Below are 70,825 nucleotides of genomic sequence, written 5' to 3' on the forward strand. Positions count from 1 at the left end.
TATTTCTTAAGGCTAAAGGGATCAAGGGGTATGGGGAGAAAGCAGGGACAGGGTACTGAATTTGGATGATCAGCCATGATCGCATTGAATGGCGGAGCAGGCTCGAGGGGCCGAATGGCCTACTCCTGCTCCTATCTTCTCTGTTTCTATGTTTGTCCCGTGATCCCTCTGTTCCTAAAGACTGGAGCCAGCAACTGTTTGGCACCTTAACCAAACCGTCATTCTACATTCTGCCTCTCGATGACTTTATTATAAGCCCGGGGCCAGTGTGGATATATGTGTCGATGACACCCTTTACCTCCCTGTCACTCCCCTCAGCTCCATGACCGTAACCCCCGAGCTGAGGATCAATCCCACCTGCAGCGCCGGAGCAACAACACCCATTTCTACCTCTGAAATTGTTCAGCGCTATGGGGCAGGAATGCCTCCGGTCACTCGAGGTACCGACATTGTGCGCGTACTTGTGGAAATGTCCACACCTCGCAAACTCTGCCCTCGAATGCCGGGGGTTCATTTGTCATTGCCTCGCACATCTTCAAAGCCTGTGACAAGGCCTTGCGCTACTTCCCAACAAATGACCAATCAGGGGAACCCCTTCAACACAACAACAACAACAACTTCAACAGCAACAGCTTGTGTTTATATAGCGCCTTTAACGTAGTAAAACGTCCCAAGGTGCTTCACAGGAGTATTTTAAGACAAAAAATTTGACACCGAGCCACATAAGGATAAATTAGGGCAGGTGACCAAAAGCTTGGTCAAAGAGGTCGGTTTTAAGGAACGTCTTAAAGGAGGAGAGAGAGGCGGAGAGGTTTAGGGAGGGAATTCCAGAGCTTAGGGCCCAGGCAGCTGAAGGCACGGCCGCCAAAGGTTGAGCGATTATAATCAGGGATCCTCAAGAGGGCAGAATTAGAGGAGCGCAGATATCTCAGGGGGTTGTGGGGCTGAAGGAGATTACAGAGATAGGGAGGGGCGAGGCCATGGAGGGATTTGAAAACAAGGATGAGAATTTTAAAATCGAGGCGCTGCTTAACCGGGAGCCAATGTAGGTCAGCGAGCACAGGGGTGATGGGCGAACGGGACTTGGTGCGAGTTAGGACACGGGCAGCCGAGTTTTGGATGACCTCAAGTTTACGTAGGGTGGAATGTGGGAGGCCAGCCAGAGTGTGTTGGATTAGTCGAGTCTGGAGGTAACAAAGGCATGGATGAGGGTTTCAGCAGCGGATGAGCTGAGGCAAGGGCTAAAGTCACTTGGAAATGCAACCAACAGCCTGTTGTTTCTGACCTTCTGATGGCTCCACCCTCACTCCTTGACTTATTAACTGTGTTGGCCTCGTTACCTCCTCCGATCTGAAATTAATCTCTTTCTAACATCGCTGTTGGACTAAAACAGGAGACACAAAAAGCTTTGTCACCTGATAGACAACCTGGGTCACGCCTCGAGCCTCAAATCTCTCTCTCGCGATAGCCGCCTCTCTCAGCGCCCTATTCTGTCAGTGTGACTGTACTCGGTACTTCTCTCAGCCTCCCGCTCTTTTTCTCACGCTGTTTGAATCCTCACTCTGTGGAAATCAGCTTCTTATTCTTTCACAGGTCCTTGAACCTCCTTACCTACTGTGTGACTTGCCGAATGTTTACTGCCTGACGTGTGCTCTCTTGTACCCGCCTCAAACATGGTGTCACTCTGGATTACCGCCGTTCAGCCAGGTTCCCCGATGAAATACGAAGCTGCGAGCGTTTGTGGGCTCCTTGAGTACGGAAACATTACAACCAAGCCCAGCTTCCACTGGATCGTGATCCCAAACAATCCCTGCATCACTGGATCCTGATCCCAAACAATCCCTGCATCACTAGATCCTGATCACAAACAATCCCTGCACCACTGGATCGTGATCCCAAACAATCCCTGCATCACTGGATCCTGATCCCAAACAATCCCTGCATCACTAGATCCTGATCCCAAACAATCCCTGCATCACTGGATCCTGATCCCGAACAGGATCCCTGCATCACTGGATCGTGATCACAAACAATCCCTGCATCACTGGATCGTGATCCCAAATAGAATCCCTGCATCACTGGATCATGATCCCAAACAATCCCTGCATCACTGGATTGTGATCACAAACAATCCCTGAATCACTGGATCCTGATCCCAAATAGAATCCCTGCATCACTGGATCATGATCCCAAACAATCCCTGTATCACTGGATCGTGATCCCAAATAGAATCCCTGCATCACTGGATCATGATCCCAAACAATCCCTGCATCACTGGATCGTGATCCCAAACAATCCCTGAATCACTGGATCCTGATCCCGAACAGAATCCCTGCATCACTGGATCGTGATTCCAAACAATCCCTGAATCACTGGATCGTGATCCCGAACAGAATCCCTGCATCACTGGATCGTGATCCCGAACAGAATCCCTGCATCACTGGATCGTGATCACGAACAGAATCCCTGCATCACTGGATCGTGATCACGAACAGAATCCCTGCATCACTGGATCGTGATCCCAAACAATCCCTGCATCACTGGACTGTGATCCCAAACAATCCCTGCATCACTGGATCGTGATCCTGAACAGAATCCCTGCAATCACTGGATCATGATCCCGAACAGAATCCCTGCATCACTGGATCGTGATCCCAAACAATCCCTGCATCACTGGATCATGATCCCAAACAATCCCTGCATCACTGGATCGTGATCCCGAACAGAATCCCTGCAATCACTGGATCATGATCCCGAACAGAATCCCTGCAATCACTGGATCATGATCCCGAATAGAATCCCTGCATCACTGGACTGTGATCCCGAACAGAATCCCTGCAATCACTGGATCATGATCCCGAACAGAATCCCTGCATCACTGGATCGTGATCCCGAACAGAATCCCTGCAATCACTGGATCATGATCCCGAACAGAATCCCTGCAATCACTGGATCGTGATCCCGAACAGAATCCCTGCAATCACTGGATCATGATCCCGAACAGAATCCCTGCAATCACTGAATCCTGATCCCGAACAGAATCCCTGCATCACTGGATCGTGATCCCGAACAGAATCCCTGCAATCACTGGATCATGATCCCGAACAGAATCCCTGCATCACTGGATCGTGATCCCGAACAGAATCCCTGCATCACTGGATCGTGATCCCGAACAGAATCCCTGCAATCACTGGATCATGATCCCGAACAGAATCCCTGCAATCACTGGATCGTGATCCCGAACAGAATCCCTCGCGGGTTCCCCCCTCCCTGTACCAGGGCCAGTGAGCTCGCCCCAGTCACACCACAGACTGAGAATTGGACCTGGGACCCATTGGTCGATATTGATCAATACCGGAGTGTGTGGAGCCCCTACTCACTGAGCCACAAGGGTGCACTGTAATATTAAAACAACAAAGAGAATTCACCCGTCATAAGCAACATTAGAATCAGGCCCTCACCTCATTGCCGTAGGAATGCGGGACATGGGCCAGATCTGAAATAGGAATACACAGAAATCGTTACAAAGGTCAGCAATCTACACTAATCGCTCACAGACAACCCATTATTGAGCAGGAGGAGGGTTTTCAATGGCCACAGGGACTCGAACTGATGCCGCATCAAGCAGTCGAATAAATCTCCAAGGATCTCGAGTGTCTCAAATAAAAAGCCTTTGGCATCTTGGCCATGAGCGAAGGGTCTTGTTCAACATTCCCCACTCCAGTCCTCGGCAATAACATTCTAAGGGGGGAAAATTCAGTTGGTTGCGCCTCCCATTAGCGCCTTAAGAGGGTGCCAAGTGGGGCGCAAAGCAACTAGCGCCCGGGCACGGCGATGTTTGCGCCGCTCGCGAAATTGACCAGACATTTTGCGGCAGCACTAAACACTACCGCCACGATCTCCTGCGCCGGCAGATCGTGGCGTCAGTCGAGCGTGCAACGCCCCGGACCGGATATTGAGTGGCGCCCCCTGCCTTACCGCCTGCCGCTAGCAATGACAGGTTGAGGGGAGCGTTTTGCAGTCGGGAAGGGACTGGGGGGGCGCTATTTAAAGGCGACCACTTCCTGCCTTTTTTTGTTGGTGACATTTTTGCACCAGGCATTCTGAGAGAGAGAGAGACTTCTGGAGAGATTCAACGCTGTGTGAAGGAGTTTTGGGTACTGAGCAGCACTTTGCAGGTTCATTTTGATTTGCCCTTCCTTGTATCGATTTAGAAGAGACTGTGGGGGCTGCACTCTGAGCTCTTTCCCTGGGCCTCTCCATTGTTCTTTCCAGCAGATTTGATGTACAGGTCTCTCCAGGCTGAGATTCAAGGCTGCAATGAGCAGGGTGTGGATGGAGAGCAAGATCGACTCCCCCTTTAAGAACTGGCCGGTGCCAGTGTGTCTGTGTTCCACTGCTGACTGACATCACATGAGCTTCGCCAGCGCTCTGAGGTAGCGCCTCGCTCCTCGGCGTTAGCGCCTTAAGACAGGTGTGTAGCGCCTGATTTAGCGCTCCAATCACCTCCAGGGGCGATAGAAGCCAAGTTTGCAGTCGGAGGCGATAATTAGCGCCAGGCCCTAATCTTTGCGCCCCCCCAGTAATGGCGCCCCAAATGGGGCGATACCGAATTTCTCCCCCTAATTCTCAGTGCTCAGATTTAGGATTCCTTTAGTAACAAAAAAGAAAGAAAGACTTGCATTTATATAGTGCCTTTCACGGCCACCGGACGCCCCAAAGCGCTTCACAGCCAATGAAGTACTTTTTTAAAAATTGTGGTCACTGTTGTAATGTGGGAAACGCAGCAGCCAATTTGTGCACAGCAAGCTCCCACAAACAGCAATGTGATAATGATCAGATCATCTGTTTTATTGATGTTGGTTGAGGGATAAATATTGGCCCCAGGACACCAGGGAGAACTCCCCCTGCTCTTCTTCCAATAGTGGCCGTGGGATCTTTTACGTCCACCTGAGAGAGCAGATGGGGGCCTCCATTTAACGTCTCATCCGAAAGACGGCACCTCCGACAATGCAGCGCTCCCTCAGTACTGCCCCTCCGACAGTGCGGCGCTCCCTCAGTACCGCCCTTCCGACAGTGCGACGCTCCCTCAGCACTGCCCTTCCAACAGTGCGGCGCTGCCTCAGTACAGCCCCTCCGACAGTGCGCTGCTCCCTCAGTACTGCCCCTCCGACAGTGCGGCGCTCCCTCAGTACTGCCCCTTCAACAGTGCGGTGCTGCCTCAGTACTGTCCCTCCGACAGTGTGGCGCTCCCTCAGTACTGACCCTCCGACAGTGCGGCGCTCCTTCAGTACCGCCCCTCCAACAGTGCAGCGCTCCCTCAGTACTGCCCCTCCGACAGTGCGGCGCTCCCTCAGTACTGCCCCTCCGACAGTGCGACGCTCCCTCAGAGCTGCCCCTCCGACAGTGCGGCGCTCCCTCAGCACTGCCCCTCCAACAGTGCGGTGCTCCCTCAGTACTGTCCCTCCGACAGTGTGGCTCTCCCTCAGTACTGCACCTCCGACAGTGCGGCGCTCCCTCAGTACTGTCCCTCCGACAGTGCAGCGCTCCCTCAGTACTGCACCTCCGACAGTGCGGCGCTCCCTCAGTACTGCCCCTCCGACAGTGCGGCGCTCCCTCAGTACTGCCCCTCCGACAGTGCGGCGCTCCCTCAGTACCGCCCCTCCGACAGCGCGGCGCTCCCTCAGTACTGTCCCTCCGACAGTGCGGCGCTCCCTCAGTACTGCACCTCCGACAGTGCGGAGCTCCCTCAGTACTGCCCCTCCGACAGTGCGGCGATCCCTCAGTACCGCCTCTCCGACAGTGCGGCGATCCCTCAGTACTGCCCCTCCGACAGTGCGGCGCTCCCTCAGTACTGTCCCTCCGACAGTGCGGTGCTCCCTCAGTACTGCACCTCCGACAGTGCAGCGCCCCCTCAGTACTGTCCCTCCGACAGTGCGGCACTCCCTCAGTACTGCCCCTCCGACAGTGCGGCGCTCCCTCAGTACTGCCCCTCTGACAGTGCGGCGATCCCTCAGTACTGCCCCTCCGACATTGCGGCTCCCTCAGTACCGCCCCTCCGACAGTGCGGCGCTCCCTCAGTACTGCCCCTCCGACAGTGCGGCGATCCCTCAGTACTGCCCCTCCGACATTGCGGCTCCCTCAGTACCGCCCCTCCGACAGTGCGGCGCTCCCTCAGTACTGCCCCTCCGACAGTGCGGCGATCCCTCAGTACTGCCCCTCCGACAGTGCGGCGATCCCTCAGTACTGCCCCTCCGACATTGCGGCTCCCTCAGTACCGCCCCTCCGACAGTGCGGCGCTCCCTCAGTACTGCCCCTCCGACAGTGCGGCGCTCCCTCAGTACTGCCCCTCCGACAGTGCGGCGATCCCTCAGTACTGCCCCTCCGACAGTGCGGCTCCCTCAGTACTGCCCCTCCGACAGTGCGTCGCTCCCTCAGTACTGCCCCTCCGACAGTGCGGCGCTCCCTCAGTACCGCCCCTCCGACAGTGCGGCTCCCTCAGTACTGCCCCTCCGACAGTGCGGCGCTCCCTCAGTACCGCCCCTCCGACAGTGCGGCGCTCCCTCAGTACTGCCCCTCCGACAGTGCGGCTCCCTCAGAACTGCACTGGAGTGTCAGCCTAGCTTTATGTGCTGAAGTCCCTGGTCAATAGCAGAAACCACTAGACCTGTCCAATAAAATATTGTGAGATATAAAGGTTATCTGCGCTACTTCCCAAAGTGAGCTCTCCATCTGGATTGTACTGTGCGTGAAGTAGTTGTATTTTGGGCACATTGTTGATTTTATTATAATGGACTGATGGTGTGTGACAAGGTACCACCATGGAAGAAGTGTCGGTGGCTACAGTGGGCTTGCCCCACACGCCTGGTAATTGGGAGACATCTGCTTGCACGGTGTAACATAATCTCTCAACTCTATCTCATAAACAAGTCTTCAGCACTACAGCCGGGATGTTGTCAGGGCCCACCGCCTTTGCTGTATCCAGTGCACTCAGCCGTTTCTTGATATCACGTGGAGTGAATTGAAATGGCTGAAGACTGGCTTCTGTGATGGTGGGGACCTCAGGAGTAGGCCAGTATGGATCATCCACTCGGCACTTCTGGCTGAAGGTGGTTGCAAACACTTAGGTCTTTTGCACTCGCGTGCTGGGCTCCACCATCATTGAGGATGGGGATATTCCTGGAGCCTCCTCCTCCCGTTAGTTGTTTAATGGTCCAGCACCATTCACGACTGGATGTGGCAGGACTGCAGAGCTTTGATCTGATCCGTTGATTGTGGGATCGCTTAGCCCTGTCTATAGCATGCTGCTTCCGCTGTTTAGCATGCATGTAGTCCTGTGTTGCAGCTTCCCCAGGTTGGCACCTCATTTTTAGGTACGCCTGGTGCTGCTCCTGGCATGCTCTTCTACACTCCTCATTGAACCAGGGTCCGTCCCCTGGCTTGGTGGTAATGGTAGAGTGAGGGATATGCCGGGCCATGAGGTTACAGATTGTGGTGGAATACGATTCTGCTGCTGCTGATGGCCCACATGCTAGATCTGTTCTGAATCTATCCCATTTAGCCAATGTAGCTCAGCGAGCACAGGGGGTGATGGGTGAACGGGACTGGGTGCGAGTTAGACCTCAAGTTTACTGAGGGTAGAACGTGGGAGGCCGGCCAGGAGTGCGTTGGAATAGTCGAGTCTGGAGGTAACAAAGGCCTGGATGAAGGTTTCAGCAGCAGAGGGGCTGAAGCTAGGGCGGAGACGGGCGATGTTACAGAGGTGGAAATAGACGGTCTTAGTGACACTCAACTAGCAGCAGGGGTCAGCCAATTGCCTCTGCAGTGTCAGTACCACTGCTGTTTGAGGTTAAGTATGGACTCATGGGGAATCCAGCAATATGGGGATCGGACAGGCAAGTGGAGTTGAGATCTCATTGAATGGCGGAGCAGGCTCGAGGGGCCGAATGGCCTACTCCAGCTCTTGATTCTTATGTTCCGATGTTATGTAAACTTCATGGTTAATACTCGGCGCTCCTACAGGATGTGTCAGTGTGCTCGGGGGATATACATCTCCACTAAACACAAATAAAATCCCGAACATAGCCAGAAACATCACTCACCAGCAGAAGCAAGAGCCATAATAGCAGCAACGAGAAGCACGCTGCCCATCCTCATCGTAAAGCTGCTGCCCATGAGTCAGATGGTTTGAATAATGGAAGTGTTCACACAGGTCCCGTTTGTGACATCATAAGTCCATGTTCTGAAAATAATTTGTAGTAAAGTAACAAAGAAACATAGAAACATATAAAAATAGGAGCAGGAGGCGGCCCTTCGGCCCTTCGGCCCTTCGAGCCTGCTCCGCCATTCAATATGATCATGGCTGATCCTGTAAAGTCTGTGTGTTCTAGTTGTAATTAATAACACACAGACTACAAGATTAAAGTTCAACAGGTCTTTACTGGTTGGAGGTCAGGACTATATGAAATACAATCTTACTACACAGTGCTTATATACCGGTGGTCACCACCGGTATTACGTATACAGCAGCCAGAGAAAGTAGTACATCTCTTAAGGTGGAACAGGCTTAAGTTCTCTTAAGGTGGAACAGGTTACATACACCACAATCCTCCTTTTTTAGCTTAATAGTCATATCCCCATTTAACATAACATCATAACATATATGCATATATAACTTCAGGTATAAACAGTTCAAAGGTTCAGTCTCTCAGGAGGCCTTCTGATTCGGTCTGGATAACGCCTTTCAGTGGTCTCTGATTCTTGTTGCTGAGGTGACTCTTCTTGTTGGTTTCCTATGTATTGGACGTCATCATCAGGTACAGTCCCTGCCGAGGTAGATGCTTCAGGTTCATTAACGTCTTCCACAGTTGTCTCTGTCGCAACCATGGGTTCGACCCTTGCTCTTGATTCTACCAGTTGATCCGCATGACGCCTTATCACATTGTTACCAATATCTACTGTGTACATCAGAGGTCCTTGTCTGGCCCAAATTGTTCCGGACTGCCATTTTTCGTTTCCATAGCCCCTTGCCAACACTGGTTGTCCTACTTCGAAACTTCGAGTGGACTTGTTATTAATATGCTGGAACTGTTTGTTTTCCACTTCCCTCCGCACATTTGGTTTTAACAAGTCCAACCTGGACCGCAACCTCCTGTTATAAAACATCATGGCAGGACTTTGGTTAGTCACTGCATGAGCGGCGTTTCGATACGCCATTAGGAAATTGTCCACCTTGTGCTGTAGCGGAATCTGATCATCGTTCATGGCCTTTATTGCCTTTTTGAATGTTTGGACAAATCTCTCGGCCAACCCGTTTGTCGCCGGATGATATGGGGCAGAGGTATAATGTTTCACCCCATTCTTCTTTAAGAATTTTTGGAATTCTTCCGACACGAACTGTGGTCCGTTGTCCGAACAGATCTGTTCTGGCAATCCGTTCCTTGCGAATATTGTTCTTAACACCGCAATTGTCTTTTCTGAAGCAGTGGTATTCATCTTGATCACTTCTGGCCATTTGGAATGTGCGTCCACCGCAATTAGGAACATGGAGTCCATGAATGGACCAGCAAAGTCAATATGTATGCGTTGCCATGGGGCTGAAGGCCATTCCCATGGGTGTAGTGGTGCGATTGGAGGTGCGTTTTGCACTTTTTGGCACCCAGCGCAGCTTTTCGTCAACTCCTCTATCTGTTGGTCAATACCCGGCCACCATACATAAGCCCTAGCAAGACTTTTCATCTTAACTCCCCCCAGATGACCTTCATGCAGTTCTTTTAGAACTCTTTCCCTTAACTTGGGAGGAATAATCACTCTTGTCCCGTACATCAAAGTACCATGGCAGACGGACAGCTGGTCTCGCCTTGCCGAGAATGCCGGTAACAGAGGATCACCACGTGTTGGCCATCCTTTCACTGTCACCTCGTAGACTCTGGACAGTGTCGGGTCATTCCTGGTTTCTCTTTCAATACTTGCATTGGTGACTGGTAAACACTCGATGATGGTCGAATGAAATAACTCAACAGGGTCAACTTTCGTCGTTTCTTCTTCTTCAGGTAGTGGCAGGCGCGACAGCCCATCAGCATTGCCATGCTGCTTCGTACCTTTGAATTCTATTTGACATTGATGTGCCCCTAGGAAAAGGGACCATCTCTGGAGACGCTGTGCTGTCATCACTGAAACACCCTTATTAGGGTTAAAAATGGATACCAACGGCTGATGGTCTGTCAGAAGTGTGAATCTTTGGCCCTGCAGGTAATGATTAAACTTCTTCACTCCCCATACAAGGCTGAGAGCCTCCCTATCGATCTGCGCATAGTTGCGCTCAGCGGAGGTCAATGATCTGGATGCAAACGCGACTGGCCTTTCCGTGCCATTTGGCAACTTGTGTGAGAGTACTGCCCCAATACCATATGGAGAAGCATCACAAGCCAACCGAATAGGCAGTGTCGGGTTGAAGTGAGCCAACACTTCCTCTGAGGTGATCAATTCTTTGCTTTTGCGAAATGCCTTCTTACAGTTTTCGCTCCATTCCCATGGTACCCCCTTCTGTAAAAAAGCGTTTAGCAGGTGCAGTACCGTGGATAGATTTGGTAGAAATTTATGGTAATAGTTAATCAATCCTAGAAACGACCTCAACTGAGAGACATTATCCGGAGCGGGAGCCTTTACAACTGCCTCTATCTTGTCAGGAGACTTATGAAGCCCCTCCCGGTCAATGACATGACCACAGTACGAGATCCGCTTCTGGAAGAACTCACATTTCTGCTGATTAACTCTAAGTCCATACTCTTTCAGTCTGTTGAGCACCAGTTCCAAGTTTGCGAGGTGTTCTTCATCACCATCACCTGTAATCAGAATATCGTCCAGGTAACATTGTGTGCCTGGAATTCCCTGTAATACCTGCTCCATGGCCCTCTGCCAAATTGCTGGAGCCGATGCCACTCCAAAAACCAGCCTATTGTACCGGTACAAACCTCGATGCGTGTTGATCGTGAGGTATTGGCGTGACTCTTCTTCAACCTCCATCTGCAAGTACGCCTGCGCCAGGTCTATCTTGGTGAAGTGTTTCCCGCCAGACAACGAAGCAAAAATATCCTCAATCCGCGGAAGCAGATACTGCACCGTGTGAAGCACCGGATTAACGGTGATTTTGAAATCTCCACAGATGCGAACCTTCCCTGGTTCTCCTGGCTTGTTGCTCGAAGGACGTTTCATAACGGGAACAATGGGCGTAGCCCACTCACTCCAATCTACCTTAGACAGTACACCTGAACGTTCTAGCGCTTCCAGTTCCGCTTCTACAGTAGGTCGTATTGCATAGGGTACCGGTCTGGCTTTAAAAAATTTTGGTTGTGCATGTTCATCAATCTTGATGTTTGCCGTAATTCCTCTCAGTGTTCCCAGTCCCTGCTGGAACACCTCTTTAGCATCATCCAATATTCTGGACAATCGTTTAGGTTTGACATCTGTTTCCCCGGAATCTACCGTTAGTGCCTTCAAGGAGTGCCAGTCCATATTCATTTTCCTAATCCACTCCCGTCCCAGTAGTGGTGGACCTCCTTCAGGTAGCACATATAAGTCCATTACTTGGCTTTCTTCGCCCTTGTGGACCACTTTTACCTCTATCTTTCCGATGGGGTACACTCTTTGCCCCGTGTATGTTTTCAATATAATCTCCGTATCCCGTAGGGGAATATGTTGGAATAACCTTTTGTAATCTTTCTTATTCATGACCGTCAATGCCGATCCAGTGTCCAATTCCATCTTTACTTGGACTCCTGCTATCTGAAGGGTGACCCAAATTGCCTGGAGATCTGCATCCTTACCAACGTTGTGTACTCTTAAGCTACCCAGTTCATTACTGCTAGCGTCTGAATCTGACTTCTGTTCGGTCGAACTGTTCTTTGTCACCTTGTGTACCTTTATGTATTTTCCTTGCGGTGACTTTTTGTTGCTGGTCTTCTTTCCTGACCGGCATACTTTAGCTATGTGGCCAAGCCTGCCACACGTTCTGCATTCTTGGTTTTTAAACCAACACTGGTTCTGATCGTGCGTTGTCTTTCCGCAACGATAACATTTTACAGTACTCAAACCCAATTGATTTGTACTGAGTTCCGGTGACCGTAGCTGCATTACTGCCGTGCCTCTCGCTGCGGCTTTGTGTGCTGCTGCCATAGTGACCGCTTTCTCAAGCGTCAGCTCATTTTCCTCGAGCAATCGCTTTTGTGTATCTTCTTTTAATAACCCACACACAAATTTATGTCGTAGCGCCTCTGTCAATCTCGTTCCGAATTGACAGTACTTTGCTAGCTTACGCAATTCCATTAAATATTCAGCATTGCTTTCATCCTTCAGCTGCCTTCTGCTGTAAAATTTAAATCGTTCCGCTAGCATCAGCGGCGTGGGGTTTAGGTGATTTTTCAGGACAGTAACAATCTCCTCGAACGTCTTATCCGCCGGTTCATCTGGTGATAAAAGGTGTTTCAATTGCCCGTATGTCTTCGCACCCATTAAGTTTAATAATGTTAGTGCTTTCTCTTCATCTGGGATTTTATTTGCTTTACAATAATTTTGTATGCGTTCTACATACATAGCCCAATCTTCGATGTCGCTATCAAAGGTATTAATGTTCCCATGTTTAGGCATCGTTGCAATTTAATTTATTTTTATTTTTATCCAAGATGGCGGCTTCCGCGCTCTTGTCTTCGTCCTCCGCCTACAAAATGGCGGTTTTCCCGCGCTTGGCGGTCTTCACCCTTCCCCTGATGCTGTCTCCGCTTCACCGCGGCTCTCGCGCCTTCAGTTGCCCCCAGACGCTGCGCCTTTTTAGCCCGAATGCGGCCCGGCCCTTATCTCCAGCCGCGATCGATGTCCCCGCGCTGCGCCTTTCGGCCCGAATGCGGCCCGGCCCTTATCTCCGGTCGCGATCGATCTCACCGCCCTTATTCCTCCGTCTTCCCTCCCCGTCTGTACAGCCAACGCGGCCGATTTTCTGGTCGCGTCGCTGCCCGGCTTACCCACTACCGAGGTAGAAAGAAGATAGCTGACAGCCACTGATGGAGGCTTCTAGTTCAGGATGTCTTCTGCACTCTGGTTTCTCGATGTCTGCCGCGCGACGTGTCTTCCAGCAGGGTGATGAGGGTGGAAGCCTCTCTTCGACGTCCGTTCTGTGGACGAAGCCGCCGTGGATATAACTGCCGCAGGGTAAGAATCCCATCCTCGTCGCCACTGTAAAGTCTGTGTGTTCTAGTTGTAATTAATAACACACAGACTACAAGATTAAAGTTCAACAGGTCTTTACTGGTTGGAGGTCAGGACTATATGAAATACAATCTTACTACACAGTGCTTATATACCGGTGGTCACCACCGGTACTACGTATACAGCAGCCAGAGAAAGTAGTACATCTCTTAAGGTGGAACAGGCTTAAGTTCTCTTAAGGTGGAACAGGTTACATACACCACAGATCCTCTATCTCAATACCATATTCCCACTCTCTCCCCATACCCCTTGATGCCTTTTGTGTCTAGAAATCTATCTATCTCCTTCTTAAATATATTCAGTGACTTGGCCGCCACAGCCTTCTGTGGTAGAGAATCCCACAGGTTCACCACCCTCTGAGTGAAGACATTTCTCCTCATCTCAGTCCTAACTGTCCTACCCTGTATCCTGAGACTGTGACCCCTGGTTCTAGACCCCCCCAGCCAGGGGAAACATCCTCCCTGCATCTAGTCTGTCTAGCCCTGTCAGAATTTTATAAGTTTCAATGAGATTCCCTCTCATTCTTCTAAACTCCAGCGAGTATAAGCCCAATCGACCCAATCTCTCCTCGTACGTCATTCCTGCCATCCCAGGTATCAGCCTGGTGAATCTTTGCTGCACTCCCTCCATGGCAAGAACATCCTTCCTCAGATAAGGCGACCAAAACTGCACACAATACTCAAGGTGTGGTCTCACCAAGGCCCTGTACAGAAGTAACCTAACCTGCGAATCCCCACCATCGGGAAGGACGAGGGCAGCGGGTGCAATGCGAACTCCACCATCTCCAAGTTCCCCCTCCGAGTCACACACCACCCAGGACAAAGCAGCCCGCTTGATTGGCACCCCATCCACCACCTTAAACATTCACTCCCTCCACCACCGGCGCACCGTGGCTGCAGTGTGTACCATCTACAAGATGCACTACAGCAACTCGCCAAGGCTTCTTCGGCAGCACCTCCCAAACCCGCGACCTCTTCCACCTAGAAGGACAAGGGCAGCAGGCGCATGGGAACACCACCACCTCCAAGTTCCCCTCCAAGTCACACACCATCCTGACTTGGAAATATATCGGCCGTTCCTTCATCGTCGCTGGGTCAAAATCCTGGAACTCCCTCCCTAACAGCACTGTGGGAGTACCTTCACCACACGGGCTGCAGCGGTTCAAGGCGGCGGCTCACCACCACCTTCTCAAGGGCAACTAGGGATGGGCAATAAATGCTGGGCCTTGCCAGCAACGCCCACATCCCGTGAATGAATTAGAAAACCCAGCATTGGCACCAATAATCTGCCTCTCTCTGTTGTTAGTTATACACGCAATGAGATGGAGGAGGCCACACTGTAAACCGGGCCCTGTGAGATGGTTAAAACACTCACATTTGGAAAGGATTCTGTTTACAATTGTCAATGCTTCCAGAAGCAGCTGTACCTTAAGCAGACAAATATGATAAAGACTGCACTCACACTCGCAGCTGTACTGGGATCCCATATCAGGTAATGAGAGCAAAGAGAACACAACGTTCAGTTGTTACAACAGTAGGTGAACAGCTAAGTGATGCGGGGCGATGGAGTCTTGCATCATAGAATGCTGGGAGAGAGGGACGGAACGACGATGTAACAGAGCAGGAAGCAGGCGGCGCTGGAGCGCGGTCGCCCGCCAGGCTGTTCAGATCACCACGGTCCTCGGAGGGGCTAAGATCCAGTCACATCAACGCCAAGAGAGAGAGAGGTTTCAGCAAACCAGCGGTGCCCAGGGGGCACGGGACTCCGCACCACCTCGCGGGGCAGCCGGCAGATCAGTCAGAGGGTGCGAGGGGTAGGGAGGGAGGGAGGCCCAGGGTCACCGACCCTCCGGGACTGTCGTGGAGCCTTGTGGGGAAATCTAGAACTCGGGGGCACAGTCTCAGAATAAAGGGTCGCCCTTTTAGAACTGAGATGAGGAGGAATTTCTTCTCTCAGAGGGTCGTAAATCTGTGGAATTCTCTGCCCCAGAGAGCTGTGGAGGCTGGGTCATTGAATACATTTAAGGTGGAGATGGACAGATTTGTGCAAGATAAGGGAGTGAAGGGTTATGGGGAGCGGGCGGGGAAGTGGCTTTGAGCCCAAGATCAGCCATGATCTTATTGAATGGCGGAGCAGGCTCGAGGGGCCAAGTGGCCTATTCCTGCTCCTATTCCTTATGTTCATATGTTCTCCAGGAATGGAAGCTGGATCTCCTGGGCACTGCCACCAGACGAGAGAAACTACAGGGACATCCAGCAGGCTGGTGGGCGCTTGTTTCATTTTCTGGTTATATGAGAATGTTGGAGACGGGGAAAAGGCTGTTTGGGCGTTTGGAGGGGCGAGGTCAGATCCAGGAGTACATCCTGATGTGCCTTCAATAACTCAAAGACAAGGAATTTAAAGGATTCAACTAAGGCTTTTAATCACTAAGAGCATAGCAGCATTACAGGTCTTCCCACATCGGGCGTCTGGTAGGAATGACTCATCCAGCTCTTGAGACCTTTAAATGGCAAAAGACAGGGGCGGAGCCAATACACACAATAGGAACAAAAGGGGGCGGTTCACACAATACAAGCAGGTAAAACACATAGACTGATGAAGGCATATATTTCATCACATTCACCCCTTCTACAGATTTAGTCTGTCCGAGGGTGTGATAGTCCTTCCTGAACGTCGCAACAGTACCTCGGGTTCCGACCGGGAGTCCGTGGTGCCCTCCTGGGCATACCCATGTGCTGGGGGTGGTGAGGATACCTCTGGGGATGGTGGAGGTTCTTCTGGGGGTGGTGGTGATGGGTCGTCGTCGTCGCTTCCTGCCGAGGCAAGGTCCTTTATGGACACGGTGTCTTCACGCCCGTCGGCGTGCTTGACATACGCGTACTGTGGGTTTGCATGGAGTAGGTGTACTGCCTCCACGAGGGGATCCGTTTTGTGGCCCCTCACATGTTTCCGTAACAGGACTGTCCCTGGGGCGGAGAGCCACGAGGGTAGGGATACTCCTGAGGTTGATTTGCGGGGGGAAAAAAAAAAATTTCTCGTGAGGAGTGGCGTTAGTAGCAGTACACAGTAGCGACCTTATCGAGTGGAGTACGTCTGGGAGGACCTCCTGCCAGCGGGAGGTGGGGAGGCCTTTAGACCTTAGTGCTAAGGTGACCGCCTTCCACACTGTCGCGTTCTCCCTCTCCACTTGCCCATTACCCCGGGGGCTATAACTAGTGGTCCGACTCGTAGCTATCCCCTTTGACAGCAGGTATTGGCGCAGTTCATTGCTCATGAACGACGCCCCCCTGTCAGTGTGGATGTAGTTGGGCATGCCGAACGTGCAAAACAGGTTGCCGAGGCACTTGATGACCGTGGCACTGGTCATATCTGGGCAGGGGTAGGCAAATGGGAAGCGGGAGTACTCGTCCACAATGTTGAGGAAGTACACATTGCGGTCGGTGGAGGGGAGTGGTCCCTTGAAATCTAAGCTCAGGCGCTCGAATGGCCGTGTAGCTTTGATCAGGTGGGCTCGGTCGGGCCTGAAAAAATGGGGCTTGCATTCCGCACAAGTGCGGCAGTCCCTGGTCATAGACCGGACCTCCTCGATGGAATAGGGCAGGTTACGGGATTTTATAAAGTGGAATAGCCGGGTGACCCCCGGGTGGCAGAGGCCATTGTGGAGGCCCTGTAGCCTGTCCCCCTGGATGCTGGCACACATCCCTCGTGATAGGGCGTCGGGGGAGTCGTTGAGGGCCCCCGGCCTATATATTATGTCGTACTCAAACGTGGAGAGTTCGATCCGCCACCTGAGAATTTTGTCGTTCTTGATCTTCCCCCTCTGTTTGTTGTTAAACATGAAGGCTACCAACCGCTGGTCGGTAAGCAGGGTGAAGCGTTTGCCGGCTAGGTAGTGCCTCCAGTGCCACACTGCCTCCACTATGGCCTGGGCCTCCTTCTCTACCGAGGAGTGCCTGATCTCGGGCCCTTGGAGGGTTCTTGAGAAAAGGCTACGGGCCGCCCATCCTGGTTGAGGGTGGCTGCTAAAGCGAAGTCGGACGCATCGCTTTCGACCTGGAAAGGGATGTTTTCGTCCACTGCCCGCAGCGCGGCCTTCTCAATGTCGTGTTTAATGCTGTTGAAGGCGGCGTGGGCCTCGGCTGTGAGCGGGAAGGACGTTGATTTCAGGAGGGGACGGGCCTTGTCGGAATAATTGGGGACCCATTGGGCGTAATAGGAGAAGAACCCCAGGCACCTTTTCAGGGCCTTGGGGGTGTTTGGTAGGGGTAGCTCCGTAGGGGGCGCAATCGGTCGGGGTCCGGACCGATTTCCCCGTTTTCCACCACGCAGCCCAGGATACAGAGGCACGTGGTGCTAAAGACACACTTATCCTCGTTGTAGGTGAGATTGAGTCTGAGGGCGGTTTTCAGAAATCTCGCGAGGTTCGAGTCGTGGTCTTGCTGGTCATGGCCGCAGATGGTGACGTTGTCTAGGTATGGGTAGGTGCCTGTTAACTGGTTCTCATCGACCATGCGGTCTATCTCCCGCTGGAAGACCGAGACCCCGTTCGTTACCCCAAAGGGGACTCTGAGGAAGTGGTAGAGACGTCCGTTCGCCTCGAAGGCGGTGTATGGAGGGTCCTCCGGCCTAATGGGGAGCTGGTGGTATGCCGATTTTAGGTCGATGGTGGAAAACACCCGGTATTGCGCGATTTGGTTAACCATATCCGCTATGCGGGGCAGAGGGTAGGCCTCTAGCTGGGTGTATAGATTAACCGTCTGACTATAATCTATCACCATCCGCTTCTTTTCGCTACCCTTAACTACTACTACCTGGGCGCGCCACGGGCTGGTACTGCATTCGATGATACCTTCCCGCTTGAGTCTTTCTACTTCCGACGCAATGAACCGTCTGTCCTCCCAGCTGTACCGCCTACTCTTGGTCGCTATGGGTCGACAGTTGGGTGCGAGGTTGGCGAACAGAGAGGGCGGCTTGACCTTCAGGGTAGCCAGACCGCACACTGTGAGGGGCGGCTGGGACCCACCGTAGGTAAGCGTGATACTTTGGTGGTGGCACTGGAAGTCCAGACCCAAGATCACGCTCACACAGAGATCTGGCATTATCAATAGTTTAAAGTCTCTGTAATCATTGCCTTTTACTGACAACATAACCGCGCAGAAACCTGTAATTTTTGAGGTATGAATCTTATCGGCCATGGCGATTTTGCCCTGTGTGGGGACTATCGTTAGTGAAAGTCATTTTACCAGGCTAGGATGAATAAAGCTTTCGGTGCTCCCGCAGTCAATCAAGCATTTAACCTTGTTCCCGTTTACCTCTATGTCCATCATCGATTTAGACAACGGATGCGGCCTGGATTGATCCACTGTGATCGAGGCCACCAGTGGGTCCTGGAGGTCCGTGTAGTCGGGGCAAGATGGTGGACTCCATGAGGGTGGACAAGATGGCTTCCAAGATGGCCGCTCCCACGGCGCGCACGCGGTGGTGGTGGAGTTGGAGGCGGGGTTCCCTCTGCAGACTTTGCTGAAATGTCCTTTCTTCCCGTATTTAAAACAGGTGGTGCCCTTTGCTGGGCACAGATGCCTGGAGTGTTTGTCCTGGCCGCAGAAGTAGCATTTCGGGCCCCGATGCATCGCGGCAGTAGTGGGGCTCCTGGGTGGAGGCTGGGGCTCCGATGGTGCTGGGCTGGCCTGAGACCTGGGAGGTGAAGATGGCTTCCAAGATGGCGGCCCCCACGGTGCGCACGAGGCGGAGTGGGCCGCGTGGCCAGGGGAACAGGATTCAGAGTTCCTCTGGGCCATATCCAGCGATCGCGCTATATCTATAGCCTGTTTTAAGTCCAGTCCCTCCTTTTCAAACAGTTTCTGCCGAATATAATTTGAACTGAGGCCCGCAATAAGGGAGTCTCGAATCAGCTCCTCCGTGTACACGATGGCAGACACGGCCTTACAGTTACAGTCTCGGCCCAGTACTTTTAGACTTAGTATAAAGTCCTCTAGTGACTCACCATGCCGCTGCGTGCGAGTAGTCAGAAGATGCCTGGCGTACACCACGTTTATTGGCCGCGCGTAGTGGGCCCTCAGGATGGTGCAGGCCTCCTCGTAGCTGGTGGCATCTTGGATGAGAGGGGAGACCCGATGGCTCACCCAGTTTCGCAGGATTCTCAGTTTCATGTCTCCGGTAGCGGTTTCGGCTGCGGCTATGGCAGTGGATGAGTTTGCAATGAAAAATTCAAAGCATTGGAACCAGTGTCCGAACTGTGTGGCTGCGTCTGAGGCATGGGGGTCCAGATCCAAGCGCTCTGGTTTCAGGAGTCGAGACATTCCTGGTGTTTTAGTGATTAAAATTGATGTGCCTTCAATAACTCAAAGACAAGGAATTTAAAGGATTCAACTAAGGATTTTAATCACTAAGAACATAGCAGCATTACAGGTCTTCCCACATCGGGCGTCTGGTAGGAATGACTCATACAGCTCTTGAGACCTTTATATGGCAAAAGACAGGGGCGGAGCCAATACACACAATAGGAACAAAAGGGGGCGGTTCACACAATACAAGCAGGTGAAACACATAGGCTGATGAAGGCATATATTTCATCACACATCCAACCAGAGCTGGTGATCCCGGGGGAGAGCTGGAGATCTCGGGGGAGAGCTGGAGATCCAGGGGGAGAGCTGGGGATCCCAGGGGAGAGCTGGCGATCCCGGGGGAGAGCTGGGGATCCCAGGGGAGAGCTGGAGATCCCGGGGGAGAGCTGGCGATCCCGGGGGAGAGCTGGGGATCATGGGGGAGAGCTGGAGATCCAGGGGGAGAGCTGGGGATCCCAGGGGAGAGCTGGCGATCCAGGGGGAGAGCTGGGGGTCCCAGGGGAGAGATGGTGATACCGGGGGAGAGCTGGAGATCCTGGGGGAGAGCTGGAGATCCCGGGGGAGAGCTGGGGATCCCGGGGGAGAGCTGGGGATTCCAGGGGAGAGCTGGAGATCCCAGGGGAGAGCTGGCGATCCCGGGGGAGAGCTGGGGATCCCAGGGGAGAGCTGGCGATCCCGGGGGAGAGCTGGGGATCCCAGGGGTGAGCTGGAGATCCCGGGGGAGAGCTGGCGATCCCGGGGGAGAGCTGGTGATCCTGGGGGAGAGATAGCGATCCCGGGGGAGAGCTGGAGATCTCGGGGGAGAGCTGGCGATCCCGGGGGAGAGCTGGGGATCATGGGGGAGAGCTGGTGATCCTGGGGGAGAGCTGGAGATCCCGGGGGAGAGCTGGAGATCCCGGGGGAGAGCTGGAGATCCAGTGGGAGAGCTGGGGATCAAGGGGGAGAGCTGGAGATCCCAGGGGAGAGCTGGTGATCCCAGGGGAGAGCTGGCGATCCCGGGGGAGAGCTGGGGATCCAGGGGGAGAGCTGGTGATCCCAGGGGAGAGCTGGCGATCCCGGGGGAGAGCTGGTGATCCCAGGGGAGAGCTGGCGATCCCGGGGGAGAGCTGGAGATCCGGGGGAGAGCTGGAGATCCCGGGGGAGAGATGGCGATCCCGGGGGAGAGCTGGAGATCCCGGGGGAGAGATGGTGATCCCGGGGGAGAGCTGGCGATCCCGGGGGAGAGCTGGAGATCCCGGGGGAGAGATGGCGATCCCGGGGGAGAGCTGGAGATCCCGGGGGAGAGATGGCGATCCCGGGGGAGAGCTGGAGATCCCGGGGGAGAGATGGTGATCCCGGGGGAGAGCTGGAGATCCCAGGGGAGAGCTGGGGATCCCGGGGGAGAGCTGGCGATCCCGGGGGAGAGCTGGTGATCCCAGGGGAGAGCTGGCGATCCCGGGGGAGAGCTGGAGATCCGGGGGAGAGATGGTGATCCCGGGGGAGCGCTGGTGATCCCGGGGGAGAGCTGGGGATCATGGGGGAGAGCTGGAGAACCCGGGGGAGAGCTGGCGATCCCGGGGGAGAGCTGGGGATCCTGGGGGAGAGCTGGAGCTCCCGGGGGAGAGATGGTGTAATGATATCAGCAAATAGAGATGGTATTTGCCTGTTTGATTATGATGCCTTACCAGCAGGTTTGCATGTATTGATTGCTTGTGCCTGACCAGCAGAGGGCATGTGACCGAGACAAGCAAGGCAGTTTAGTTTAGTTTCAGTTTCATTCTAGATGCATCACTAGCATGGTGTCTCCTGTAATGCTGTATAAAGAGTTGAACAGACTTTAGATTAAAAGTCATTCTCTTTCATAAATGAGTCGTCATTGAACCCACAAAGAAATCAATACAGATGGTGATCCCGGGGGAGAGCTGGAGGACCCGGGGGAGAGATGGCGATACCGGGGGAGAGCTGGGGATCCCGGGGGAGAGATGGCGATCCCGGGGGAGAGCTGGAGATCCCGGGGGAGAGATGGTGATCCCGGGGGAGAGCTGGAGATCCCGGGGGAGAGCTGGGGATCCTGGGGGAGAGCTGGTGATCCCGGGGGAGAGATGGTGATCCCGGGGGAGAGCTGGAGATCCCGGGGGAGAGATGGTGATCCCGGGGGAGAGCTGGTGATCCTGGGGGAGAGCTGGAGATCCCGGGGGAGAGCTGGGGATCCCGGGGGAGAGCTGGTGAACCCGGGGGAGAGCTGGGGATCATGGGGGAGAGCTGGAGAACCCGGGGGAGAGCTGGCGATCCCAGGGGAGAGCTGGCGATCCCGGGGGAGAGCCGGCAATCCCGGGGGAGAGCTGGAGATCCCGGGGGAGAGCCGGCAATCCCGGGGGAGAGCTGGAGATCCCGGGGGAGAGCTGGAGATCCCGGGGGAGAGCTGGAGATCTCGGGGGAGAGCTGGAGATCCAGGGGGAGAGCTGGCGATCCCGGGGGAGAGCTGGTGATCCCGGGGGAGAGCTGGGGATCATGGGGGAGAGCTGGAGATCCCGGGGGAGAGCTGGTGATCCCGGGGGAGAGCTGGTGATCCCGGGGGAGAGCTGGGGATCATGGGGGAGAGCTGGGGATCCTGGGGGAGAGCTGGAGATCCCGGGGGAGAGCTGGGGATCCCGGGGGACAGCTGGTGATCCCGGGGGAGAGCTGGGGATCATGGGGGAGAGCTGGAGAACCCGGGGGAGAGCTGGAGATCCCAGGGGAGAGCTGGCGATCCCGGGGGAGAGCTGGCAATCGCGGGGGAGAGCTGGAGATCCCGGGGGAGAGCTGGCGATCCCGGGGGAGAGCTGGAGATCCCGGGGGAGAGATGGCGGTCCCGGGGGAGAGCTGGAGATCTCGGGGGAGAGCTGGAGATCCAGGGGGAGAGCTGGCGATCCCGGGGGAGAGCTGGAGATCCCGGGGGAGAGCTGGAGATCCCGGGGGAGAGATGGCGATCCCGGGGGAGAGCTGGTGATCCCGGGGGAGAGATGGTGATCCCGGGGGAGTGCTGGAGATCCCGGGGGAGAGCTGGGGATCCTGGGGGAGAGCTGGTGATCCCGGGGGAGAGCTGGGGATCCTGGGGGAGAGCTGGTGATCCCGGGGGGGAGCTGGAGATCCCGGGGGAGAGATGGCGATCCCGGGGGAGAGCTGGAGATCCCGGGGGAGAGATGGCGATCCCGGGGGAGAGCTGGGGATCCCAGGGGAGAGATGGCGATCCCGGGGGAGAGCTGGAGATTCCGGGGGAGAGATGGTGATCCCGGGGGAGAGCTGGAGATCCCGGGGGAGAGCTGGGGATCCTGGGGGAGAGATGGCGATCCCGGGGGAGAGCTGGGGATCCCGGGGGAGAGATGGCGATCCCGGGGGAGAGCTGGAGATCCCGGGGGAGAGATGGCGATCCCGGGGGAGAGCTGGCGATCCCGGGGGAGAGATGGTGATCCCGGGGGAGAGCTGGAGATCCCGGGGGAGAGCTGGGGATCCTGGGGGAGAGCTGGTGATCCCGGGGGAGAGCTGGGGATCCTGGGGGAGAGCTGGTGATCCCGGGGGAGAGCTGGATATCCCGGGGGAGAGATGCCGATCCCGGGGGAGAGCTGGAGATCTCGGGGGAGAGCTGGAGATCCAGGGGGAGAGCTGGGGATCCTGGGGGAGAGCTGGAGATCCCGGGGGAGAGCTGGGGATCCTGGGGGAGAGCTGGTGATCCCGGGGGAGAGCTGGGGATCCTGGGGGAGAGCTGGTGATCCCGGGGGAGAGCTGGAGATCCCGGGGGAGCGATGGCGATCCCGGGGGAGAGCTGGAGATCTCGGGGGAGAGCTGGAGATCCAGGGGGAGAGCTGGCGATCCTGGGGGAGAGCTGGAGATCCCGGGGAAGAGATGGAGATCCTGGGGGAGAGATGGCGATCCCGGGGGAGTGCTGGGGATCCCGGGGGAGAGATTGCGATCCCGGGGGAGAGCTGGAGATCCCGGGAGAGAGCTGGGGATCCTGGGGGAGAGATGGCGATCCCGGGGGAGAGCTGGTGATCCCGGGGGAGAGCTGGATATCCCGGGGGAGAGATAGCGATCCAGGGGGAGAGCTGGAGATCCTGGGGGAGAGATGGCGATCCCGGGGGAGTGCTGGGGATCCCGGGGGAGAGATTGCGATCCCGGGGGAGAGCTGGAGATCCCGGGAGAGAGCTGGGGATCCTGGGGGAGAGATGGCGATCCCGGGGGAGAGCTGGGGATCCCGGGGGAGAGATGGTGATCCCGGGGGAGAGCTGGAGATCCCGGGGGAGAGATCGTGATCCCGGGGGAGAGATGGTGATCCCGGGGGAGAGATGGCGATCCCGGGGGAGAGCTGGTGATCCTGGGGGGAGAGATGGCGTGTGCACTGAGCTAACGAGACTTTCCAGCAACTCCTCCCTCTCAACACTTCAATAACCGAGTCAGCCTTCGCTGCATGGGCATCCTTGAGGTGTGAGGACACAGGGGAACGTGGGAGACTGAATCAACGTTGCCTTTAATTATTTTTCGGGGGTGGGGGGGCTGCATGGCCCCAGTCAAAGTACTGCGCCTGCGCCTGCGTTGCGCGGTTCTTCCTGTTTAAGAGCCGGCAGCGTGGGGAGTGGCAGAGCGAAGCGTAACGGGAATGTCAGCCGCACTGTCTGCGCCTGAACATCCACCCCCGATACCCGCTGGTGTAAACAGCAAGAAATGTCACGAGGGGCTTCGATCGAGTAAATAAGGAGAAAGTGTTTCCAGTGGCAGGAGGGCCGGTAACCAGAGGATGTAGGAATGTCTAGTTCCTATCCAAAGACTGAGGTCCACTCAGGCGCTCAAACAAAATGAAGTTTAATGGAAACTAACAGGTTTAAACAAGTAACTGCAGGAGAACATCGAGTGTAGGTCTATTCAGTTCGGAGGCTCCACGAGGACTGCTCGGGCGGTCCCGTGGTTGACGTCATGACGTCATCACGTTCTTCCCGCCAGTGGGGGATCACGTGATGTACAGCGTGACGTCATCGCGTTTACCCGCGCTGTTAAAGTAATCACGCTCTTTACAAGTAAACAGTATAAATAAAGATACAGACTCAGGCTGTAGCTAACGTTGTTAAAGGGAATTATATACAAATGATCTGAGTCCTTTAGTGGCTCCGCCACATGCGCCCCCCCCAGAATTGTCTTTAACAGCAAAAGTGAGACGGCGAGGTGGCCTGACAAGCCTGTCCGAGCGACTTCTGTAACCCTGAAGTGGAACCTGATGGACAGTGGTCGAGCTGGCGGGCAGTTGTGGTGGATCTGGCACAGCGACTGTGGGCGGTCGGCCCCGTTTTGGCGGTTGAGCGATTTCGACTGGGCGGCCCAGGTCTAAGGGTGCCGGCTTCAACCAGTCAACCGAAATGTGGTCCGGTTTACCTCCGATATCGACTGAAAAGGTTTTGTCTCCCGGCTCTATGACACGGAAGGGACCAGTGTAAGGATGCTTGAGAGGATCCCGGTGAGCGTCGTGATGGATAAACACGTACTCGGCGCTTTTCAGCTCAGTTGGGACGTGGGAGTTCTGTAAGCCGTGATGCGACGTAGGCACTGGAGCGAAACATCTGGCCGCTTCCTGGTGGCTGACGATTTGCTGGGATGCGGACCGTGGCTCTGTTGGAGACGGGAGGAAATCCCCTGGTACTCATAGTGGCTGGCCATATACGAGTTCCGCCGAGGACGATTGCAAATCTTCTTTGGGCGCCGTACGAAGACCCAAAAGGACCCAGGGAAGTCTGTCCACCCATCCTGCACCTTGAAGACTGGCCCGCAGAGCGACTTTGAGCGACCTGTGGAACCGCTCGCACAGGCCGTTCGCCTGTGGATGATAGGCGGTGGTGCGATGTAGTTTGGTGCCGAGACCCTGAGCCACAGCGTTCCAGAGCTCAGAGGAAAACTGCGGTCCACGATCGGAAGAGATGTCCGCCGGTACCCCGAAACGAGCAACCCAAGAGGAGATGAAAGCTCTGGCCACGTCTGCCGAAGTGGTGGAAACCAAAGGAACTGCCTCTGGCCAGCTAGTGGTCCGGTCTACCATTGTGAGGATGTGTGTAAAACCTTGAGAAGGTGGAAGCGGCCCCACGAGGTCCACATTCACGTGGTCGAATCGACGCTCCGGAACAGCGAAAGTGGTCAATGGAGCTTTTACATGACGCTGTACCTTGGCCTTTTGGCAGACCACGCAGGTGTTGGCCCAGTCGCGGACATCCAGGTGCATACCCCTCCAGACGAATTTTGACAGCAGCCTTTGCGAGGCCTTCATGTCAGGGTGTGACAACCCGTGTATGGTGTCGAACACTTTTCGGTGCCAGGCGACTGGTACGATAGGGCGGGGAGCTCCCATGGAGACGTCGCAAAGTAGCGTGGTGCCTGCGGCATGGAATTTGACATCGACCGCTTGGAAGCTAGCGGGGCTGGTCCTGTATGCTTGGACCTCTGGGTCCGAGGCTTGATCCGCAGCCATTAGGGCATAGTCGATTCCGAGTTGGACTGCGTGAACAGTCGCGCGGGAGAGACAATCCGCCACCAGGTTGTCTTTACCGGACAAATGCTGAATGTCCGTGGTGAATTCTGAAATGAACGTCGGGTGACGTTGTTGCCGAGCTGACCACGGTTCGGCGGTCTTGGCCATAGCGTACGTTAGTGGCTTGTGGTCCACATAAGCCGTGAACGGACGTCCCTCTAGTAAGAACCGGAAATGGCGGATGACTGGGAAAAGGGCCAGCAACTCCCGGTCGAAAGTGCTGTACTTTCTTTCGTTTCGCCGTAGTTGACGGCTGAAAAACGCCAGCGGTTGCCACCTCCCATTCACCCACTGTTCCTGCACTGCGCCGATTGCGTAGTCCGACGCGTCGGTGGTAAGGGCAATGGTGGCACCTGGAAGCGGGTGCGCCAGCATGGTTGCATTGGCCAAGGCGCCTTTGGTGTCGACGAACGCCCGGTCCATCTCGGCCGTCCAGCTGATCGGATCCTTACATGACTTGGCCTTGAGGGCCTCGTACAAGGGCTGCATAAGCAGAGCCGCCTTAGGAACGAACCGGTGATAAAAATTGACCATCCCGAGGAACTCTTGTAGGGCCTTGACGGTCTGCGGGTGTGGGAAAGATGTAGTCGCCTCGACCTTCGTCTGTAAGGGAATTGCGCCGTCTGATGTGATGCGGTGGCCCAAGAAATCAATCTGCTGCAGGCCAAACTGGCACTTGGCCGGGTTGATAATCAAACCGTGTTGACTGAGGCGTGTGAAGAGGGTGCGCAAATGGCAGAAGTGCTCCTCTTTGCTAGGGTTGGCGATGAGGATGTCGTCGAGGTAGACGAAGAGGAATTTTAGGTCCCGAAGCACAGAGTCCATCAAGCGCTGGAAAGCCTGTGCAGCGTTCTTCAAGCCAAACGGCATCCGCAGAAATTCAAACAGGCCGAATGGGGTGATGACTGCAGTTTTCGGGACATCTTGCGGGTGCACGGGGACCTGGTGGTAACCACGGACGAGGTCGACTTTTGAAAAAAAGGTATTGCCCGCCAAATGGGCCGAGAAATCTTGAATATGCAGGATCGGGTACCGATTAGGAGTAGTGGCGTCCTTCAGGCGTCAGTAGTCGCCGCATGGCCGCCATCCGCCGCCGGGTTTCGGAACAATGTGGAGAGGCGAAGACCAGGGACTATTCGACCGGCGAATAATCCCCAGCCGCTCCATCGTGTCGAACTCCGCTTTCGCAGCCGCGAGCTTGCCGGGTTCGAGTCGTCGGGCCCGTGCGTAAACCAGGGGGCCATTGGTGGTGATGTGATGTTCCACACCATGTTTAGTGGCCGAGGAGGAGAAAGTGGGCCTGGTCAGATCTGGGAACCCTTCGAGGAGCCGAGTGAAGTCGTCTGGAGGTGGGAACGCACAGGAGACAGTGCGCGGCACGGCGTTACCGCGGTGGCACAGGATGGAGTGCAACGTGGCTGCATTGATCAACCGGCGGTGCCTGACATTGACCAGGAGGCCATTGGCGCACAAAAAGTCCGCCCCAAGGATGGCCTGCGGGACTTTGGCCGTGATGAATTCCCAGTGGAAGCGCTGGCCGCCGAAACACACCTGGACCCGCCGCCTTCCGAAGGTCCGAATGGCCGTGCCATTAACCGCCGCGAAGGCGGGGCCGTGGCCCCCAGCTAGTATATCGAGATGTGACGCAGGTAGGATGCTATACTGCGCCCCGGTGTCGCAAAGGAAACGTCGACCCGATAGGGAGTCGGTGATGAAGAGAAGCTTCCCTGAATTTCCGATGGCCATCGCAGCCGTGGGGCGCTCGTTAGGCCCGGTCCTCTTTCGCCAGGGTTGCTGTAGATGTTTTCTTTTGAGCGAAAAACTGCAGGGAGGGCGGCAGCATCTTGCTTTCACACCAAAACGGGCGGGGTAGAAGCACAACCCCGCTGATTGAGGAGCTGGAGCAGCGTCTGTGGGGGATGGGCACCTCGTGGCCGCACAGTGCTGTTGTGTCACCGCGAAAATCTTGTCCGCTTTGGCAGCAAGCTCTGCGCAGCCTGTGACTTCGGACCTGGCTAGGGCAGCCTGAACTTGCTCCAGGAGTAGGCTGAGGAATAGCTCCCTGAAGAGGAAGCATTCCAGCTCGGAACCGAGGAGCATGAGCATCTGGCTCATGAGCTCCGACGGCTTGGAGTCCCCGAGGCCGGGCATAGCGAGCAGCTGGCGGGTGCGCTCCAACTTCGTGAGCCCGAAGACCTGCAGCAACCATGCCTTTAACGTGTCATACTTGCGATCAGTAGGCGAATTACCGAGTAGGCTGACGATCAGCGAGGCTGTGGCGCTGTCGAGGGCGGAGACCACGTAATAATAATGGGTCTGATCCACAACAATGTCCCTGATGGCGAACTGGGCTTCAGCCTGGATGAACCACACGGCTGGTTGTTGCTCCCAGAACTGCGGTAGCTTCAAGGTAACGGCGTTCGTTTCCATGTTGATTATCTTCCGCGAAAACCGTTTGCAAAAGTCTGGGTCACCAATGTAGGAATGTCTAGTTCCTATCCAAAGACTGAGGTCCACTCAGGCGCTCAAACAAAACGAAGTTTAATGGAAACTAACAGGTTTAAACAAGTAACTGCAGGAGAACATCGAGTGTAGGTCTATTCAGTTCGGAGGCTCCACGAGGACTGCTCGGGCGGTCCCGTGGTTGACATCATGACGTCATCACGTTCTTCCCGCCAGTGGGGGATCACGTGATGTACGGCGTGACGTCATCGCGTTTACCCGCGCTGTTAAAGTAATCACGCTCTGTACAAGTAAACAGTATAAATAAAGATACAGACTCAGGCTGTAGCTAACATGTTGTTAAAGGGAATTATATACAAACGATCTGAGTCCTTTAGTGGCTCCGCCACAAGGACACAGATTGAAGATAATCGGTAAAAGAACCAGAGGGGAGATGAGGAGAATGTTTTTCCGCAGCGAGTTGTTGTGATCTGGACTGCGCTGCCTGAAAGGGCGGTGGAAGCAGATTCAATAGTAACTTTCAAAAGGGAATTGGAGAAATACTGGAAAAGGAGAAATGTGCAGGGCTGTGGGGAAAGAGCAGGGGGGAGTGGGACTAATTAGAGAGCTCGTTCAAAGAGCCGGCACAGGCACGATGGGCCGAATGGCCTCCTCCAATGGCCTCCTCCTGTGCTGGGTGATTCTGTGTTACATGGATTGCCCCAGAATCATTCCTGCTCCTATCTTCTATGTTTCTATGTTTCTATGTTACAAGTGCGGGCTTCCCAAAGGCTCTGAACCCCGCCAGCTCATCGAATGGCCTCTTTCTGTGCTGTATAAGGCCTAGAAATTGGGTTGGGGTGCCAAAGTGGCGCAAAAGTTGCCTGAGCGCAGGATTTAGCGCAGCGTTCGAGGCTTTAGCGATCATCAGATATTCAGTTTCAGCGCCCCTAGAGGGACACGGGGCGAGGCTCGAGGCGCTCCGCGTCCCTCTTAGGGCACTGAAACTGAATATCGCAGCGCAACGTGCCGCAGCGCCACCCGCTGCGGCACGGCACGCTGTGGTACGGCACGCTGCGGTACTGCAGGCCTTCCTCCCACTGTTAAGGGGGAGGTGCCTGCAACAGCACGATCCCCGATCGCGAGTGCCGGCAAACGAGCCCGGCACCAAGGAGAAGTGCCGGGCTCTCGGGAAACAGTCGGCAATGCCGCGGGGGGAGGGGTCAGGAGGCCAGGGACGGAGGTGCTGGCAGGCGGCCGCCGAAAAAGGCGGCCGCCCCGCACCTCCACCTTAACTTGCGCCGCTGCCGGCACAGTAAGGCCCCGTGAACCGGGCGCGGGTAGCGAACGGCGCAACTGCGGTGTTCGCTACCAAATATCGCAAACGGGGCGCGAATGGGGCGCTGCGCACACCGATGACGCCATCGGTGGTGGCGCAGCGCAAATGGCTAACGCCACCATTAGCGCCCCTGCTGAATATCGCGGGAGGCGCAGCCAGTGGCGCTACAGCCACTGACTGCCTCTTTAGGCGCTAACAGACTCTATAACTAGCCCCCACAGGTTGCAGCTGATTTTGTCTCCGGTGTCGGCAGGCTCTCAATGGCAGTATATTCAGGTATCAGACATAAAAGTCAGAGTTTGAACATTCCTCAGTGATTGGGGACTCAGCCTGCTCGATTCAACTTGGTGTTAATGAACCGCAAAAAAAACAGCTTTTTTTTCCCGAAGTTTTGGAAAACATTTTGGTGGTTGGGTCAGTTTGAGATTCGCGCGGCTTTCCAGCCGTGACCAGTGGAACAGGATGTGCGGCCGTATAAATACCGTTATCACCAAACTCTTCAACTCACAGCCAGAAATCTCAGAATGATGGGCAATGCGGGTATGCTCACGGCTTTTGTGGTCCTTGCTTTTGCTGGTGAGTGATGTTCCGAGCTGGATATTAGACATGACCGTCTCATACTGGTAGAATAATGGAGCCTCCGGGCAGGGATTCTCAAATCTGGCTGAATTTATGTTATAACCTTGTATAATAAAGGGATTTTACATAATAATTTAAAACTATCTGCGGTTGAAATTCCTCTTGCTCCTGATAAATTGAAGGATACAGTTCTCTCTCTCTTTAGTGCTGTTTCATTGGCTGTGACACCCTGAGGATGGGAAAGGTGCTATATAAATGCAATTCTTCTCTGTTGTTATGTGTTGTTCTTCAGGGGCTCTGCCCCAGCATGCTGGGGTTCTCTGCCCGTGTTGATTGTGGGGAGGGGCGTTAGCGGAAAGTGTGGGGGGTGTTGGGGGCCAGGTGGGGTGGGTGTGTGGAGTGATAATCGTCCGGCACAGGGGGCAGGGGGCCCTCCATTATTGGAGGTGGAAAGCCCCCCTCAAAGCCCAACCCATCCAGCGCAGTGTAAGGTGAGGGAGACGGGCGGGCGCAGTAGGAGCCCCGCGCACTGCGCTGGCGTCTGGCCCCGGTAACGTCAGCAGCATCGCAGCCACAGGGCCCAGGCGCTAACTGGCATTAACGGTGGGCTTTACCGCCTCGTCAGCGCTGACACCCTGCCCCGTGGCCATTGCCATTTACAACCGGCTCTGCTCGCCACACAGCCAAGGAGGCTCCCCAACAAGCTCCGTTTGAAATGACCACCACTGCTCCTCTGGGCCACTGACTCCTCCCCCGGACTGCCCGATACCAAACCCCCTGAATCTGACCAGCTCCAGCTGTGTGGGGGCCGTATTACTGGCCTTAGGAGGCCTCGCTGCTCTTGAAATAGTGACCTGTGGGGCGGGGAGTCGCTAACACACAGAAAACCTTGAGGGCGAAATTCACCTTGTTCGAGGCGCTAACGAGGCGCGAGTGACTTTGCGCTCCCTCCCCCTCCCCTCACCCCACCCCGAGGCGATAACCGCGCCTCCCGCAGGAGGTTAGCGGCGGCGCTACCGGTTTTCGCCCCGTTCTTCTGCGCCCGGGCATCGTGATGTCATCTCCGGGCGCATCGCCCCGTTCGCGCTCCTGATGCGAAGTTCCCCTTTTTCGCCCGCCTGCCCACCTCTGTGTTTTTTAGCGACAGGATCGGCAGGCGGTTTCCAGAGGCCCGTGGAGCGGCGCCACGTAAAGGCGTCCACTCCCGCTTGCTGTTTGTGTCGGCCGGGACACCGAACCCTTTGTTGCTCAGAAGCAAAGAGCCCTTTTTGATTATTGGAAGCGTTTTTTGCGGTTTCGGAGCTCGCTGCTGAATAAGGAATCGTCATTTGCATTCGGGTGTGATTTGAGATTTAGATATTTCAATTGTTTGATGGGGGGCTGTCCTGGCTCTGGACCTCGCCCTCCGGCATCACCCTACGAGGCATCTGAGGCACAGAGAGAGGGAACAAAATGTGGCCAGAGGTCGGAGGCCTGTCACCAGGAGGCCTCACCCACCCAGAGTGTACCGGCAGCAGTGCTCATTCTTGAACTGCAGTGAGGAGCAATGTCTTCAAAGACTGTGCTTCAGTAAGGACGTGGCCACAGGGATCTGCAGTCTCCGGCCTCACAGCAGAGTCAGCACGGCTCTTTCAGTGGCAGTCAAGGTCACCGTCACGCTAAACTTCTACGCCAGCGGATCTTTCCAGCCTCCCACAGGCCACATCTCCAACGTCTCACAGTTCGCCGCCCGTTGCTCCATCCGCCAGGTCACAGATGCCCCGTACAGAAGGAGAAGGGACTACATCTCGTTCCCCGGGACCAGAGAGAAGCAGCGTGAGCGTGCATGCGGCTTTGCCAGGATAGCGGGCTTCCCCATGGTGCAGGGTGCCATTACTGCACCCAAGTGGCTTTGCAGGCACCTCATGACCACCCTGAGATCGTCCGTAACCGCAAAGGATTCCACTCACGTAATGTGCGGTTGGTGCGCGACCACACACGGCGAATCCTGACCGCCAATGCCCGCTATCCTGGCAGCAGCCACGATGCCTTTATCCTGCGCCAGACCAGTGTGTCAGGGCTCTTCCAGCCACCACGTCAAGCTCGCAGCTGGCTGGTCGGAGACAAGGGCTATCCGCTCTCCACCTGACTCTTGACTCCCCTCCGCAACCCCAACACTCCGGCCCAACACTCAGATAATAAGAGCCCTGCCGCCACCAGGAACATCACCGAGCAGACCATCGGGATGCTCAGGCAACAGTTCCGCTGCCTTGACCGCTGGGGAGGAGCCCTCTGATATTGTCACTGTTTGTGGCCGTCTGCTACATGCTGCACAACCTGGCGATCGTGAGGGCCCAGTCCTTGTCACCAGGCATAACCGCACCACCTCAGGAGGAGGAGGAGGGAGAGGGAGGAGGGAGGGGAGGGGGAGGAGGGAGGGGAGGGGGAGGGAGGGGAGGGGGAGGAGGGGGAGGGAGGGGAGGGGGAGGAGGGGGAGGGAGGGGAGGGGGAGGAGGGAGGGAGGAGGGGGGAGGAGGGAGGGGGAGGGAGGTGAGGAGGGAGGGGAGGAGGGAGGAGGAATGGGGGGTAGGAGGAGGAGGGAGGGGAGGAGGGAGAGGAGGGAGGGGAGGAGGGAGGGGAGGAGGGGAGGGGGACAGAGGGAGGGGAGGGGAGGAGGGGGAAGGGGACGGAGGGAGGGGAGGCGGGTGGGGAGGAGGGAGGGGAGGGGGACAGAGGGAGGGGAGGAGAGGAGGAGGAGGAGGGAGGGGGGGAGGAGGAGGGAAGGGAGGAGGGAGGGGAGGAGGAGGAGGGAGAGGAGGAGGGAGGAGGGAGGGGAGGAGGAGGAGGGAGAGGAGGAGGGAGGAGGGAGGGGAGGAGGGAGGGGGAGGGAGGTGAGGAGGGAGGGGAGGAGAGGAGGCGGAGGGAGGGGAGGAGGGAAGGGAGGAGGGGGAGGGGGACAGAGGGAGGGGAGGAGGGGGAGGAGGAGGGGGCCGGAGGGAGGGGAGAGGAGGAGGAGGAGGGAGGGGAGGAGGGGGAGGGGGACAGAGGGAGGGGAGGAGGGGGAGGGGGACGGAGGGAGGAGGGAGGGGAGGTGGGAGGGCAGGAGGGAGAGGGGGCTGGAGGGAGGGGAGGAGGGAGGGGAGGAGGGGGATGGAGGGAGGTGAGGAGGGAGGGGAGGGGGACAGGGGGAGGAGGGGGTAGGAGGGAGGGGATGAGGGAGGGGCGGAGGAGGGAGAGGAGGAGGAGGGAGAGGAGGAGGGAGAGGAGGAGGGGAGGGGAGGTGGAGGGAGAGGAGGTGGAGGGAGAGGAGGAGGAGGGAGGGAAGGAGAGAGAGGAGGAGGGAGAGGAGGAGAAAGGGGAGGAGGGAGAGGAGGGGGAGGGAGAGGAGGGGGAGGGAGAGGAGGAGGAGGGAGAGGAGGAGGGAGGGGAGGAGGGAGAGGAGGAGGGAGGGGAGGAGGAGGAGGGAGAGGAGGAGGATGGGGAGGAGGGAGAGGAGGAGGAGGGAGGGGAGGAGGAGGGAGAGGAGAAGGAGGGAGAGGAGGAGGGCGGGGAGGAGGAGGAGGGAGGGGAGGAGGGAGGGGAGGAGGAAGGGGCGGAGGAGGGAGAGGAGGAGGAGGAGGGAGGGGAGGAGGAGGAGGGCGGGGGGGAGGAGGAGGGAGGGGGACGGAGAGAGGGGAGGAGCTGACGGAGGGGGACAGAGGCAGATACTACAGGTGTTCTTGCTGGAGGTCCTACACCAGCAGTGTGCGAGGAAGGCCTGGCTCTAGACGGCACCAACTCAGGCTGTGCGGCGGCAGTCTGGGCTGGCTGGGTGACGGGCATCGCCAAGTGCAATGGCGGAGTGGCAGTGGTGGGAGCAGGAACACTGACATCCTGAGAGAGGTCGTCAGGTTCCTGCTCCACTGACCCACTGCCACTCCTCCGGGGCACAGCTCAGGATTGCCACCAATCTGCTGTTGCATCGATTGCTGGGCTGTTGCGACACCGTGAGCTCCCCGCAGTGGACCCAGCGACAATGGCAGCAGTCAGAGCTTGCGTGGCATCCAGCTGAGAGTGCACGAGAGCAGTCTGAGACTGGATGACAGCAACCAATGTCTCCATCGCAACCTTGGTTAAGCGAGTAGCTCTCTCTCTATCTGTGGCTTGAGCCTGTTGGTCATTAGGCAGTTCTTAGAGCAATGAAAAGGGTCTGCAGTCTGTGTCTGTTCCCCTCAAAGCAAGCAAAGCTGTAAATGAGCCTCTGGTGAATGATCGGACCTTCGTATTAAGAATTGGAAAGATGGAGCGCGAGTGATCAAATCTGTTTGGCGCCCACCTGAAATTCGGCAGCATCTGGTGTTAGCGCTCCTGTTACTGAGGACATTAGCGCTGGATTTGGCACGGCCCTCCCTTCCTGGGGCGAGGTCAGGGAACTTAGGTGAGGCTAGGAATCATCAGCGCCGGGGGCTAACTTTTCAAACTTTTTGCAGTTAGCGCCCCAGATGGCCCTCGAGGGGAATTTTGCCCCTGCTTGGTTTAACGGTTCTTCTGCAAGGATGTCTTGCTGCAGTTGTACAGGGCCTTGGTGAGACCACACCTTGAGTATTGTGTGCAGTTTTGGTCACCTTATCTGAGGAAGGATGTTCTTGCTATGGAGGGAGTGCAGCGAAGATTCACCAGACTGATACCTGGGATGGCAGGAATGACGTATGAGGAGAGATTGGGACGATTGGGCTTATACTCACTGGAGTTTAGAAGAATGAGAGGGGATCTCATTGAAACTTATCAAATTCTAACAGGACTAGACAGACTAGATGAAGGAAGGATGTTCCCGATGGCGGGGAGTCCAGAACCAGGGGTCACAGTCTAAGGATAAGGGGTAAGCCATTTAGGACAGAGATGAGGAGGAATTTCTTCACACAGAGAGTGGTGAACCTGTGGAATTCTCTACCACAGAAGGCAGTAGAGGCCAATTCATTAAATATATTCAAGAAGGAGTTAGATATATTTCTTAAGGCTAAAGGGATCAAGGGATATGGGGCGAAGGCAGGGACAGGGTGCTGGATTTGGATGATCAGCCATGATCTCATTAAATGGCGGAACAGGCTCGAGGGGCCGAATGGCCGACTCCTGCTCCGCCCTTTCGTAGGGGCAGTACTGAGGGAGCGCCGCACTGTCGGAGGGGCAGTACTGAGGGAGCGCCGCACTGTCGGAGGGGCAGTACTGTGGGAGCGCCGCACTGTCGGAGGGGCAGTACTGAGGGAGCGCCGCACTGTCGGAGGGGCAGTACTGAGGGAGCGCCGCACTGTCGGAGGGGCAGTACTGAGGGAGCGCCGCACTGTCGGAGGGGCGGTACTGAGGGAGCGCCGCACTGTCGGAGGGGCAGTACTGAGGGAGCGCCGCACTGTCGGGGGGGCAGTACTGAGGGAGCGCCGCACTGTCGGAGGGGCAGTACTGAGGGAGCGCCGCACTGTCGGAGGGGCAGTACTGAGGGAACGCCGCACTGTCGGAGGGGCAGTACTGAGGGAGCGCCGCACTGTCGGAGGGGCAGTACTGAGGGAGCGCCGCACAATGAGAGGGGCAGTACTGAGGGAGCGCCGCACTGTCGGAGGGGCAGTACTGAGGGAGCTCCGCACTGTCGGAGGGGCAGTACTGAGGAAGCACCGCACTGTCGGAGGGGCGGTACTGAGGGAGCGCCGCACTGTCGGAGGGGCAGTACTGAGGGGGCGCCGCACTGTCGGAGGGGCAGTACTGAGGGAGCACCGCACTGTCGGAGGGGCGGTACTGAGGGAGCGCTGCACTGTTGGAGGGGCAGTACTGAGGGAGCGCTGCACTGTCGGAGGTGCCGTCTTTCGGACGAGACGTTAAACCGAGGCCCCGTCTGCCCTCTCGGGTGGATGTAAAAGATCCCATGGCCACTATTGGAAGAAGAGCAGGGGGAGTTCTCCCCGGGGTCCTGGGGCCAATATTTATCTCTCAACCAACATCACTGGAACAGATGAACTGGTCAATTATCACATTGCTGTCTGTGGGATCTTGCTGCGTTTCCCACATTACAACAGTGACCACACTTAAAAAAAAAAGTACTTCATTGGCTGCGAAGCGCTTTGGGACGTCCCGAGGACTGAGCCAATATTTGTGAAACCGTGTATGATTCCTTTATTTAATTAAAAGCTCTCTTTAGCTGAAAGTGCTGAGTTAGTGCTGATAGCTCCGGAATGCGCTGTTAAATAAAAACCCGGGAAAAATCCTCCTTTTTATTCGTGCTGCCGGAATCGTTCACTTTACAAATGGGATCTGGAACAATGAGGTATTTTACTGGAGAGAAGAGAATTGAGGAATGCTGGAGGGAGCTCCTAGTTTAAGACACTGCTGATGTTGGGATTTATTGAAATGTTTGGTGCGGTTTCGGCCTGAGGTCCGATTAACTTTAAAGGTCCTCTGGCCAGCTGCTGTCTACAAGTATCCTGTACATTTGTGTTGTTCATAACAATCGGTGTTTTTCTATTTCAGACCTGGGAACAGCTCGATATTATGCTTCTCCCATTTCTTCCGACGAGGAGGTGAGCTCCGAGGGTCTAATTTAACTTCTGGTGCTTAGTAAGGGAATGAATGCAGCTTGTTGTGGTGGCAGTGTGCCGCCTTTGGACCAGTTTTCTCTCTCCAACTCCAAACTGAAGCCCATCCCTACTTCGTCCGTAACTCTGCTGTGACCCTGTACTTTTAGTTCATTTCTTTGATCTCCTCTGAGTCAGAAGGTTGTGGGTTCAAGTCCCACTCCAGGGACCTGCGCACATAAAGCTAGGCTGACACTCCCAGTGCGGTACTGAGGGAGCGCCGCACTGTCAGAGGGGCGGTATTGAGGGAGCGCCGCACTGTCGGAGGGGCGGTACTGAGGAAGCGTCGCACTGTCGGAGGGGCAGTACTGAGGGAGTGCCGCACTGTCGGAGGGGCGGTACTGAGGGAGCGCCACACTGTCGGAGGGGCAGTACTGAGGGAGTGCTGCACTGTCGGAGGGGCAGTACTGATGGAGCGCCGCACTGTCGGAGGGGCAGTACTGAGGGAGCGCCGCACTGTCGGAGGGGCAGTACTGAGGGAGCGCCGCACTGTCGGAGGGGCAGTACTGAGGGAGCGCCGCACTGTCGGAGGGGCAGTACTGAGGGAGCGCCGCACTGTCGGAGGGGCAGTACTGAGGGAGCGCCGCACTGTCGGAGGGGCAGTACTGAGGGAGTGCTGCACTGTCGGAGGGGCAGTACTGAGGGAGCGCCGCACTGTCGGAGGGGCGGTACTGAGGGAGCGCCGCACTGTCGGAGGGGCGGTACTGAGGGAGCGCCGCACTGTCGGAGGTGTCATCTTTCAGATGAGATGTTAAACCGAGGCACCGTCTGCTCTCAGGTGGATGTAAAAGATCCCACAGCCACTATTGGAAGAAGAGCAGGGGGAGTTCTCCCCGGTGTCCTGGGGCCAATATTTATCCCTCAACCAACATCACTAAAACAGATGATCCGGTCATTATAGAAACATAGAAACATAGAAGATAGGAGCAGGAGTAGGCCATTCGGCCCTTCGAGCCTGCTCCGCCATTCAATGTGATCATGGCTGATCATCCAATTCAGTACCCTGTCCCTGCCTTTTCCCCATATCCCTTGATCCCTTTAGCCTCAAGAAATATATCCAACTCTTTCTTGAATATATTTAATGAACTGGCCTCCACCGCCCTCTGTGGCAGAGAATTCCACAGGTTCACCACTCTCTGGGTGAAGAAATTCCTCCTCATTTCAGTCCTAAATGGCTTACTCCTTATCCTTAGACTATGACCCCTGGTTCTGGACTCCCCGGCCATCAGAAACATCCTTCCTGCATCTAGTCTGTCCAGACCTGACAGAATTTTATAGGTTTCGATGAGATCCCCTCTCAATCTTCTAAACTCCAGTGAGTATAAGCCCAATCAACACAATCTCTCCTCATACGTCATTCCTGCCATCCCAGGTATCAGTCTGGTGAATCTTCGCTGAACTCCCTCCATGGCAAGAACATCCTTCCTCAGCTAAGGCGACCAAAACTGCACACAATACTCAAGGTGTGGTCTCACCAAGGCCCTGTACAACTGCAGCAAGACATCCTTGTTCTTGTACTCAAACCCTCTCGCTACGAAGGCCAACATACCATTTGCCTTCTTAACCGCCTGCTGCACCTGCATGCTTACCTTCAGTGACTGGTGCACAAGGACCCCCAGGTCTCTTTGCACTTCCCCTTCTCCCAATCTATTGCCATTCAAATAATAATCTGCCTTCCTGTTTTTGCCACCAAAGTGGATAACCTCACATTTATCCACATTATAGTGCATTTGCCATGTTTCTGCCCAATCACCCAACCTGTCCAAATCGTACTGGAGTTTCCCGACATCCTCCTCGCAGCTTACCCTCCCGCCCAGCTTTGTGTCGTCTGCAAATTTGGAGATATTACATCCAATTCCCTCGTCCAGATCATTAATATATATTGTGAACAGCTGGGGTCCTAGGACCGATCCTTGCGGTACCCCACTAGTCACTGCCTGACACTCGGAAAATGACCCGTTTATTCCAACTCTTTGCTTTCTGTCCGCCAACCAGTTCTCTATCCAAGTCAATACCTTGCCCCCAATCCCATGTGCCTTAATTTTGCACGCTAATCTCTTGTGTGGGACCTTATCGAAAGCCTTCTGAAAGTCCAAATACACCACATCCACTGGTTCTCCCTTATCTATTTTACCAGTTACAGCCTCAAAAAATTCCAGTAGATTAGTCAAGCATGATTTACCTTTTGTAAATCCATGTTGACTTTGTCCGATCCTGTCACTGCTTTCCAAGTGCTCTGCTATTACATCTTTTATAATAGACTCTAGCATTTTCCCCACTACCGATGTCAGGCTTACCGGTCTATAATTCCCTGCTTTTTCTCTACCACCTTTTTTGAATAGTGGGGTAACATTAGCTACCCTCCAATCCATGGGTACCGTTCCAGAGTCTATCGAGTTCTGGAAGATGATCAGTAATGCATCTACTATGTCTAGGGCCACTTCCTTAAGTACCCTGGGATGTAGACTATCAGACCCTGGGGATTTATCGGCCTTCAGTCCCATCAATTTTCCTTACACCATTTTCCTACAAATACTGATTTCTTTCAGTTCCTCGCTTTCATCCGACCCTATGTTCCCCGGCATCTCTGGGAGGTTATTTGTGTCCTCCTTTGTGAAGACAGAACCAAAGTATGCATTTAGTTGGTCTGCCATTTCCTTGTTTCCCATTATAAATTCCCCTGATTCTGACTGTAAGGGACTTACGCTTGACTTCACTAATCTTTTTCTCTTCACATATTTATAAAAGCTTTTACAGTCAGTTTTTATGTTCCCTGAAAGCTTACTCTCATATTCTATTTTCCCTTTCTTAATTGATCCCTTTGTCCTCCTTTGTTGACTCCTAAACTGCTCCCAATCCTCAGGATTATTGCTTTTTCTAGCCAATTTATATGTCCTCTCCTTGGATGTTATGCTATCCCTAAGTTCCCTTGTTAGCCACGGTTGAGTCACCTTTTTTGTTTTATTTTTATGCCAAACTGGGGTGAACAAATTCTGTAGCTCATCCATTCGGTCTTTGAATGTTTGCCATTGTCTATCCACCGTCAACCCTTTGAGTGCCATTCCCCAATCAATCCTACCCAACTCGCTCCTCAGACCATCGTAGTTTCCTTTATTTAAATTGATGACCCTTGTCTCTGAGTCAACTACTTCATTCTCCATCTTAATGAAGAATTCGATCATATTACGATCGCTCTGACCCAAGGGGCCTCGTACAACAAGATTGCTAATTAATCCTTTCTCGTTGCATAATACCCAGTCTAAGATGGCCTGATCTCTGGTTGGTTCCTCGACATATTGGTCCAGGAAACCATCCCGTAAACACTCCAGGAATTCCTCCTCCACAGTATTGTTACTAATTTGGTTGGCCCAATCTATATGTAGATTAAAGTCACCCATGATGACTGCTGTGCCCTTATTGCACGCTTCTTTAATTTCCCTTTTAATGCCATCCCCAACCTCCACCTTACTGTTTGGAGGTCTATATACCACTCCCACTAATGTTTTTTTCCCCTTAGTATCTCTCAATTGTACCCATACAGATTCCACATCATCAGAGCTAATATCCTTCATCACATTGCTGTTTGTGGGAGCTTGCTGTGCGCAAATTGGCTGCCGCGTTTCCTACATTACAACAGTGACTACACTTCAAAAAGTACTTAATTGGCTGTAAAGCGCTTTGGGACATCCGGTGGTCGTGAAAGGCGCGGGAGAAACTGGAGTCTTTCTATTTTTTCTAATAACGAATCTGTTAATCTGATCTCTGGCAGCCTGACTGTGAGGATTTTGCTGATCTCCCCATCTGCCCCATGTTTACAAAGCGAATCTGCGGCACAGACGGCACGACTTACATAAACCGCTGTAATTTGTGCCTTTATAACTGGTGAGTGACTTTAGGGTTCCTCTCGTGCAATACCTCAGCGAAAACCCGCGCTGATAATCGAGAGGGATTCAGGCTTGTAGAAGGAAGAATGTTGCTGTTAATGGAACGATAATTAATCCCACTCTTGTTTAAGGTGATGTCTCAAGTGGCAATCCATAGCTGAGAGAGACATTGCAAAATGGGGTGACTGGTGTTTGCAGCTTTACGTGTTCCCTCTGATGACACCACTGCTAAATGCACTGTCTCTATGGCACTGAGCAAGTGGGAGCAGAGAGATCGCCCGAAAACACAGCCTCAGTTTCCACATGTGTAAAGTCTGTGGGTTGTTTAGTTAATTAATACACAGACTCCAAGAGTAACTTAAGACAGGACTTTACTATTCGAAGGTCAGGGAGAATCTGCCCAATACTTCCTGACACAGCACTTATATACCGGTGTGGTCACCGTCGGTATTACAGTATACAGAAGCCAACAAAGTAGTGCAACACCTAAAGTAGTTCTCTTAAAGGTGGACGGTTACATACAATAGTTCTCTTAAAGGTAGACGGGTACATACACTACAATCCTCCCTTTTTAGCTTACAACATACTGATTCCCCATTAAACATACATTATAACATATATACAACTTTATGCAAGACAGTTCACAGATTCAGTCTCTCTGGAGGTTTCCGGACTCTGTCCGGATAACGCCTAGGTGGTGTCGTAACTTCCGGCAGGGTAGTAGGTGCTTCTGGCAAGGTCGATTCGGCTTGAAGGGCAGTGTCAGGTTCATCTGATTCCAGTATTACCAGATCGGAGGTAGGTGTTCTGGGTATCTCTGTCTCAACATTAACCGTGTAAGGTGGTGGAGTAGGTTGGCCATTTGTGGCTGACCCTATGATCTGGTCAACATGGCGCCTTATTATACTGTCCCCAATGTCCACCGTATACATCAACGGCCCTAGCCTTTTTCCGATAGTTCCAGGCTGCCATTTCTCGGTACGGTAGTCCCGGGCCAAAACTTGTTGACCTATCTGAAAAGATCTAGTTGGCCTTTCATTCATGCCCTGGAATTGCCGGTTCTCTACGTCCCTTCTGACGTTTGGCTTAAGCAAATCCAGCCGGCATCTTAGTCGTCTATTAAAAAACATCATGGCGGGAGTTTGATTTGTGACCACATGTGTTGCATTCCTGTACGCCAACAAGAAGCTATCCACCTTATGTTGTAAGTTAATGGCTTCATTACCCATGGCCTTTATGGCCTTCTTGAAGGTCTGGACAAACCTTTCAGCCAATCCATTGGAGGCGGGATGGTATGGGGCTGACGTGTAGTGCTTAACCCCATTGCTCTTTAAGAATTTCTTGAATTCTTCGGACACAAATTGCGGTCCATTATCAGAACAGATCTGTTCCGGCAGCCCATTCCTAGCAAACATGGTCCTTAACACTGTGATGGTTTTTTCCGTGGTGGTGGTGGACATCTTTATTACCTCCGGCCACTTGGAGTGTGCATCCACCGCTATTAGAAACATTGAGTCCATAAATGGACCAGCAAAGTCGATATGTACCCTTTGCCAAGGAGATGAGGGCCACTCCCATGGATGCAGAGGAGCCTGTGGTGGCGCGTTTTGGACCTTCTGGCATCCTAGACAGCTCTTAGTGATTTCTTCGATGTCCCCATCAATGCCTGGCCACCACACAAACGCTCTTGCTAGGTTCTTCATTTTCACTCCACCCAGATGTCCCTCATGCAGCTCCTTTAACACCTTCTGTTGAAGTTTGGGTGGAATCACCACTCTAGATCCACACATCAGGGTTCCTCGACACACTGACAGCTGTTCTTTTCTCTGCGAAAATGCTGGCAGCGTTGGTTCGCCCTGTGCTGGCCATCCCTCCACCGTTAAATCATAGACTCGTGAGAGAGTCGGGTCATTTCTTGTTTCGTTTTCGATCATCGAATTTGTTACTGGTAGACATTCCACTATGGATGAGTGGAACATCTCTACCGGGTCCACTGTAGTCGCTTCTTCTACTATCGGCAATGGCAAGCGCGATAACCCATCAGCATTTCCATGCTGTTTGGGCCTTTTGTATTCGATGTCATATTGGTGTGCCCCAAGTAACACGGACCACCTCTGTAACCTTTGCGCTGTCATGGTGGAAACGGCCTTGTTAGGGTTGAATATGGACACCAACGGCTGGTGGTCTGTCAGTAATGTGAACTTCTTGCCCTGCAGGTAATGATTGAATTTCCTTACGCCCCACACAAGGCTGAGGGCCTCCCTATCTATTTGAGCATAATTTCGCTCCGCGGAGGTCAATGATCGGGACGCGAATGCCACTGGCCTTTCCGAGCCATTTGGTAACTTGTGTGAAAGTACTGCTCCAATTCCATAGGGGGAAGCATCACAAGCTAGACAAAGAGGTAACGTTGGGTTGAAATGAGCCAACACTTCTTCAGAGGTAATCAACGCCTTGCTTCTGCGAAAGGCCTTTTTACATTCCTCACTCCACTTCCATGGTACTTCTTTCCGCAACAGAGCATTCAGCGGATGCAGCACCGTGGATAGATTCGGCAGAAACTTGTGATAATAATTAATCAACCCCAAGAATGATCTTAACTGTGATACGTTTTCCGGAGCGGGGGCCTTCACGACAGCTTCTATCTTGTCAGGTGACTTGTGCAGCCCCTCTCGGTCAATGACATGACCGCAGTACGAGATCCGTTTTTGGAAGAACTCACATTTCTTGCGATTAACTCGAAGGCCATATTCCTTCAACCTAGTGAGCACCAGTTTCAAATTTGTGAGGTGTTCTTCCTCGTCTTGTCCCGTAATCAGGATATCGTCTAAGTAACACTGCGTGCTTGGAATTCCTTGTAATACCTGCTCCATGGCCCTCTGCCAAATTGCTGGAGCCGAAGCTACCCCAAAAACCAGTCTATTATAACGATACAAGCCTCTGTGTGTGTTGATGGTGAGGTACTGACGCGACTCTTCCTCGACTCCCATTTGTAAGTATGCCTGTGCCAGGTCTATCTTGGTGAAGTGTTTCCCTCCAGCCAACGAAGCAAAGATATCTTCAATCCGCGGAAGCGGGTATTGTACCGTGTGAAGCACCGGATTCACTGTGATCTTGAAGTCTTCGCAGATGCGGACCTTCCCCGGTCCCCCTGGCTTGTTACTTGGTGAAGACTTCATGACGGGAACAATGGGCATGGCCCACTCACTCCAGTCCACTTTTGACAGTACCCCTGATCGTTCAAGTTCTTCCAGTTCTGCCTCCACAGCAGGTCGTATCGCGTAAGGTACCGATCTGGCTTTGAAAAATTTTGGGCTTGCATGTTCTGCAATCTTAACCTTTGCTTTAATTCCTCGCAGTGTTCCCAGTCCTTGCTGGAATACCTCTTTAGCTTTGTCCAATATTCTGGACAACCGTTCAGGTTTGACATCTTCCTTTCCGGAATCTACCGTCATGGTGTTTAGTGAATGCCAGTCTATCTTTATTTTCCTGGTCCACTCCCGTCCCAGAAGTGGTGGACCTCCCTCAGGCAACACATACAGGTCCATCCTTTGGTGCTCTTTGTCCTTGTATCTCACCTTGACTTCTATCTTTCCGATGGGGTATACTTTGTGCCCCGTGTATGTCTTCAATACTAGTTCCGTATCCCGTAGGGGAATATGCTTGAATAACTTTTTATAATCATGCTTATTCATGACCGTCAACGCCGATCCGGTGTCCACTTCCATTTTCACTTGGACTTTTGCAATCTGTAGTGTGATCCAGATAGCTTGTCGGTCAGCTTCATTACTCACATTGTGAATTCTCAGACTACCCAGTTCCTTGCAGTTGGAGTGTGAGTCTGAATTCTGTTCTTCCGGACTCTTCCTAGTCACCTCATGTACCTTCCTGTACCTCTTTTGTGGTGACTCATTATTGTTGGTCTTCTTCCCTGACCGGCATACCTTAGCTATGTGACCGAGCTTGCCACATTTCCTACATTCCTGGTTTTTAAACCAGCATTGGTTATGGTCGTGTGTTGTCTTCCCACAACGATAGCATTTCGTTGTACCCGAAGTAATTTGCTGCACCCTGAGTGCCGCTGCCTTTAGCTGCATTTCCGCCGTTCCTTTCGCTGCGGCTTCGTTCGATGCAGCAATAAGGACAGCCTTCTCAAGTGTAAGATCGTTCTCTTCGAGCAGTCGTTTTTGTGTTTCTTCCTTTGACATTCCGCACACGAATTTGTCTCGCAACGCCTCTGTCAGATTCCCTCCAAACTGGCAGTGTTTCGCTAGTCTACGCAGTTCGACCAAGTATTCTGCGTTGCTTTCGTCTTTCCTTTGCGTTCTCGCATAGAATTTGAATCGTTCCGCCAACATCAACGGTGTGGGGTTCAAGTGATCCTTCAGAACAGTCACAATATCATCGAAAGTCTGATCCGCCGGTTTAGCTGGTGCTAGTAGATGCTTCAAGAGCTCGTATGTCTTCGCGCCCATCGAGTTTAGCAAGGTTATAGCTTTGTCATCTTCTTCTATTTTATTGGCCTCACAATAGATCTCAATGCGTTCCACATACGTGGCCCAGTCTTCTACCTCGGAATTAAAATCGTTGATGTTACCACGCTTAGGCATCTTCCTCTCTTCCTGATAACACCACGAATTATTTCTTTAAATTTTTTTTTTTCCAAGATGGCGGTTCCCGTGAAAATGGCGGTTTCCCACGCTTATCTTCTCTCCCCGCCCACTTCAATGGCGATTTCCCACTTCTGCCTTCTTCCCCGCCTAATGGCGGCTTCCCGCGTTTCTTCCCTAGCGGGAGGGGTACACTTTCCCCACGGGCGACGGCCGCTGGCTTTCAGGTTCACAGCCTGCGCGTCGGCTTCAGTGCTTTCCCTTTTCTCGGCAGGGCAACCGGCGCTGGGTACACCCCGTTGACGGCGAACAGTTTCAGCCGCTGGGCTGGCTCTCGCTCAGTTCCCCTTGCTCGGGCTCTGTCTCTCTCCCGCTCGCTCGGCTCTACCGGCGCTGGGTACACCCCGTTGATGGCGAATAGTTTCAGCCGCTGGACTGGCTCTCGCTCAGTCTCCCTTGGTCGGCTCTGCCTCTCCCGCTCGCTCGGCTCCCAATCGCGCCTCCCAGCCCTCTCGCAGTCCGGTGCTTCCCTCCCCGGCTGCGGCTGAGTTTTTATATCTTCCCGCGCCTACGCTCCCGGTCGCAGCGCTTCGTGGCTTCGGTCGCTGCCCGGCCTTTTTCGCCGGTCGCAGTCTAGCTGTCTCACGACGCCGTTGCGTCCCCAGCCTGTCTGTACCGCGGCTTCCTTGCTCCACGCTGCCCCAGTCTCAGCGCCTCTGGGCCCGACTTCTGTCCGGCTCCTTTCCCCCTCGACCGTGGTCGCGTGCACCGCCCTTATCCTCCGGTTATTCTTTTTACTTTTCCCTTACTCACAGTCACCGTGGCCGCCTTGCTTCTCGTGCTGATCGGCTCACTCCTCACCGTGGCAGAAGGGACAGTCAGTGCCTGTTGCTGATGGAAGTCTTTGTCTCTGAATTCTTCCTCCTTTCCAGCTCTGCAGACTCGAGTTTTCTCCCAGCAGAATGACGAGGGCGGTTGCCTCTTCTCGACGCTCGTTAACTGCTTTGGAATTATTGTTGCCGCAGGGTACGATCGGACTCGTCGCCACTGTAAAGTCTGTGGGTTGTTTAGTTAATTAATACACAGACTCCAAGAGTAACTTAAAACAGGACTTTACTATTCGAAGGTCAGGGCGAATCTACCCAATACTTCCTGACACAGCACTTATATACCGGTGTGGTCACCGTCGGTATTACAGTATACAGAAGCCAACAAAGTAGTGCAACACCTAAAGTAGTTCTCTTAAAGGTGGACGGTTACATACAATAGTTCTCTTAAAGGTAGACGGGTACATACACTACAACATGTATGCTGCCGATACCCAGCTCTACCTCACTACCTCTTCTCTCGACCCCTCCGCCGTCTCTAAATTGTCAGGCTGCTTGTCCAACATCCAGTTCTGGATGAGCAGAAATTTCCTCCAATTAAATATTGGGAAGACTGAAGCCATTGTTTTCGGTCCCCGCCACAAACTCCGTTCCCGAGCCACCGACTCCATCCCTCTCTCTAACATCTGTCTGAGGCTGAACCACACTGTTCGCAACTTTGGTGTCATATTTGACCCTGAAATGAGCTTCCGACCACATATCTGCAGCATAACAAAGACCGCCTACTTCCACCTCTGTAACATCGCCCGTCTCCGCCCCGCCTCAGCTCATCCGCTGCTGAAACTCTCATCCCTGCCTTTGTTACCTCCAGACTCGACTATTCCAACCCACTCCTGACTGGCCTCCCACGTTCTACCCTCCGTAAACTTCAGCTCATCCCAATCGCTGCTGCCCCGTGTCCTAACTCGCACCCAGTCCCGTTCACTCTTCACCCCCTGTGCTCACTGCCCCGTGTCCTAACTCGCACCCAGTCCCATTCACCCATCACCCCCTGTGCTCACTGCCCCGTGTCCTAACTCACACCCAGTCCCATTCACCCATCACCCCCTGTGCTCACTGCCCCGTGTCCTAACTCGCACCCAGTCCCATTCACCCATCACCCCCTGTGCTCACTGCCCCGTGTCCTAACTCACACCCAGTCCCATTCACCCATCACCCCCTGTGCTCACTGCCCCGTGTCCTAACTCGCACCCAGTCCCGTTCACCCATCACCCCCTGTGCTCACTGCCCCGTGTCCTAACTCGCACCCAGTCCCGTTCACCCATCACCCCCTGTGCTCACTGACCTACACTGGCTCCCGGTTAAGCAACGGCTCGATTTTAAAATTCTCATCCTGGTGTTCAAATCCCTCCATGGCCTCCTCGCCCCCCTCCCTATCTCTGTAACCTCCTCCAGCCCCTACAACCCTCCCTATCTCTGAAACCTCCTCCAGCCCTACAACCTTCCCTATCTCTGTAACCTCCTCCAGCCCCTACAACCCTCCCTATCTCTGTAACCTCCTCCAGCCCCTACAACCCTCCCTATCTCTGTAACCTCCTCCAGCCCCTACAACCCTCCCTATCTCTGTAACCTCCTCCAGCTCCTACAACCCTCCCTATCTCTGTAACCTCCTCCAGCCCCTACAACCCTCCCTATCTCTGTAACCTCCTCCAGCCCTACAACCCTCCCTATCTCTGTAACCTCCTCCAGCCCCCTACAACCCTCCCTATCTCTGTAACCTCCTCCAGCCCTACAACCCTCCCTATCTCTGTAACCTCCTCCAGCCCTACAACCCTCCCTATCTCTGTAACCTCCTCCAGTCCTACAACCCTCCCTATCTCTGTAACCTCCTCCAGCCCCTACAACCCTCCCTATCTCTGTAACCTCCTCCAGCCCCTACAACCCTCCCTATCTCTGTAACCTCCTCCAGCCCTACAACCCTCCCTATCTCTGTAACCTCCTCCAGCCCTACAACACTCCCTATCTCTGTAACCTCCTCCAGCCCTACAACCCTCCCTATCTCTGTAACCTCCTCCAGCCCCTACAACCCTCCCTATCTCTGTAACCTCCTCCAGCCCCTACAACCCCCCCGAGATCTCTGCGCTCCTCTAATTCTGGCCTCTTGCCCATCCCCCGATTTCCATCGCTCCACCATTGGCGGCCGTGCCTTCAGCCGCCTGGGCCCCGAGCTCTGGAATTCCCTCCCTAAACCTCTCCGCCTCTCTCTCCTCCTTTAAGACGCTCCTTAAAACCGACCTCTTTGGCGAAGCTTTTAGTCGCCTGTCCTAATATCTCCTCATGCGACTCAGTGTCAAAGTTTATTTGATAATCGCTCCTGTGAAGCACCTTGGGACGTTTTACTAGATTAAAGGCGCTGTATAAATGCAGGTTGTTGTTGGTGACACACTGGATGTCTGCCCGTGAGGCCACACCTCAGTACGAGTCACTGACTTTAGACAAGGAAGGGAATGGCGAGACAATGTCATTATGAAAGATAAGAGATGAGCAGCTGATGACTGGATGGATTCGCACTGGACAAACACCTACCGCACTAAAATAGGCAATCGATTCGGGAAAGTTAAAAATAGAAATGATTATTAAATATCTTGGTGTGTTTCCATTGGTCTCATTCTGTCCTCCTGACAGAGAGAGTCCCTGGATAAGAGAAGTCGGATTGGCCAGAAGACAGGGAAGTACAACACCTGGAACTGTCCAATGGGAGAGAAGATGGGGGTGAAATTGGCCGAGGGCAGGAATGGGGCATCGCATTGGTCGGCTGTTGTACGCCCCGCCATGCACTCAGTCCCGCAGACTTCAATACAACTGAATATGGGTCTCACAGGCGCCCAATGCGATGGCGTTCCCTCCCAAGGCCACTTTCACCTCCCTTTGCCAGCACATTCGGAGAGAAGCATCATTGAGGGCAATTGCCGTCGGAGGGAATGGAGAAACATTCTCTTAGAACATAAGAAATAGGAGCAGGAGTCGGCCATTCGGCCCCTCGAGCCTGCTCCGCCATTCAATAAGATCATGGCTGATCTTCTACCTCATCTCCACTTTCCTGCACTATCCCCATATCCCTTTATACCCTTAATATTCAAAAATCTATCGATCTCTGTCTTCAATATACTCAACGACTGAGTCTCCGCAGCCCTCTGGGGCAGAGAATTCCAAAGATTCACCGCCCTCTGAGTGAAGAAATTCCTCCTCATCTCAGTCCTAAATGGCCGACCGCTTATCCTGAGACTATGACCCCTGGTTCTAGACTCCCCAGCCAGGGGGAAACATCCTCCCTGCATCCAGTCTGTCAAGCCCTGTAAGAATTTTATACGTTTCAATGAGACCACCTCTCATTCTTCTAAACTCTAGGGAATATAGGCCGAGTCTACTCAATCTCTCCTCATAGGACAATCCCCCCATCCCAGGAACCAGTCTGGTGAACCTTCGTTGCACTCCCTCTATGGCAAGTATATCCTTCCTTGTCTTTCTCGCTCACTCCAGAACTGCTTGTCTAACCACAAGTTCTGCACGGTAGGGCGCCTGTTATAAAATCCGCCTGATTTTCATTCCCGTTGATCCACGGTGCCAGTTTTACTCCGGGGCGGCGAGTTAACAATCTACCCCACTGTGTCTGAACGTGGTGGATGGATCGTAACCTTTCCCATTATTTTTTCAGGCTAAATAATGCACGAGTTAAGATCAAGTACAATGGCATGTGTATGAAGCCGGGACAAAGCGAACAAGAATACTGATGGGGGCAGCAAAGAATTCTGATTGGCCACTGAAGTCTTTTTTTCTGAAAGGTTTACATCTTATTGGTTGAATTCAGAATAAACTGAAATGAATCTGAATGGCGTGTGTTGACATTTCATTTGTCAGCGTGCTGACCCTGTACGATAATACTGTTTGTGCTTGTCTGCTTGTTATGCTGCAATGAATGTAGACTGTACACATATACTCGGAATTTACTTGGCATCTGCTCTGTGTACGCGTCTATCATTGAAAGCTGGTCTTAAAACGCCGTGAACTCTGCAGGACGGGCTCCTCGCGCCTGGCAGCGATGGATACCTTGGAGGAGCAGCAGGAAATCGCACCCGGGAGGTTTGACCCCTGCCTCTGCCCATCTGTCATAGAGTCATAGGGCTGGATTTTCATTCAGGAGTGGGGTAGGAGGCGGGACTACAACTTTTGGGGTTGTAGTCCCGCCTCCATCGAGTTGCGGCCAATCCACGCGATTTTAACTTGATTGACCTTGTTGAGCCCGCCCAGCGGGCTCAGCAGGCCAATTAAGGGCCACCCGGCAACAGGTGATGTCACAGACTGAAATTTCATCTGTCAAGAGGTTTTGACAGCTGAAATATCAGCGTTTCACAGCTGTTTGAAGCTGTCAAACACTGACAGTCTTACCTCTAACCTGAGTCCTTCTCCACAGACTCAGTTAGAAATCTCTCCGGCACAGAAAGCTGAAGGCTGTCACTTTTGACAGTTCACAGCCATTCTGCTTTCTGTGCCGGTGAGATGAGGGACTCCCGAGACCTAAAGGAAGGAAGGCTGAAAAGGTAAGAAAAGGTAATTTACTCTTTAATCACTTTACACACACCAAACACACTTACCTTTGCACTCATGCACACATCACTCACCTGAACACTGACATCTCGACCCCTCCAAGCCCTTCAACCCGACTCCTCCAGCTTGGCGTGGTTTGGAGCCATCGGAAATCCCAAAGTTCAAGCTTAAAAATAGGGATTAGGCTAAAAACTGCCTGTTAACTACCTGTTAACAGGCAGTTAATTGGCACTAATCCCCTTCCTGCCTCGGGTCGATGGGTCCCAGTACGGGGCGGGTACCCGCCTCCTTTGAAACTGGCATGGAGGCGGGTTGGGGGCGGGATGGGGTCGGGACCCCCGATTTCGGGATTTTAACCCCCCGCAAGCCTCCAATCCCGCCTCCACGGCACAATGAAAATCGAACCCATAGAGTCATAGAGTTATACAGCACAGGAAGAGGCCCTTCGGCCCATCATGTCCGCGCCGGCCATCAAGCCTGTCTATTCTAATCCCATTTTCCAGCACTTGGTCCGTAGCCTTGTATGCTATGGCGTTTCAAGTGCTCATCTAAATGCTTCTTGAATGTTGAGGGTTCCTGCCTCTACCACCCTTTCAGGCAATGAGTTCCAGATTCCAACCACCTTCTGGGTGAAAAAGTATTTCCTCAATTTCCCTCTAAACCTCCTGCCCCTTACCTTGAAACTATGCCCCCTGGTTATTGACCCCTCCACTAAGGGGAAAAGTTCCTTTCTATCTACCCTATCTATGCCCATCATAATTTTGTACACCTCAATCAGGTCCCCCCTCAGCTTTCTCTGCTCTAAGGAAAACAACCCCAGCCTGTCCAGTCTCTCTTCATAGCTGAAGCGCTCCAGCCCAGGTAACATCCTGGTGAATCTCCTCTGCACCCTCTCCAATGCAATCACATCTTTCCTATAGTGTGGCGACCAGAACTGCACACAGTATTCCAGCTGTGGCCTAACTAGCGTGTTGTACAGCGCCATCATAACCTCCCTGCTCTTATATTCTATGCCTCGGCTAATGAAGGCAAGTACCCCATATGCCGTTTTAACCACCTTATCTAACTGTCCTGCTGCCTTCAGGGATCTATGTACATGCACACCAAGGTCCCTCTGATCCTCAGTCCTGTACCTCGTCCCGCTCATTCATCGCCCCTGTCCTCGCTGGTGTGCACCGGAACCCACTCCCCCAGTGGATCCAACTTAAAATTTTAATCATCACGTTTAAATCCCTCCCTGTCCTCGCCTTCTTCGTGGCTCTGTAAATTCCACCAGCCCTACAATCGCTCCCCCCTCTGGAACGTTCAGGCTTCGAGTTTATCCCCGTTTGCTTTGCCCCACCAGTGGCGGCCGTGCCTGTGCTTCGGAATCCCCTCCCTCAACCTCTTCCAATCTCCACCTCTCCTTTTTATAAGGACCGAATAAAAGCCAGTCTCCTTGGCCCAGCTTTTGGTCTCTCTCCCATTAGCTGCTCCTTCGGTCTCTCCCATTAGTTGCTCCTTCGGTCTCTCCCATTAGTTGCTCCTTCGGTCTCTCCCATTAGTTGCTCCTTCGGTCTCTCTCCCATTAGTTGCTCCTTCGGTCTCACCCATTAGTTGCTCCTTCGGTCTCTCCCATTAGTTGCTCCTTCGGTCTCTCCCATTAGTTGCTCCTTCAGTCTCTCCCATTAGTTGCTCCTTCGGTCTCTCCCATTAGTTGCTCCTTCGGTCTCTCCCATTCGTTGCTCCTTCGGTCTCTCCCACTAGTTGCTCCTTCGGTCTCTCTCCCATTAGTTGCTCCTTCGGTCTCTCTCCCATTAGTTGCTCCTTCGGTCTCTCACATTAGTTGCTCCTTCGGTCTCTCCCATTAGTTGCTCCTTCAGTCTCTCACATTAGTTGCTCCTTCAGTCTCTCTCCCATTAGTTGCTCCTTCGGTCTCTCTCCCATTAGTTGCTCCTTCGGTCTCTCTCCCATTAGTTGCTCCTTCGGTCTCTCCCATTAGTTGCTCCTTCGGTCTCTCTCCCATTAGTTGCTCCTTCAGTCTCTCTCCCATTAGTTGCTCCTTCCGTCTCTCTCCCATTAGTTGCTCCTTCGGTCTCTCTCCCATTAGTTGCTCCTTCCGTCTCTCTCCCATTAGTTGCTCCTTCCGTCTCTCTCCCATTAGTTGCTCCTTCGGTCTCTCTCCCATTAGTTGCTCCTTCGGTCTCTCTCCCATTAGTTGCTCCTTCGGTCTCTCTCCCATTAGTTGCTCCTTCGGTCTCTCCCATTAGTTGCTCCTTCGGTCTCTCTCCCATTAGTTGCTCCTTCGGTCTCTCTCCCATTAGTTGCTCCTTCGGTCTCTCCCATTAGTTGCTCCTTCGGTCTCTCCCATTAGTTGCTCCTTCGGTCTCTCTCCCATTAGTTGCTCCTTCGGTCTCTCCCATTAGTTGCTCCTTCGGTCTCTCCCATCAGTTGCTCCTTCGGTCTCTCTCCCATTAGTTGCTCCTTCGGTCTCTCTCCCATTAATTGCTCATTCGGTCTCTCCCATTAGTTGCTCCTTCGGTCTCTCTCATTAGTTGCTCCTTCGGTCTCTCTCCCATTAGTTGCTCCTTCGGTCTCTCTCCCATTAGTTGCTCCTTCGGTCTCTCTCCCATTAGTTGCTCCTTCGGTCTCTCCCATTAGTTGCTCCTTCGGTCTCTCCCATTAGCTGCTCCTTCGGTCTCTCCCATTAGTTGCTCCTTCGGTCTCTCTCCCATTAGTTGCTCCTTCGGTCTCTCCCATTAGTTGCTCCTTCAGTCTCTCCCATTAGTTGCTCCTTCGGTCTCTCTCCCATTAGTTGCTCCTTCGGTCTCTCTCCCATTAGTTGCTCCTTCGGTCTCTCCCATTAGTTGCTCCTTCGGTCTCTCCCATTAGTTGCTCCTTCGGTCTCTCTCCCATTAGTTGCTCCTTCGGTCTCTCCCATTAGTTGCTCCTTCGGTCTCTCCCATCAGTTGCTCCTTCGGTCTCTCTCCCATTAGTTGCTCATTCGGTCTCTCCCATTAGTTGCTCCTTCGGTCTCTCTCATTAGTTGCTCCTTCGGTCTCTCTCCCATTAGTTGCTCCTTCGGTCTCTCTCGCATTAGTTGCTCCTTCGGTCTCTCTCCCATTAGTTGCTCCTTCGGTCTCTCCCATTAGTTGCTCCTTCGGTCTCTCTCCCATTAGTTGCTCCTTCGGTCTCTCTCCCATTAGTTGCTCCTTCGGTCTCTCTCCCATTAGTTGCTCCTTCGGTCTCTCTCCCATTAGTTGCTCCTTCGGTCTCTCTCCCATTAGTTGCTCCTTCGGTCTCTCTCGCATTAGTTGCTCCTTCGGTCTCTCTCCCATTAGTTGCTCCTTCGGTCTCTCTCCCATTAGTTGCTCCTTCGGTCTCTCCTATTAGTTGCTCCTTCGGTCTCTCCCATTAGTTGCTCCTTCGGTCTCTCTCCCATTAGTTGCTCCTTCGGTCTCTCTCCCATTAGTTGCTCCTTCGGTCTCTCTCCCATTAGTTGCTCCTTCGGTCTCTCCCATTAGTTGCTCCTTCAGTCTCTCCCATTAGTTGCTCCTTCGGTCTCTCCCATTAGTTGCTCCTTCGGTCTCTCCCATTAGTTGCTCCTTCGGTCTCTCCCATTAGTTGCTCCTTCGGTCTCTCTCCCATTAGTTGCTCCTTCGGTCTCTCTCCCATTAGTTGCTCCTTCGGTCTCTCCCATCAGTTGCTCCTTCGGTCTCTCTCCCATTAGTTGCTCCTTCGGTCTCTCTCTCATTAGTTGCTCCTTCGGTCTCTCCCATTAGTTGCTACTTCGGTCTCTCTCCCATTAGTTGCTCCTTCGGTCTCTCTCCCATTAGTTGCTCCTTCGGTCTCTCTCCCATTAGTTGCTCCTTCGGTCTCTCTCCCATTAGTTGCTCCTTCGGTCTCTCTCCCATTAGTTGCTCCTTCGGTCTCTCCTATTAGTTGCTCCTTCGGTCTCTCCCATTAGTTGCTCCTTCGGTCTCTCCCATTAGTTGCTCCTTCGGTCTCTCTCCCATTAGTTGCTCCTTCGGTCTCTCCTATTAGTTGCTCCTTCGGTCTCTCCCATTAGTTGCTCCTTCGGTCTCTCTCCCATTAGTTGCTCCTTCGGTCTCTCTCCCATTAGTTGCTCCTTCGGTCTCTCTCCCATTAGTTGCTCCTTCGGTCTCTCTCCCATTAGTTGCTCCTTCGGTCTCTCTCCCATCAGTTGCTCCTTCGGTCTCTCTCCCATTAGTTGCTCCTTCGGTCTCTCTCCCATTAGTTGCTCCTTCGGTCTCTCTCCCATTAGTTGCTCCTTCGGTCTCTCCCATTAGTTGCTCCTTCGGTCTCTCCCATTAGTTGCTCCTTCGGTCTCTCTCCCATTAGTTGCTCCTTCGGTCTCTCTCCCATTAGTTGCTCCTTCGGTCTCTCTCCCATTAGTTGCTCCTTCGGTCTCTCTCCCATTAGTTGCTCCTTCGGTCTCTCTCCCATTAGTTGCTCCTTCGGTCTCTCTCCCATTAGTTGCTCCTTCGGTCTCTCCCATTAGTTGCTCCTTCGGTCTCTCCCATTAGTTGCTCCTTCGGTCTCTCCCTTTAGTTGCTCCTTCGGTCTCTCTCCCATTAGTTGCTCCTTCGGTCTCTCTCCCGTTAGTTGCTCCTTCGGTCTCTCCCATTAGTTGCTCCTTCGGTCTCTCCCATTAGTTGCTCCTTTGATTGGCTGCCCAGCCTTGTATGATTTACGCTGCTGTGAAGTACCGCGGGATGATTTTCCACATTAAAGGCGCTGTATAAATGCAAGCTGTTGTTGTTGCTGATTTGCAGGACCTGCTCCTGTAACACGAAGGATCATTGGCTTGGCCCCATGACATCAGAAGACAAAGTCACTCCAGCGGGGTCCACGGGAAAGCTGTGGATCATCAACAGCCGACCATTATTTTTCCCCCCTTTGCTCTTTTGTCCTCTGTGTTTCCACGTCCAACTCATACAAACCTCCCCAATGTGCGTGTCTACCTGTGCTGGCACCTGCAGCACCAAGATGTGGGTGCTGGAGTGGGCCGAGGTGTCGTGCTGGCCACAAAGTCCTGGCTTCTCGCCTCCTCCCCTCACGGCCTCTGTTAATAAAAGACCCGACGTGCTCACGAACGCCCGTCGGGGTAGGAAACCTGCCGTCCTTACCCGGCCTGGGCCTATAGGTGACTCCTGTCCCACACCAACATGGTTGACTCTTAACCGCCCTCTGAAATGGCTGCTCATTTACCACCGCCTTCTCAGGGGCACCAAGGGCAGCCCCGAGAATGAACTAAAAACTATTATATGGGCACAAGGAATGACTGCGCAGAGTAGTTCTGTGTTCAGCTGTTCCAGTGGATTGCGACCCCGTGATAGTGAAGCTCATTGCCACATACACGATTGTCACTACAGAAACCAGCAATACCGTTGCCTGTTAAAAAGGTCAGTATTCTCCCCTCTCCATCTCGCCCCCTCTGTCCCAAGCGATGACATTTTTTTCATTATTATTCGTTTATGGGATGTGGGCATCGCTGGCGAGGCCCAGCATTTATTGCCCATCCCTAGTTGCCCCTTGAGAAGGTGGTGGTGAGCCGCCTTCTTGACCCGCTGCAGTCCGTGTGGTGAAGGTGCTCCCACAGTGCTGTTAGGGAGGGTGTTCCAGGATTTTGACCCAGCGACGATGAAGGAACAGCCGATATATTTCCAAGTCAGGATGGTGTGTGACTTGGAGGTGGAACTTGGAGGTGGTGGTGTTCCCATGCGCCTGCTGCCCACGTCCTTCTAGGTGGAAGAGGTCGCGGATTTGGGAGGTGCTGCCGAAGAAGCCTTGGCGAGTTGCTGCAGTGCATCTTGTAGATGGTACACACTGCAGCCACGGTACACCGGTGGTGGAGGGAGTGAATGTTTAAGGTGGTGGATGGGGTGTCGATCAAGCGGGCTGCTTTGTTCTGGATGGTGCTGAGCTTTGTCCTGGATATGCTTATTGGCCGCATTTAGCAATACTCTTGTGTGAAAGTACTCAGGCAAACAAGGCACACTTTGCCGTTTCCTGTTATAAACACATTTTGAATCATTGACAGTGAGCCTCATTCCTTGCCTTGGTACCTTGGCAGCCTTGAAGTCCGCGATAGCCTCTCGTGTTCGTTGGCCTCTGCGTTCAGGGCTGGGTTCAGGTGGGGGTTAATGGTGAGGCACCCAAGCTCCCGGGCCGAGCTGTGGGTGGGCCTGTGCGCACCCGCAAGAGTGCTCAGAAAAATGAGAGAAAGTGTACCCGAGTCACCGTGTGCTACAATTCATAGCTAGAAACAAAAGTGGGACAAAGGGCGGCTCTGTCAGGCTCCTCGCAAAGCAAGGCTTCCATCAATGAGGCGCCAGGCTGAACGTCACGTTGTTCGGGCGATCTATGCCCTGGCGTTCCCTGTGCACGTATAAAACGGCCAAAATAGTAATCCATTGGCTGGGCCTACTCCAGGTCACCGGGGAAGGCCTGTGCAGTCAGTGTCCTGTGCACAGATATTTCTGCATATACATTGGGCCGATTGGCTGGTTCCTGTGCTGTAATTTCTAGGTAGCATCAAGCAAATGACAAGCCATGTTTGTGAGCTGCAACACGTTTATCCCTTTTCCCATGGAAAGATTGCAGGACGTGGTCCTCACATCAACGCCATGGCTCACATCGCCAGAGGGAGAGTGCCATTCATGTGTAGCTGGCCTTTGACCAGCGGTACTCCTGGTTCCACACAGCTGGCCGCTTCCAAGATGTTCCAAGAGGAAGAAGGCCAGCCCGAACAGTCAAAGAGGACAAACCGCGGGCTGGGATAGAGGGAACACCGAGGGCTGGGATAGAGGGGAGACCGAGGGATGGGATAGAGGGAGACCGAGGAATGGGATAGAGGGAGACCGAGGCCCCGGACAGAGGGAGGCCGAGGGCTGGGATAGAGGGAACACTGAGGGCTGGGATAGAGGGGAGACCGAGGCCCCGGATAGAGGGAGAGACCGAGGGCTGGGATAGAGGGAATACCGAGGGCTGGGATAGAGGGGAGACCGAGGGCTGGGATAGAGGGAGACTGAGGAATGGAATAGAGGGAGACCGAGGGCTGGGATAGAGGGAACACCGAGGCCCCGGATAGAGGGAGACCGAGGGACGGGATAGAGGGAGACCGAGGAATGGGATAGAGGGAGACCGAGGCCCCGGATAGAGGGAATACCAAGGGATGGGATAGAGGGAACACTGAGGGCTGGGATAGAGGGGAGACCGAGGCCCCGGATAGAGGGAGAGACCGAGGGCTGGGATAGAGGGAATACCGAGGGCTGGGATAGAGGGGAGACCGAGGGCTGGGATAGAGGGAGACTGGGGAATGGGATAGAGGGAGACCGAGGGCTGGGATAGAGGGGAGACCGAGGAATGGGATAGAGGGGAGACAGAGGCCCCGGATAGAGGGAGAGACCGAGGGCTGGGATAGAGGGAATACCGAGGGCTGGGATAGAAGGAGACCGAGGGATGGGACAGAGGGGAGACCGAGGCCCCGGATAGAGGGAGAGACCGAGGGCTGGGATAGAGGGGAGACCGAGGGCCCGGATAGAGGGAGACCGAGGGATGGGATAGAGGGAATACCAAGGGATGGGATAGAGGGAACACTGAGGGCTGGGATAGAGGGGAGGCCGAGGCCCCGGATAGAGGGAGAGACCGAGGGCTGGGATAGAGGGAATACCGAGGGATGGGATAGAGGGAGACCGAGGGCTGGGATAGAGGGGAGACCGAGGGCCCGGATAGAGGGAGACCGAGGGATGGGATAGAGGGAATACCAAGGGATGGGATAAAGGGAACACTGAGGGCTGGGATAGAGGGGAGACCGAGGCCCCGGATAGAGGGAGAGACCGAGGGCTGGGATGGAGGGAATACCGAGGGATGGGATAGAGGGGAGACCGAGGGCTGGGATAGAGGGAGACTGAGGAATGGGATAGAGGGGAGACCGAGGCCCCGGATAGAGGGAGAGACCGAGGGCTGGGATAGAGGGAATACCGAGGGCTGGGATAGAGGGAGACCGAGGGATGGGACAGAGGGGAGACCGAGGGATGGGATAGAGGGAGGCTGAGGGATGGGATAGAGGGGAGACCGAGGCCCCGGATAGAGGGAGAGACCAAGGGCTGGGATAGAGGGAATACCGAGGGCTGGGATAGAGGGGAGACCGAGGGATGGGATAGAGGGGAGACCGAGGGATGGGATAGAGGGGAGACCGAGGGATGGGATAGAGGGGAGACCGAGGCCCCGGATAGAGGGAGAGACCGAGGGCTGGGATAGAGGGAATACCGAGGGCTGGGATAGAGGGGAGACCGAGGGATGGGATAGCGGGGAGACCGAGGGCTGGGATAGAGGGGAGACAGAGGCCCCGGATAGAGGGAGACCGAGGGATCGGATAGAGGGGAGACCGAGGGCTGGGATAGAGGGAATACCGAGGGCTGGGATAGAGGGGAGACCGAGGGATGGGATAGAGGGAGAGACCGAGGGCTGGGATAGAGGGAGACCGAGGGATGGGATAGAGGGGAGACCGAGGGGTGGGATAGAGGGGAGACCGAGGGATGGGATAGAGGGGAGACCGAGGGATGGGATAGAGGGGAGACCGAGGGAGGGGATAGAGGGGAGACCGAGGGCTGGGATAGAGGGAGACCGAGGGATGGGATAGAGGGAGGCCGAGGGATGGGATAGAGGGGAGACCGAGTGCTGGGATAGAGGGAGACCGAGGGCTGGGATAGAGGGGAGACCGAGGGCTGGGATAGAGGGGAGACCGAGGGATGGGATAGAGGGGGGACCGAGGGCTGGGATAGAGGGAGACCGAGGGATGGGATAGAGGGGAGACCGAGGGATGGGATAGAGGGGTTGCCGAGGGATGGGATAGAGGGGAAACTGAGGGCTGGGATAGAGGAGAGACCGAGGGATGGGATAGAGGGAGACCGAGGGCTGGGATAGAGGGAGACCGAGGGATGGGATAGAAGGAGACCGAGGGATGGGATAGAGGGGAGTCCGAGGGATGGGATAGAGGGGAGACCGAGGGATGGGATAGAGGGGAGACCGAGGGATGGGATAGAGGGGAGACCGAGGGATGGGATAGAGGGTGACCGAGGGGTGGGATAGAGGGAGACCGAGGGATGGGATAGAGGGGAAACCGAGGGCTGGGATAGAGGGGAGACCGAGGGATGGGATAGAGGGGAGACCGAGGGATGGGATAGAGGGGAGACCGCGGGATGGGATAGAGGGGGACCGAGGGATGGGATAGAGGGGAGACCGAGGGATGGGATAGAGGGGAGACCGAGGGATGGGATAGAGGGGAGACCGAGGCCCCGGATAGAGGGGAGACCGAGGGATGGGATAGAGGGGAGACCGAGGATTGGGATAGAGGGAGAGACCGAGGGCTGGGATAGAGGGAGACCGAGGGATGGGAGAGAGGGGAGACCGAGGGATGGCATAGAGGGGAGACCGAGGGATGGGATAGAGGGGAGACCGAGGGTGGGATAGAGGGGAGACCGAGGGATGGGATAGAGGGAGACCGAGGGATGGGATAGAGTGGAGACCGAGGGATGGGATAGAGGGGAGACCGAGGGATGGGATAGAGGGGAGTCCGAGGGATGGGATAGAGGGAGACCAAGGGATGGGATAGAGGGGAGACCGAGGGATGGGATAGAGGGGAGACCGAGGGATGGGATAGAGGGGAGACCGAGGGATGGGATAGAGGGGAGACCGAGGGATGGGATAGAGGGGAGACCGAGGGATGGGATAGAGGGGAGACCGAGGGATGGGATAGAGGGAGACCGAGGGATGGGATAGAGGGATACCGAGGGATGGGATAGAGGGGAGACCGAGGGATGGGATAGAGGAGAGACCGAGGGATGGGATAGAGGGAATACCGAGGGCTGGGATAGAGGGAGACCAAGGGATGGGATAGAGGGAGACCGAGGGATGGAATAGAGGGAGACCGAGGGCTGGGATAGAGGGGAGACCGAGGGATGGGATAGAGGGGAGACCGAGGGCTGGGATAGAGGGAGACCGAGGGATGGGATAGAGGGGAGACCGAGGGATGGGATAGAGGGGGACCGAGGGATGGGATAGAGAGGAGACCAAGGGATGGGATAGAGGGAGACCGAGGGATGGAATAGAGGGAGACCGAGGGCTGGGATAGAGGGGAGACCGAGGGATGGGCTAGAGGGGAGACCGAGGGCTGGGATAGAGGGAGACCGAGGGATGGGAGAGAGGGGAGACCGAGGGATGGCATAGAGGGGTGACCGAGGGATGGGATAGAGGGGAGACCGAGGGATGGGATAGAGGGGAGACCGAGGGCTGGGATAGAGGGGAGACCGAGGGATGGGATAGAGGGGAGACCGAGGGCTGGGATAGAGGGGAGACCGAGGGATGGGATAGAGGGGAGACCGAGGGATGGGATAGAGGGGAGACCGAGGGCTGGGATAGAGGGAGACCGAGGGATGGGATAGAGGGAGGCCGAGGGATGGGATAGAGGGGAGACCGAGGGATGGGATAGAGGGACGACCGAGGGATGGGATAGAGAGGAGACTGAGGGATGGGATAGAGGGAGACCGAGGATTGGGATAGAGGGGAGACCAAGGGATGGGGTTGAGGGGAGACCGAGGGATGGGATAGAGGGGAGACCGAGGGCTGCGATAGAGGGAGACTGAGGGATGGGATAGAGGGAGACTGAGGGATGCGATAGAGGGAGACCGAGGGCTGGGATAGAGGGGAGACCGAGGGCTGGTACAGATGGAGAGACCGAGGGCTGGGATAGAGGGAGACCGAGGGATCGGATAGAGGGGAGACCGAGGGCTGGGATAGAGGGAGACCGAGGGATGGGATAGAGGGGAGACCGAGGGATGGGATTGAGTGGAGACCGAGGGCTGGGATAGAGGGGAGACCGAGGCCCCGGATAGAGGGAGGCTGAGGGATGGGATAGAGGGAGACCGAGGCCCCGGATAGAGGGGAGACCGAGGGATGGGTTAGAGGGAGACCGATGACTGGGATAGAGGGGAGACCGAGGGATGGGATTGAGTGGAGACCGAGGGCTGGGATAGAGGGGAGACCGAGGCCCCGGATAGAGGGAGGCCGAGGGATGGGATAGAGGGAGACCGAGGCCCCGGATAGAGGGAGGCTGAGGGATGGGATAGAGGGAGACCGAGGCCCCGGATAGAGGGGAGACCGAGGGATGGGTTAGAGGGAGACCGATGACTGGGATAGAGGGGAGACCAAATTCTGCCATTTTCCCGGCAGTCCTGCCTCCGTACCCGCCTCCCCAGGGCTGCAAAATTGTCCCCTTCGTGTCTAAAATCGGGGAGAGGGAAACAGATACACAGATCACTCAAAGTAATGACGTAGGTTAATAAGGCCATAAAAAAGCAATCCGAGCACTGGGTTCATTTCTAAAGGGACAGAATTAAAAAGCAGCGAAGTTATGTTAAACTTGTATCGAACCTTGGTTACACCACACTTGGAGTTACTGTGCACAGTTCTGGTCTCCATATCCCACACTTGGAGTTACTGTGCACAGTTCTGGTCTCCATATCCCACACTTGGAGTTACTGTGCACAGTTCTGGTCTCCATATCCCACACTTGGAGTTACTGTGCACAGTTCCGGTCTCCATATCTCACACTTGGAGTTACTGTGCACAGTTCTGGTCTCCATATCCCACACTTGGAGTTACTGTGCACAGTCCTGGTCTCCATATCCCACACTTGGAGTTACTGTGCACAGTTCTGGTCTCCATATCCCACACGTGGAGTTACTGTGCAGAGTTCTGGTCTCCATATCCCACACTTGGAGTCACTGTGCACAGTTCTGGTCTCCATATCCCACACTTGGAGTTACTGTGCACGGTCCCGGTCTCCATGTCCCACACTTGGAGTTGCTATGCACAGATCTGGTCTCCATATCCCACACTTGGAGTTACTGTGCACAGTTCTGGTCTCCATATCCCACACTTGGAGTTACTGTGCACAGTTCTGGTCTCCATATCCCACACTTGGAGTTACTGTGCACAGTTCCCGTCTCCATATCCCACACTTGGAGTGACTGTGCACAGTTCTGGCCTCCATATCCCACACTTGGAGTTACTGTGCACAGTTCTGGTCTCCATATACCACACTTGGAGTGACTGTGCACAGTTCTGGTCTCCATATCCCACACTTGGAGTTACTGTGCCCAGTTCTGGTCTCCATATCCCACACTTGGAGTTAATGTGCACAGTTCTGGTCTCCATATCCCACACTTGGAGTTACTGTGCACAGTTCTGGTCTCCATATTATAAAAAGGATATAGAGGCACTGGAGAGGGTGCAGAGAAGATTTACAAGGATGATACCAGCACAGGTACAGCACAGGTCAAATACAGAGTAAAGCTCCCTCTACACTTCCCCATCAAACACTCCCAGGGAAGGTACAGCACGGGTTTGATACAGAGTAAAGCTCCCTCTACACTGTCCCATCAAACACTCCCAGGGCAGGTACAGCACGGGTTAGATACAGAGTAAAGCTCCCTCTACACTGTCCCATCAAACACTCCCAGGGCAGGTACAGCACGGGTTAGATACAGAGTAAAGCTCCCTCTACACTGTCCCATCAAACACTCCCAGGGCAAGTACAGCACGGGTTAGATACAGAGTAAAGCTCCCTCTACACTGTCCCATCAAACACTCCCAGGGCAGGTACAGCACGGGTTAGATACAGAGTAAAACTCCCTCTACACTGTCCCCATCAAACACTCCCAGGGCAGGTACAGCACGGGTTAGATACAGAGTAAAGCTCCCTCTACACTGTCCCATCAAACACTCCCAGGGCAGGTACAGCATGGGTTAGATACAGAGTAAATCTCCTTCTACACTGTCCCATCAAACACTCCCAGGGCAGGTACAGCATGGGTTAGATACAGAGTAAAACTCCCTCTACACTGTCCCATCAAACACTCCCAGGGCAGGTACAGCACGGGTTAGATACAGAGTAAAGCTCCCTCTACACTGTCCCATCAAACACTCCCAGGGCAGGTACAGCATGGGTTAGATACAGAGTAAAGCTCCCTCTACACTGTCCCATCAAACACTCCCAGGGCAGGTACAGCATGGGTTAGATACAGAGTAAAGCTCCCTCTACACTGTCCCATCAAACACTCCCAGGGCAGGTACAGCACGGGTTAGATACAGAGTAAAGCTCCCTCTACACTGTTCCATCAAACACTCCCAGGGCAGGTACAGCATGGGTTAGATACAGAGTAAAGCTCCCTCTACACTGTCCCATCAAACACTCCCAGGGCAGGTACAGCACGGCTTAGATACAGAGTAAAGCTCCCTCTACACTGTCCCATCAAACACTCCCAGGGCAGGTACAGCACAGGTCAAATACAGAGTAAAGCTCCCTCTACACTGTCCCCAATGTAATGAAATCTGTTTGTCGTGCCTGTATTCGTTTTGCGCTCATGTATATTACCCTCCCCCACACGGTGTATAGTTTCACTTCCTCTTCCCTGACTAACCTGGAAGGTTCCAGGTCTTGGCTCTTGGCTCCGCCCCTGACTTCTCTTACTTAAAGATCCCAGGATCTGTATGACTCATTCCTGCGAGCCAGTCAGTGTGTTGAGATGATAGCTCTGATCTTAGTGATTAAAAGCCAACTTGTTAAAGTCTATGGCCTAGAAATTCAGTTGGCGCCGCGCCAGGGCTTTAGCGCCGGAAATTTAGCGCCGGCGCTAAGTCCCCCTGCGCGCGCCAAAAATTCAGTAGCGCCGCGCCCAAACGGCTGCCGGCGCTACAGGAGGGTGTCAGCGCCTCGAAATGGGCGCTGACTGCCGCATTGCAGCGCAATTCCGGCGCTGCGGCACCCGATGCGGTGCGGCAGGCTGGGGAAGTGCAGGCCTCCTCCTTCAGTTAAGGAGGAGCTGCCTGCACCCGCCCGCTGGCCGTTGAAATCTTGAAAAAAATGAGCCCGGCACCTCGGAGAAGTGCCGGGCTCGCAGGCCAGACGCATCTGTTCCGCGGGGGCGGGTGGAGGAGTCCGGGGAGGGAGGTGCGGGCAGGCGGCCGGCGGGAAAGCGGCCGGCCGCCGAGCGACCTTAATGCGCCGGCGCTAACTCGCGTAGGACTCTGCTGAAACATCGTTAGTTGCGGCTGCCACGGGCGAGGCGGCCGCAACTCAATTTCGGCGTTGGGGCCCGTCACCACGGCAACCGGGACGCTGAGCACACCGATGACGTCATCGGTGCCGGCGCAGCGCAACCGGTCTAACGCCGATGGCAGGGCCCCACTGAATTTACAAACCGGCCATAACTCCGGCGCTAGGCCCTCTAGCGCCTCAAATGGGGCGCTAACCCTACTGAATTTTCAGCCCTATAACTTCTAGTTTTGTGGTTATTGAAGGCACATCACCCATCAAACACACCCAGGGCAGGTACAGCACGGGTTAGATACAGAGTAAAGCTCCCTCTACACTGTCCCCATCAAACACACCCAGGGCAGGTACAGCACGGGTTAGATACAGAGTAAAGCTCCCTCTACACTGTCCCATCAAACACTCCCAGGGCAGGTACAGCACGGGTTAGATACAGAGTAAAGCTCCCTCTACACTGTCCCATCAAACACTCCCAGGGCAGGTACAGCACGGGTTAGATACAGAGTAAAGCTCCCTCTACACTGTCCCATCAAACACTCCCAGGGCAGGTACAGCACGGGTTAGATACAGAGTAAAGCTCCCTCTACACTGTCCCATCAAACACTCCCAGGGCAGGTACAGCACGGGTTAGATACAGAGTAAAGCTCCCTCTACACTGTCCCATCAAACACTCCCAGGGCAGGTACAGCACGGCTTAGATACAGAGTAAAGCTCCCTCTACACTGTCCCATCAAACACACCCAGGGCAGGTACAGCACGGGTTAGATACAGCGTAAAGCTCCCTCTACACTGTCCCATCAAACACTCCCAGGGCAGGTACAGCACGGGTTAGATACAGAGTAAAGCTCCCTCTACACTGTCCCCATCAAACACTCCCAGGGCAGGTACAGCACGGGTTAGATACAGAGTAAAGCTCCCTCTACACTGCCCCATCAAACACTCCCAGGGCAGGTACAGCACGGGTTAGATACAGAGTAAAGCTCCCTCTACACTGTCCCATCAAACACTCCCAGGGCAGGTACAGCACGGGTTAGATACAGAGTAAAGCTCCCTCTACACTGTCCCATCAAACACTCCCAGGGCCGGTACAGCACGGGTTAGATACAGAGTAACACTCCCTCTACACTGTCCCGTCAAACACTCCCAGGGCAGGTACAGCACGATTTAGGACACGGGCTGTTAAATCTGTGAGTTGTTCAAGTAATTAATACTCAGACTTAATCAGTAACAATAAAACAGGTCTTTACTGGTTGGAGGTAGGGACTATACATAGGTCTTTACTTCATGCCCACAGGCGGGAACTGAGGGGAGATCAGTACCCACAGTACTATTTATACCCCATGGCCAGGAGTGGTACTGCGTATCACTACGCCCTACAAGTAGTGCAGTCCTGTCCATAGGATCAAAGTAGCACACATATTACATACACAACATTCCTCCCTTCTTAGCTTTACAGTCATCTCCCCATTTAACATAACGTAATAACCTATATACATATATAACTTCAGGTTTACATAACAGAATAACATAGATACATAGATAACTTCATGTCAAAACAGATCACAGATTCAGTCTCTGCGGAAAACAGTTCACAGATTCAATCTCTGTGGTGTAGTCGGTTCACGTTGCTGGAGTGATTCATTCAATAGTCCTTCCATGGATTTAACAGTTTGAACTTCCGAACTGAATTGGCTCCGTTCGGAGGGACCACGTGTGTGATCTGGTAGAGGTAATAATGGTTCAGATGGGTCATCTTCTGTTTCGACTTTTCCTTTTCTGCTTCTTGGAGACTCTCTGGGCTCCACTGTCAGCTGCCAGCTGTATGCGCAGTTCCTCCTTCTCTTCCTCCTTTTTCCGTAGTAGAGCCACCTTCTCCCGATGTTCCGTAGACTTTCGGTGCTCCTCCATGATTTCTGTATGGTGGGAGTCGAAGTTACAAGTTGGGCAGGACAGGACATAGTAATATTCGGTGTCGTCCTGATCTAGGCCAGCGAGAGGGTCTTCTATTTCCTCCATACCCAGCTGGACGTTAGCCAGCTCTTGTTCCAAATCCAGACATCTTTCCTGAAGAGACTTCTTCATGTGTACCTCTGCATCCAGCTTTTTCTGGGCTTTCAGCAAGTCATTTACTAGTGACCTCATTTGTGATTTTAATACTTCAACTTCCTTTGGAGATTGATTGATCGGACTATGCAATCCCTCTACCGGAGCAGCTGTTTCAGCGGTCTGTTGTTCTACGTTGACGTGAGTCAGCGTACTTTTGGCATCCAAGGGCTGCTCTGTTGCAGTCATCTCAGTCTGTGTTGCCACCTCAGCTCTTCCAATAACCTTTGAGAGCTCCGAACCCCTTTCGTTTGAATATTGAAGTTCATGTTCAAGTTTTTCCCATTTCAGAGTCCTGTCCTTCAGCATATGCAGGAGTTGGCTGACCGTTAACTCCTCTGACATCAGACGTTTTGTGTGCTCCTGCTCCATTTTCTCCATCAGCTGCTTCTGTTGTCTTTCCAGATTCTCCAACTCTATATCAAAGAACTCTTTCGTTGCATTCAACTCTTGCTCAAAACGGCGAAGCATTTGTTCTAATTGCTGTTGTAGTTTGAAATGGAGTTGAGTTCGAGCCCGGTGTCCCTCAGAAATGGGCACATCAGTAGACTTGCCAGACTCAGAATCCACAGTTAAACTATGTTGTTGTTGCTCAGTGGAATTCTGTGCTGAAACTTTGTCTTTTGCACCTGAGTTGGGCTTACCATCATCCGTTCCAGAGTCTGGGCCGACTATCTTCACCGAGTTCTCACTCGTTATTGTTTGTAGGAAATGCCAGTCCATATTCATTTTCCTAATCCACTCCCGTCCTAGTAGTGGAGGACCTCCTTCAGATATCACATATAAGTCCATTATTTGACTGTCTTCGCCCTTGTGGACCACTGCAACCTCTATTTTCCCGATGGGGTACACTCTTTGCCCCGTGTATGTTTTCAATATAATCCCCGTATCCTGTAGGGGAATATGTTGGAATAACTTTCCGTAATCTTTCTTATTTATGACCGTCAATGCCGATCCAGTGTCCAATTCCAGTTTTACTTGGACTCCTTCTATCTGAAGAGTGACCCAAATTGTCTGGGGGTCTGCACCCTTACCAGCGTTGAGTACTCTTAAGCTAGCCAGTTCATTACAGCTTAAGCTAGCCAGTTCATTACTGCTAGCGTCTGAATCGGACTCCCGTTCGGTCACCTTGTGTACCTTTGCGTATTTTCCTTGCGGTGACTTCTTGTTGCTGGTCTTCTTCGCTGACCTGCATACTCTAGCTATATGTCCAAGCCTACCACAAGTTCTACATTCTTGGTTTTTAAACCAACACTGGTTCTGATCATGCGTTGTCTTTCCACAACGATAACATTTGCCAGAACTCACACCCAATTTGTGTGCACTGAGCTCCGGTGACCGTAGCTGCATTACTGCCGTGCCTCTCGCTGCGGCTTCATGTGCTGCTGCCATAGTGACCGCCTTCTCAAGCGTCAGCTCATTCTCCTCGAGCAGTCGCTTTTGTGTATCCTGTTTAAATAAACCACACACAAATTTGTCTCGAAGTGCCTCTGTCAGTCCCGTTCCAAACTGGCAATATTTCGCTAATTTACGCAATTCCAGCAAATAATCAGCATTGCTTTCATGCTGTAGCTGCCTTCTGTCATAAAATTTAAATCGTTCCGCTAGCATCAGCGGCGTGGGGTTTAGATGATCTTTCAGGACAGTAACAATCTCATCGAACGTCTTATCCGCCGGTTCATCTGGTGATAACAGGTGTTTCAATTGCCCGTATGTCTTCGCACCCATTAAATTTAATAATGTTAGAGCTTTATCTTGGTCACGAATTTTATTGGCCTTACAATAATTTTTTACTCTTTCAACATATATGGCCCAATCTTCGAGGTCACTATCAAAGGTACTAATATTCCCGTGTTTAGGCATTGTAGATTTGCAATTTCTCAGATTTTCTTTTCTTTACTGCTATCCAAGATGGCGGCTTCCCGCTCTTGCCGTCGTCCTCCGCCCACAAAATGGCGGTTTTCCCGCGCTTGGCGGTCTTCACCCGTCCCCCAACGCCGTCTCCCTTCAGCCCCCGAGTGCGGCCCTTATCTTCGCCGCGATCGCCCGAGTGCGGCCCTTATCAGCGGATGCGATCGCTGGATCGCGAAGCGGCTCTCGGCTCTTATCAGGAGATGCGATCGCTCTGTTGAAACGCCTCCCGCTCGAAGCGGCTCTCGCGCCCTATTCCTCCAGCTCCCCCAGCCCCGTTCGTGCGGCCAACGCGGTCGACTGCCTGTCGCGTCGCTGCCCGGCTCAGACAACGGCTTACCCACCACCAAGCTGGAGAAGAAGCTGACGGTCGCCGATGGAGGCTCCGAGGTCAGGATGTCTTCCAGTGGGGTGGAGAGGGTGGAAACCTCTCTGCAACGTCCTGGCTGTGGACGAAGCTGCCGTGGAGTGACTGCCGCAGGGTCCGAATCAGACTCATCGCCAGTGTTAAATCTGTGAGTTGTTCAAGTAATTAATACTCAGACTTAATCAGTAACAATAAAACAGGTCTTTACTGGTTGGAGGTAGGGACTATACATAGGTCTTTACTTCATGCCCACAGGCGGGAACTGAGGGGAGATCAGTACCCACAGTACTATTTATACCCCATGGCCAGGAGTGGTACTGCGTATCACTACGCCCTACAAGTAGTGCAGTCCTGTCCATAGGTTCAAAGTAGCACACATATTACATACACAACACGGGCAACCGAGTTTTGGATGACCTCAAGTTTACGTAGGGTGGAATGTGGGAGGCCAGCCAGGAGAGTGGTGGAATAGTCGAGTCTGGAGGTAACAAAGGCAGGGATGAGGGTTTCAGCAGCGGATGAGCTGAGGCGGGGGCGGAGACGGGCGATGTTCCGGAGGTGGAAGTAGGCGGCCTTTGTAATACTGTGGATATGTGGTCGGAAGCTCATTTCAGGGTCAAATGTGACACCAAGGTTGCGAACAGTGTGGTTCAGCCTCAGACAGAAGTTAGGGAGAGGGATGGAGTCAGTGGCTCGGGAACAGTGTTTGTGGCGGGGACCGAAAACAATGGCTTTGATCTTCCCAATATTTAGTTGGAGGAAATTTCTGCTCACCCAGAACTGGAAGTCGGACAAGCAGCCTGACAATTCAGAGACGGCGGAGGGGTCGCGAGAGGCGGTGCTGAGGTCGAGCTGGGTGCCGGCAGCGTACCTGTGGAACCTGACGCTGTGTTTTCGGACAATGTCGCCTGCCCTGAGAATATTAATCAGGGTTTTCCTGTTTGGTCTCCGTGAGTAAGGTTCACCGTTGAGTGACAATCGGTGCCGAGTCGTGGACAGTCTGGTTTTTTTGTGCTTTTGGCTTCCAGCTGGATTGAAAGTGGCCAAGACTCGCTTGATACACAGCCAGCGGCCGCCCCCTTGGCCGGAGCTACAGTCAGTACCGGAGGCGAGCGAGACTGCACGAGGCGCCAGACGCTGGGATCTTGCCCAATTCCCACTTTGCTTCTTCTCAGCCTCGATGTCGTGTAAATCATTCTTTTACACAGATTTTTCAAAAACAGTATCGAGTCACTCATTCAGCATGGGAGCAGGACGCTATAACTATTAACAGGATGTGTGACTACATAATTACGGAATTGTTTACATGGCATCCA

The 70,825-nt window shown here is 53.9% G+C and overlaps 2 protein-coding genes across 2 annotated transcripts in view; one reads left to right on the top strand and one right to left on the bottom strand.

Moving 5' to 3' along the window:
* The window catches only part of LOC147093039 (ovomucoid-like), a 10,733-nt gene extending 2,556 nt beyond the window's left edge, over positions 1-8,177 (bottom strand). The window contains exons 1-2 of the mRNA XM_085975776.1: positions 8,103-8,177; positions 3,462-3,496 (exon numbers count right to left, since the gene is read on the bottom strand). Coding sequence (XP_085831902.1) covers positions 3,462-3,496; positions 8,103-8,175 — 108 coding nt within the window. The 5' untranslated portion in view covers positions 8,176-8,177. The remainder of the gene's footprint in view (positions 1-3,461; positions 3,497-8,102) is intronic.
* A 21,989-nt stretch (positions 8,178-30,166) lies between these two features.
* Positions 30,167-50,294, top strand: LOC147093040 (trypsin inhibitor ClTI-1-like). The gene is made up of 4 exons (XM_085975777.1): positions 30,167-30,505; positions 36,980-37,029; positions 40,853-40,965; positions 50,120-50,294. Exons 1-4 carry the CDS (start codon positions 30,454-30,456, stop codon positions 50,193-50,195), a joined length of 291 nt encoding a protein of 96 aa, XP_085831903.1. The 5' UTR covers positions 30,167-30,453; the 3' UTR covers positions 50,196-50,294.
* Positions 50,295-70,825: the final 20,531 nt, after the last annotated feature.

Source organism: Somniosus microcephalus, unplaced genomic scaffold (assembly GCF_052327205.1).
Source record: "Somniosus microcephalus isolate GS21.2 unplaced genomic scaffold, FLI_Smic_1.0 unresolved_chr2, whole genome shotgun sequence".
NCBI lineage: Eukaryota > Metazoa > Chordata > Chondrichthyes > Squaliformes > Somniosidae > Somniosus > Somniosus microcephalus.

Coding starts and splice junctions, on each gene's coding strand:
- LOC147093040 (XM_085975777.1), top strand. CDS start 30,454: ATGATGGGCAATGCGGGTATGCTCACGGCTTTTGTGGTCCTTGCTTTT. Junction 30,506..36,979: donor TGTGGTCCTTGCTTTTGCTG/GTGAGTGATGTT, acceptor TTTCTATTTCAG/ACCTGGGAACAGCTCGATAT. Junction 37,030..40,852: donor CCATTTCTTCCGACGAGGAG/GTGAGCTCCGAG, acceptor GATCTCTGGCAG/CCTGACTGTGAGGATTTTGC.